The sequence below is a fragment of the Pseudopipra pipra genome, chromosome 15 (genome assembly GCF_036250125.1).
Source record: "Pseudopipra pipra isolate bDixPip1 chromosome 15, bDixPip1.hap1, whole genome shotgun sequence".
Lineage (NCBI taxonomy): Eukaryota > Metazoa > Chordata > Aves > Passeriformes > Pipridae > Pseudopipra > Pseudopipra pipra.
Window position 1 is genome coordinate 9568438 of NC_087563.1, and position 68781 is coordinate 9637218.

The window sequence follows — 68781 nt, forward strand, 5'->3', positions numbered from 1 at the left end:
CTGTGCTGCATCTCCTCTAATTGATTGGTTCATTTCTACCAGTTTTCTTTGAGAATAAATTAATCTGTGACCTGAAAATATGTACTAGGGCGACATCTGCCTGAAAGGCAAGTGGTATGTGCAGGTAAGGTGGTTTATGGAGGAAGGGATGAGGTGACAGGTGACACAGGCACAGGACCAGGGGCTGAGTGGGGGAATTTGAACTTGGCAGAAGCCCCAGGGAACTGGTGTCCCTTTGGGCTGAGGGACGAGGGGCTGGTGTCACTGAGGGAGCTGGGCTGGGCTGGAGAGGAGGCACCAGCAGTATGGTCCTGTTTTCATCCACGGCCAGGGAGGGGCTGGACATGGAGAGAAATAACTGCTGCTGAGTAGCTCTGGTGGACAGGAGGGGATGCACGGGTGGGTACCAGAGGTGATGCTTGGGTGGGCATGGGAGGTGATTCCTGCGTGAGCACTGGGAGACGATGCTCAGGTAGGTACCAGGGAATGATGCCCAGGTTAATACTGTAGGATAATGCCCGAGTGGGTACTGGAGGACGCTGCCCAGGTGGGTGCTGGGGACAGTGCCCAGATGGGTACTGGGGGCGATGTCTGGGGTGTTTCCAGGGGAAGATGCCCAGGTGGGTACTGGGGGATGATTCCCAGGTTGACGATCAGGTGGGTTCCAGGGGATGAAGTCAAGGTTGGTACCAGGTCGCTATGGGGGACGATGCCCAGGTCTGTCCCGGGGCCGCCCCCGGTCTGTCCCCGCCCGTGTGGCCTCCCGGCCGCCAGGGGGCGCTCGACCCTGCCCGGCTCGCGGGGTCTCGCGGTGCCGCTCCCGGAAGCGGAAGCGCCGGTGGCTCCTTTTCCGGGCGGGCAGCGCGGCGGCGGCAGCCGGTGAGGGATCGAGGAGAGCATCCGGGATAATCCGGGATAATCAGGGGCCATTCCGCGCCATCGCCGGCCAGGACCGTGCGCAGCGCCCTGCGGGGCCCCCGCAGGGGAGCGGGAGGGAGCGGGAAGGGGCCCGGGTCGCCGGGGGCCCGCCCGGAGCTGTGGGGCTGGTTTGCCGGGGAGAGCTTGGGCTGCGGGGAGAGGTCGGGCTCCAGGAAGGGCTCGGACTCCTTCGGTCTGTGCCTTGGTTATGGATTATTAAGTTGATACAGTCCAGCTCGCATAGGAGGTGCCAGTTTGTGCACTGGGAAGTTGTGGAGCTGAGCAAAAGCACCCTTTGATTTGATTTATCTTTTAATTTAATATATCCTTAGCCAGCAGGATGAGTGGTGCTGTGACAGGCAATCTTGCAGTGCAGTTGTTAAATTTTAGGAAAGGCCAGAAGTGTCCTGAATTTGCAGGTGTGTTACCTGTGCGCTCTGCCGAGGAGCTCTTTTGAGGATGCCGGAGCAGGGCGAGTTCCCTCCGCGAGCTCAAAATATACGTCGAGTGTATATAAGTGAGAGTGGTGTGACTGCAGGGCAGGATCCGGGTGTCCTGAGTGCTGGGAATGGGGAGGTTTGGATTAGAAGGGTCCGATGTGCACGTGTGTAGGAACAGGGTTGTTATCAGTCATAGAAGAGGCTTAAACATTTGGAGTCAAGGCTATGAGGGTCCATTAACCAGTGAGTGGATTAAAAATAGCTAAAAGTGGTTTTTTGTGCCCTGGCCCTGGGGGTGGACGGTGAAACACAGTGTGTGTGAGTTATGAGCATCTCCCAAGCTGCTGTTCCTTTCTCTGCAGGCAAAATGAAGTTCAACCCGTTCGTGACCTCGGACCGCAGCAAGAACCGCAAGCGGCACTTCAATGCCCCTTCCCACATCCGCAGGAAAATCATGTCCTCGCCCCTGTCCAAGGAGCTGCGGCAGAAGTACAACGTGCGCTCCATGCCCATCCGCAAGGACGACGAGGTCCAGGTACCTCACTGCCCTGAGCCGCTCTGTCCCACGGGAAACTGTCTGGGTTTTAGTTTTCAGAAGAAAGTCGTCACAGAAAGGGCTGTCAGGCACTGGAAGGGGCTGCCCAGGGAGGTGGTGGAGTCCCCATCCCTGGAGGTGTTCAAGGAACGACTGGACGTGGCACTCAGTGCTCTGCTCTGGTTGACAAAGTGGTGATGGGTCACAGGTTGGAGTCTGTGGTCTCAGAGATCTTTTCCAACCTAAATTATTCTGGGGTTCTGTTTCCATATGTAGCCTATGCAAAAGGGAAGGACGAGACAAATTCACATTGGTGCTGCAGCTTTGCCCTGGATATTGCAGAAATAATCCAAGATAATCTAATCATGACTTGAGCTTTAGTCAAGCACATTTTGTTTCTCAAATTCACATCAGTGACAAAGACAATACGAGGAACGAACACAAGTGTGGTGGCAGTTTTACTACACTTCACTTATATGCAGTGATTAAAAGCTTTCAACAATAAAGCACACACAATTGTTTCTTTTTTTATAGACTGTTTGCTGCCTGTGATATTTAAAAGATTGATTTGGAAATGAATCTAAGTGGCTTTTTTTATATAAAATGCAATGAGAGGTGAAAAAATAAGATAACTGTTCAAGTTGAAGCCTTGTGGCTGAAAAGTTACAGAGCTTCATTAGAGTTTACTGCAGTTCAGATCCATTATATTTTAGTGATACAGGAATTGTAAAGTCAGTGATGTCTTTGTGGCATGTGTGTGAAAAGAACTGAGATGGGATTTCAATCTGTGCAGCTCTGGTGTCCTGCTGGATAACTCAGTAGTGGTTTATAAGGTGTGGTGGTTGTTCAAGGGGTGTTTTTGGAGTGTGGGTCAATGTGTTCCCTGTGCTGTTGTTCAGGTTGTCCGGGGACACTACAAAGGGCAGCAGATCGGGAAGGTGGTCCAGGTGTACAGGAAGAAGTATGTGATCTACATCGAGCGTGTGCAGCGGGAGAAAGCCAACGGCACCACTGTCCACGTGGGGATCCACCCCAGCAAGGTATGGTGGGACCTGGGATCTGTGGGCTGAGCTGGGGGGCACATAAGGGCACTGGTATGAGTAGAACTTGTTACCAAGTGCTGGTGCTGCACTTGGATCAGGGCAACCCCCAGGATCAGTCCAGGCTGGGGATGCACAGACGGAGAGCAACCCTGGGAGAAGGACTTGGGGTCCTGGTGGGGGAGAGGCTGGACGTGACCTATCCCAGAACACTCCCGTGTCTTGGGCTGATCCCACAGCGTGGGCAGCAGGTGAGGGGGGGATTCTGCCCCTCTGTCCCACTCAGGTGAGACCTCCTGCAGAGCTGCCTCCAGCTCTGGGGGCCCAGCACAGGAAGGACATGGAGCTGTTGGACCAATTCCAAAGGAGGTACAAATATGATTAGAGGGATGGAGCACCTCTGCTGTGAGGAAAGGCTGAGAGAATTGGGATTGTTCAGCCTGGAGAAGAGAAGCTTCGGGGAGACCTAATTGTGGCCTTCCAGTACCTGAAGGGAGCCAACAAGAGAGATGGAGAGAGACTATTTACAATAGTCCTGGAGTGACAGGACAGGGAGATATGGCTTCGAACTGACAGAGAGTAGGGTTAGATTGGATATTGGGAAGAAGTTCTTCCCTCTGAGGGTGGTGAGGCCCTGGCACAGGTTGCCCAGAGAAGCTGTGACTGCCCCATCCCTGGAAGTGTTCAAGGCCAGGTTGGATGGGGCTTGGAGCAACCTGGTCTAGTGGAAGGTGTCCTTGGCCATGGCAGGAGGATGGAACAAGATGATCCTTAAGGTCCCTTCCAACCCAGACCATCCTATGATTCTGTGTATAATGGAGATGCTGCAGCACTGGGTGGGTAATAAACCCAAATAAAAATAAATGTTACAGTGTTGTGAGTAGAGAAGTGAGTTGAAACCAGTAACTCCTCTTTGTTTCCAGGGTTAGAAAGCCATTAGAGACTTTGGAGTCCTGCTAAAACACTTTAAAGGGCTTGATGTTTTTAAACCACAGAACAGATCGTTCAGAACGATCCTTCATCTTTGCTACGTGGCATTTGCACTGGCTGAGGAGGTGTTAGAAATGTTTAAATAGATGCTCAGAATCAGAATTTGTTCTTGTGGGCTATTGTGAACTAAATTCTGAACCTGGTTTTATCCTGAAGTGTTGAGTCAGTGAAAACAAGGCAAAGTGTGTTTTGGTTATAACAGGAAACATTTCAAACTAAACAGAACCACTCACCAAAACCTGGTTTGAAGCAGATAAATTTAGTCTGCTTCAGCCTTGCCATGTGGGCACACATACGGAAGTGTTGGTGGAAAAAATCGAGTTGTAACAGGTTTTGTGCAGTAAATGGTTGGTGTGTTCAGCAGAGGGAGAGCAGAATTATTCCAAAACAACATCACGACTTGTGTGCAGCAACAACATCTGATGGACAAGGTGACATTGTGGTGGAGCCTGTGCACATATTTGTTGTGTGGTGAACAGCAGTGAAAGAAATTGAATTTTCTGCTGGTTCTTTATTTCTGGGAAGGTTTTCATTAATTGGGAACCAGACCTTGACAAAGCTTTGCACAAGTTATTAATGCAAATGGAGCAGAGGAATGTTTTGTTACAGACTTGAAGTGGGCTGTATGAACAGTTTGTACCTCTGCTGGGTAGAGAGGTGGGAATTACAAATAAGAGAGACCTAAATACACAAGGAACTGAGGAGGAGTGTGAAGTCCTGCTGCAGCTTTTATGAGATTTCTAGGATTTGATTGTCAGGTGTATTTTTTAAGTACTGCTTTCAGTTATACCAACACACTTATTTCTTGATTCTGTGATCCAAGAAAAACATGAAGGCTGCTTTTGGGATGGAAATCAGAGCCTCAGTTTGTTGGTGCTTTGTTTGCAATCCCATCAATTGGCAGTGGCAGTGAAGGGTCTGCACAATTACCCTTTATATGTCAGTTATATTTGATAATCACAGCTGTGCCATACCAGGCGTTCTTCAAAGTGTCTTTATAGTCACTGTGGTGCTTTGACTGTTGCCTTTTTGGTGAGATCAGCTCTTCTGTGTTTCAGGTGGATGTGGTATCCATCATGTTTGAGCTGAATAATGGAAAGTATATGTACTTCAAAGTCATTATTTTATTATGTAGTTCAGTAGAAATTTGGCTGCTTTTCACTTTGTGCAATGTTTTGGCTGTGCATTGAAAGAACTGTCCGTGTAGTCTGATTCCTGGGTGTGCCTGGCAAAATCGTGGAATGGAGTCAATTCTGTACCTCGGGTTTACTCAAACCAAATGAGAGAATCCCTGGGAATAACACTTTTGTGCCAGGGCCCAGCTGCAGTACCACGGGTCCATGGGGTTGCTGTCCTTAACTCTGCAGGGACACTGAATTCCTTGTCCTCTCTCCAGGTGGTGATCACCAGGCTAAAGCTGGACAAGGATCGCAAGAAGATCTTGGAGCGTAAAGCGAAGTCCCGCCAGGTTGGGAAGGAGAAGGGCAAGTACAAAGAAGAAACAATTGAAAAGATGCAAGAATAGGTGGCTCCTGTTTGACACCATTAAAAAAACTGCTAAAACTCAACCTATTGTGTGTCTTCTCATTTAGAAAGTCTTGGCCTAATTTCTTCAGGCCTTACATAATTGGTAGAGCTTAACAAGGGGTTTTATCACCGGTGCTTGTGGGGTAGAGCTGACTGGTTTGAGAAGGGTGGGGATGAAGCAGTCTCAGTGCTGTTGCTGGTGCTATTTTGGATGAACTCTTCAGTAAGAGGAAGTTCTTTTTAGCACTCTATACCTACAAATTGAGAGTGGCTGCAGTGTGTTGAAAACAGCCCTGAACTTAAAGAGAACTTACTGCCTCAGTGAGTGGCCCTCTCACTGCTGAGACAGAGGAAAAGAAGTTCATCTTCCTGCAAAACACCAGGATCTGAAAAATGGGATGCTGTGAATTGAGAAAAATTGCATTTGCACCTGGGAAGTCATTCATAAGCCTGAATGCAAAGCTTTGTTTGGTGGACTGTGAATGAGGGTCTCATGCAGGCTCATGTTTGTCCCTCCAGTTCGTGCTGCTGAATACGAGGTATCTTTGCCTTGAGTCAGTGCTTGAGGAAGCCCATGGGGTTCCTTTGCCACCAGGACCTTTCCTGGCGCAGATCTGCCCTGTGGGACCCTGTCCCATGTCCCCAGTTCCCTGAGGAGCTCAGAACCAGCCCTTGGAGCTCTGTCCCCCTTACCCGCCATCCTGTTTTTCCTGGGGTCCCATTATGAACATCAAAAGGAGATGTCACAGCATCGGGTGGGCAATAAACAGGGGGATGATATGGTGCGGTGAGTAGAGCAGTGGGCCGAAGCCGGTAACTCCTCGCTGTTTCTGGGGCTGGAAAGGCGCCAGAGCCTTCGGGGTCCTGCTGAAACTCTTCTTTAAAGAGACTGACGTCTTTGTTAAGAAGCGCGGAACAGACGGACCGCTCCCTTCCTCCCTCTCTCCCTCCCTCCCTGCCGCCGCGGCCCCGGCGCGCTCCCGCCCCGCGCGCTCCCGCGGTGACGCGGCGGGCGCGGGTTGGTGCGGGCGGCGCGGGCGGGGCCGCTCCCGGTCCCTCACAGCCCGGCCATGGCGTACGGCGGCCTCGCCGTGCCCATCATCGTCATGAGCGTGTTCTGGGGGGTGGTCGGCGGCGTCCTGCCCTGGCTCGTCCCCAAGGGCCCGAACCGCGGGTGAGTGACCGGGGCGCGGCGGGCGCGGGCCCGTCCGGCCCCTCGGGTGTGGGGGGAGGCCCCGGCGGAGGTTTCCCCGCAGCCCCGCGGGCTCCCCCGCAGTGTTGGCGCAGCGCGGGCGGGCCCGGGGCCGTGACCGGAGGGGCCGGGGCCGTGACCGGAGGGGCCGGGGCCGTGACCGGAGGGGCCGGGGCCGAGCGGTGCCCCCGCAACCCCGCACGGGTTTGGGTTTTCTCCTGAGGCCTGGCACGGGTCGCCCAGAGAAGCTGTGGGTGCCCCATCCCTGGAAGTGTCCGAGGCCAGGTCGGAGCAGCCTGGTCTGGTGGAAGGTATCCCTGCCCATGGCAGGGGGTTGGACTGAGATCATCTTAAGGATCCCTTCCAACCCAAACCCTTCTGTGAAACCTCTGCAGACACAGCACCCTGTGTCAAGGAGGTTCGCTGTTAGTCAGGTGGTATTTGAGCAATAACTTCCTCTTTCCTTCCTTACTTGACCTTTCCTAACTTACTCCACCATCCTCTGTTTTCCCGCTGGAAAAGTTGCTATAGGAGATCTCGGTTCTGTGTTAAATGTGTGCTGGTGCCCTTGTAGCGGAGGACAACAGTGGGGCACCTAAGCAGAGGGTTTTCCTGTAGTGGTTGTGGCTGCTCAGATTAAAAAGCAGACAAGTTTTTGTCTTTCTCTTTTCTCTAGGAGATAATGACTTCTTAACCTCTCTTCCTCTCTCTGACACCCCCTCTACTCCACAGGTACCAACTGTCTTTTCTCTCAGTTGTTTATCTAAACCCAGAGGAATATTCCTCAGGCTCTGATATTTACTGCCTCACTTTTAAGCCTTTTATGCCTGGAAACTTGTCTGTCCTCAGAAATACCTTGTAAATATGTCTTCCAGGCATGAAAGTATGTGAAATATGTGGGTGACGAACAGGTGGTGTATCCTTATTCCAAAGTGTGATTGTTTAACAAGTGTGAATAGAGCACTGCTGTGTTCTAATTCTACAGCAATACCTTGTAGTCTATCCACTTCCCATCTTCTTAAAAAATTATACAAAGTTTGTTTCTAAATAGGATTGCTGTTTTCCTAACAAAAGAAGTTAGTGCAAACTTTACCTGACCTAAGAATTCCCATTGCCTAGGTTAAAACTCCCAAACAAAGGCTCTGGGACTCCTTGGAAAGGTTCCAGGCTGTGTTGGCTTTGTAGCATTCATTTGAAAGTTGACAAAGTGGATGTGTATTGATAGATGAAAAATATTGAAGTTCTTGTGTCACAAAAGGGTTGGAAGATACTGTCCTACCATAAGATTTTGTTACTCATTTGGGGGAGGAAAGACATAGAGGGAAATTCTATTTTATGACTTAAAAATAAAAAAAACCTCCACTTTGCCACTGAGTTCCATGAGCTGCAGAGATCACTGTTAGAAAACCTCATTTCCTTTCTTCCCATTTCAAAACCATCTCTGTGTGTAGCTGCAGTTTTACTGTTTTCTATTTCAAGAGCTTGGTTCTTCCTTCTTTTCAGCTTCACTGTGCTTTCTGACACAGTTCTCTTCCAGCAAGAAAGGGAAATCTTACACTACAGATCATTTCACGTGGCTTTGACATTTTATTTTGTATTCAATTTGTAAAACTCTCATTTATTCTATAAAATTAAAAGTTATAATTTGACACTGAAATTTTCTGTAAATAGAATTCTGCAAATGAAGAAAGTGTTTACTGTGTACAATAACATCCAGTTTCAGTGATTTACTGTGCTGGCAGCCTTGGCTGTGAAATGGAGCAGGGACACTGCATCAGATTTGCTCCTCCTCACAGTGATTTTTGTTAAATATAGCTGTAAACTTCTGTTTCCAGAGCTGTGTCAGTCCTTTTGCAGAGTCTGTGCTGTGCCTTTGTAGTTTACTCAGCTGGAAGAAGTCAGAACACTCATGTTGAGTCATCTTTCATATGATCAAAGTTAAACTTGTTCTTGTTTGCTGGGATTATTTTTGCCAATGTATCTTGTGGTCAGTCACAACATGACACCTGATCAGCTGTTTCTCTCCTTCTTTGCAGTGTTATCAACACAATGCTGGTGACATGTGCTGTTTGCTGCTACCTGTTGTAAGTATAAATAATGTCCTGCCTTCTGACCGAGGCCCAGTTCTGATGGAATCAAAGGTTCCTTTTTTAAAGCCTCGGAACATTCAGGAAGAAGCTTTTTGAATGTGTCACATGGTGTTCTCTGACAGCTCTTAGAATTCCTAGTTCTGAAGACCTCCAACGTGCCAAAGAAAACATTTTCCCATTGGAAAACACTGAATTAAAATGAACTTGAATTCCTTTTGTGGTCCTCTGACACATAACTGTGAGCTGTGCTCTGTGAGGACTCGATATTCCTCCACTTCACTGCCTCATTTACTCGCAAGTGTAACAGCAGTTGCTCAATTCTAGGATTTTTCTAATTCACAGACTGGGTTTTTTTGCCTTTTTCCTTCTTTATACCTTACACTGATTTCTGAGGTGTTACTAATTCAAACCTACTGAAGAGTTTTTTGCCCTTAGTTTGGTTGAATTTATTCTGGAAATCTGGTAGAGCGGTGGGTGGAAAAACTTCTGCGTGGGGATTTTTTTAGTGATACTTTGATATATTAAGACCATTTCTGTTTAAATGCACAGTATATTTTAAGGGTGCCTATTTTCCGTAGGAGAGTTAGTAGCAATAACAAAGTGACTTGCTGAGAGCTCCTTGTATCATGTTATTTATCAGGAGGTAAGCCAGCTGTAGCTGGAGTCTGCAAGAGAAAGTGTGCTTGTTGTTTTCTCTCTCTCTCTTTTTTTTTTAAGACTTTAGAGATGTAGTTTGTAAAAGAAAGTGCTATGCAGAAATAACTTTGGAAGAATTTGTTATGGAGAGTAAATTGGTAAAAGTCTGGTTCAATCTTAAGGATTAACTTGTAACAAAAATCATTATTTAGAGTCCCATTTGAACCCAAGTAGTATTTGCACTTTCCTGAACTATTTAGGCATTTTTTATGCTACTCAAAGCAGCTTAATATGAATATTTAGAGAAATGCATCTCTAATCTCAAGACTTATTCTGAACTGGCAGCCAAATGTGATATATTCAGTGGCATGTTCCAGGAGAGACCTGTTTGGTTCTGGGTTGGGTTCAAGCTTATACAGGTTTGGTTTAGTCTAATAATGTGATATTCAGGTTTTATACAGGTGAGGTACTTTTAAACTTCATTTCTTTATTCAGAGTATTTGACAGGTGAAGTCTTGAGAAATCATTCTATCCGTTAACTGTAAAAGTCCAGCAGACTTTGTTCTGTGTTTTATATCCATGACAGTTTTTCAACTAAAGTTTTGCTGAGTGGACAGAGAAGAGCTTTGCAGTGCAAGCAGCTTGAATTTGGGATTGAAATCTGGGAGTCTCAGTGCTATGAAGGTCTCCTTGCATGCACATAAAGTTTGTAGCAGCCCAGCCTCACAGTAGGTCCCAAATACTTGGCTAAGAAAGAGCAGCTTTTTGGTCATTTTTGCTGGGTTACTGCATTTACGTTACAGTAAGTTGGGTGGTGTTTTTTTCTTAGGGGGAGGGTTGAGCTTTGTTATGGTTTTGTTTGAATTTGAAGTTCTCACTTGTTTTTGTCCTACAGAAATAATGTCCCACTCTTCTAAAATCCTTGAAGCTTAGGGTTTATTGTCTGTATTGTTTGAAGAAGAACAGTTTCCTTGAAGTAGAGGCCACGTGGCATCTGCAGCATCCTCTGGCTTATGATGTGGAATGTGTTTGTTGTAGAATTTCTTAACTTTTGGCTGAATGCTGTGAACTTCTCAAATGTACAGTGATATTTCCCTTGTAACTTTAGTGGATTTTGTACCTAAACAGACCCATTACAAATCATTGTCATGTTTTATAATCTGTTCTTGCATGTCCAGTGAGGGGGTTCATTGGTAATTTTGTAGGCTCCTACTTGTTTTCTAAATCCCTTTGGCTTTCTCCAATTATATCTTGGAAAAAGAGAAGCAGCCAAAAATTAGGATGTTTTAAGACTTCAGTAGTTGTACCCAGCCACATAAATGACATTTGTAGTGTCTACTTGCCAGAATGCAACAAAAAGCAAATTTTTCTTCTCACGTTCAAGGATAGAACTTGCCTCATCACACAGTCTTTATTTTTTTTTTATTTATTCCATATAAAACTGTAGAACAGCCCTTATTGGAAAGGACCTTGAAAGATCACCTGGTCCAACCTTTCTTTCCTCAAACATATGGAAGTTTGTTGTTCTTGTGTCCTCTTCCTTTTGGGGGAGAGGAGGCATTGAAAACATTTCAGACCTTAATTTTTGGTGACTAAAGAAAGACACTGATTTTTCATACCAGTCTTGAAGGAAGCCCAAAGAATGGTTTCTGAGGATTCTTTGTTAGATAATTCTTGTTGTCCCAGGTATGGTCTTCTGTATTTGTGTGTCCTTAGCAGGTGGCTGGTGCTATTATCTACTTCTTTGTAGAGTTTAGAACTCTGCTGGATCTACTTTCATGCTCTTTGATTTATCTTTGCGGTTGAAAATAGGAAAAAAACAATTTCCTGTCTTCGTTAAACACCACTTGATTGTCAAATTGATTTTCAACAAACAGAATTTGTCCTAACAAAATTTCAAGTCAATCAGATTTCAACTCAAAGCTGTTTATTCTGTGCTTAGATTTAACAATAGTAATTTTGAATAACCATATTGATTACATGGTGTTCATTTGGTTGTTCTGTGGAAGATATTTGCATGGGTAAGTGCCTATTTTGTGTACAGATCCTGTACCCAGCAGCCTTTTGAAGGAGAATATACAACCCTCAGGAACTTCGTAAAATACAAGGCAAAGTCTTACTGCTGCAGAAATTATAGGTTACACCATATTGGGAGGTACTGTCAAAGTCTAAATCTATTTTGCTGTTTACAAAGCAGTTCCTGAACAGTACCATGATGTCCTAGCAGAGGGCAGGGTGCTTGGAAAATGGTATTATTTGCTACTGATGCTAAGAGGATTAAAATACGGATGCCCAAATTGACATTTAAATAGAGATAGCAGGACCTTAATTTGCAACACGAGCACAGACAGATGGCAGTTATGGTGGAAAGACCTTTTAAAAAATCTTTCTGGTACAGCAGAAGGGACTTTAATTTCCTTGTCTGAGCTGGGTAATTAACAGTAACTGTTCTAAGTGGGATCTGGTAGAATTTAAGGGCCTGTGGGTGGCTCAAATGCCATACCTGCTTTTAGCAACTCCAGAACATTGCCCGTTGGATACAGAGGTTTGTTTTACTCTGAATGCTGCGTTTTGTTTTGTGTTGTCAGGATTGACTATTGTGTAAAGCAGCATAGCTTAAGCAAAACATGGGAAAAGCTTTTCCATGACTTACCTTGAATGCAAGGGAGTCATAGATTAACTACTGTTTTAAATTACCAGGCCCTCACAGAGCAGGAGAAGGAATGTACTATTGCCCTAATGCCTCCATGGCTCAGAGCTCGGGTATCCAGCATGGCCCCAACAAATGCCTTTTGAAAACTGCACAGTGCTTTTCCTAAAGCCTGGTTACATAGGGTGATATTCTGAATGTGTTCCCAGCTCATTTAATTCACAGCCATGCTGGGCCTGAACTTGGGAAGCAGCGAGAGGTGAGAGATTTGTGCGTGGAGTTCCTTCCTGCTGTACAGTGAAAAAGAATAATGTGCTTTAACAGGCTTTTAGTGTTCCTACCCTCCTCCCACTTGTGTTACTTCAGGATGCTGAAGGCAGATGGCACAGTGCTCTGGCACCTTTCGATCTCTCTGTTGTATCTGAAAATTAACCCTCACAAAATAAATTCCGTGATAATTTTAAGAGCTAATTTGCTTTTCCCTTAAGTAGATTTAACACAATGATTAACATGGTCTCAAGACACATTGTCACTGCTTTGGACAGCAAGGTAAAAACGTGTCAACCTAAAGGTTGTTGGCTGCTCTCGGAGGTGTCTCACTGACGTTTTAATTCCTCAGTAGAGCCTGCTGCGTATTCCAAGGCTCGTGTGACTGATGGGCTGCTGCAGGATCAGCCTCTTGTTTTAACTGGAGTTCTCTCTGCAAAACTGAAAGGGGCATTGCAAATAAATATTTGTAAATTGGAAGAGGATTGATGTGTTTTCTTTAAGCCTGACCCACATCTTTTGCCTGTGGCTGTTCCAGGCGTTTTGCAGCCGACCTGCACTTGGTTTGTTGGTCGGAGCATCAAGGTTTGTGTGGAATTTTCCATGACTGCCTAAGCACTCTGATACATTTGTGGCAGCTCCCATTACAAAGCTGCTCTGCTTTTTCTCCTCCTTACAAAGCATTCTAGAAATAGCAGACAGATGAGCCAGTGTGTTCACTAAATGTGTTTATATACTTAGTATTTAACATAGATTTAAATCCATGGAAGCATCCATTGCTTTCTCTGACTCTTATAACATTTACAAAGCAAATATATCTTTTAACAGTGGAATATTTATTTCTGTTTAGCTTTCCTGGATATTTTCCACAAACTGCATTCCTCTTGTTCTCAGTTCTGGCTGTGGCTTCTGCAGTGTTAGTTTGTGCTCTGCTCTGTGACAAGGCCGCTCTGCTCAGGGTCTGGGGTTTGTTGTCGTTTTGGGTTTGTTCTTGTGGTATATTTTTTTGTCTTTTTTTTGTGTGTGTTCCTATAGCATTGTACCCTTTTGCTTCAGGTACCTGTTCCTTGACCTCTGGGATGGGTTTAAATTCAGTTTTGTTCAATCTTTGAAAATATACCGTTTTCTGCGAGAGCAGGTTGTCATGCAGTGAAAAGCAAATGAGAAGATGTTTCTCAGAGGTATTTGTTTAAAGGATTCTTCAAAGGCACTGAAGAAAGGTCTGTTCTTTTATGTTTCTGTCTTCTGAGCCCACAAATACCTGAGTTTTGTGTATCTAAAAACACTTTCCTGTCAAAGGCAAAGTACAAGGGAAATTCTGTCAGGTGGTTTTGTGTTGCTTTAAATTGAACAGAACAATTTATTTCAGTTGCAGAAGGATTTGGTGCCATAACTTCATTGCCTGTTTCTGGCCCTTGTGTATGAACTTGAGTAGAATTTTTATCTGTTCCTAGACCGTCTTGAAGATGGTCTTTTCTTCTCTGCCAATCCTTGTGCTTTGGTCAAGCCTTTCCATTAACATAAGGTTTGTAATTTGGCTGATGTTCTCTTTGTTGGGTTGGGGGGTTGTCTTGCAGTTGGCTGATTGCAATTCTGGCTCAACTCAACCCCCTCTTTGGGCCGCAGTTAAGCAATGAAACAATCTGGTATCTTAAATATCACTGGCCTTAAGGATGTCTGTCCTCTGCTGCAATTTATTGACTAGGTGAGTATGATCGGATTTATTAATATATTTGGTATGTTAAAGCTTCGGGAGAAATTGAATGGTGGTCTAAGCAGTGTGATCAGAACTGCTGTAGCTCTTTTGCAGGAGAAATCTGTCTCTCTGTAGGCTGCAACAAAACGTGTTTTGGGTGGTAATCTTGACTGGATACGTGAAAAGCTTGGACTGAATTCTTGACAGTTATTTTTCGTTCTATCCTGTCATGTAGTGCTGTGTTCAGGGGTTTGTAAGGAGAACAAAACATTTCATCTAAAAACATTAAAAAAAAAATTGGGCTGGGGTGTTTTTTAATAGCTAGCATAAGTGGATTTCCTAATCTTGAACAATTGTTAAACCTCTCCTCAAGCCTACTACCATTTCATCTAAGACCTGTCCTGATTTCCAAGGCAACCTACAGTTGCCCTCATTCATCTGGGAAGTCAGAGCAAGAACAGTGATTAGAGTGTTCTTTATCTCCTGTCAATATATAGCTCTAACCCTGAGCTCACAGCTGGATGGCTTATTATGTTTTTAATGACAGCCTGTGTGCAACTTTAATCCCAGGTGAGCCTGGTGGTTGATATCTGGGCTGTGCTGCTGGAATGTGGTTGTTGCAGTTCCTGGGCTTTCTGACAGGGCCAGCAAAAATAAAGTGTTATTCTGAAAGTACCTTGATGCTGTTGGGTTTCTCCAGAATGGCAGCATTTGGAGTTGAAGTTTCAAATGAAGGAAATGTGGAAACAAGCACACATGGTTTCAGTCTGTACGCTGGTAACTGAATAATCAGACACACTAAGTTTTTTACCTGGGTTGTTGGGGGTTTTTGTCTTTTCAAGTTCAACTGCCTACCCCTACTCCCTTGCTGGTGTTGCTTCTGTTCCCAGAACTCAGTACAGCAGACAGTGAGAGCTGATGTTATAGCTCAGGTAAATGCTGTCTGTCAAGTGTCCTGGACATTTACGCTGAAGGAAAGCTCCTCTGTTTCAAAGAAAGCTTCGTGGGAACCGTGTTGTTGTCAGACTGGGGGCACGTGAATGTGTCTGTAGCTTCTTTTAAGCACCAAGCAGAATCTAAAGGTAGAGTTGGCCCTGCTTCAAGTCGAGGCCTGTAATTAGCTAAGTCAGTCAAGCAGAATTTCCTAGGAGCAATTTCACTGTTCGGGTGTTAACATATAATTAGTGAGCTAAAACAGAGAACAGAGTATTTTGGTAATGGGCATACAGATCCCTGAATCCCATAGGATGATTCAGTTTGCCTGGGATCTTGAAATGTGGTTATCTGGACAAGCAGATGCCTCGGAAATAAAAATTTGGCTTCATGGTGTGTTGAAACCAGCAAGGACAGCCTGGAGGTGAGATACAACTCTTTAAGTGCCTGCTAAAAGAATCAGGCCATTCCCCCTCCAGGATTTCCCAGAGAACTGAAGTTAAATTAGTACCAAGGAAGAGAGGGAAGTAATATGTTCAAACATGGCCAAAGAGTTTGTGAGGAACTGCCATTTTTAAACTTTTTAATGAAATATGAGACATGCATAGCACATGCTGTCGTGTTACATGACATAGTTTGTTTTAACCTTTGGTGCATCTGATTTCCTTGGCTTAATTTTGGTATAATGTTCTTGTTTCTGTGAAAAAGAATGGTTTAAAAAAGTAAAAGCATATAATAATCTCGAATATCTGTTCTTTTTTGCTTGAAATGTGCTGTCACAGGACACACCACTCTCCATGGTCTTGTTTGAATTCCTCCCATAGTGTTGAGGGAGGTGCTCCGTCTCTTTTCCTCGCTCGTGTGCGCTCGGAGCCTCCTGTGGACTTTGACTAGACAGGAGCTGTGAGTTAGATTCCATCTGATAAGAGTTGGAATATATCCCTCTAACACTGCACAGATTCCCATAAATACAGCAACCAGTTAATTCTGGCTTCTAAGATGTGCTTTTCCAGCGTTAAAGTACTATACTTTTTTCTGCCTTCTGTTTCTTTCACTTGAGGTTTGGATGGATTAGTATGGATAATGCAAAGAGAATGAAGTACTAAGTCCCAAAGTGGAGAGATCTTATTTAAAACCAGAGGTGATCTAAGCAAACCCATTTTATTTTACCAGCTGAGCAAATTAAAAATGCTCTGGTGAGCTCCTCACATTCTAGAGGGGAGCTCTACATATGCTGACCTGATTGATCCATGCCAAATTACACAGGTTTGGTCTGTATTTTCAGTCAATCTCCCTCCAGTTCAAGGGATGATTACACAGCGTCATTTCATGTATCCCCAAGTTAAGGGCTTGGGTGGCAGCACATCAGAGCACACAAAGCTCTGTATCCATGGTAAATATGGGCTGTGCTCTCTTCCAAAGAATGTGGTCCAATGCTGCCTGTTCTCCTTGACTCGGTCAATTCATAATCTGTGTTCTCAGACCAGGAACTGTCTTCGTGCAAGTGCAAGAAGGGCTGTCATCCAGATCACTGGATGCTGTTACAGCAAAGAAAACATTCTGGGGAAATAGTTGTTCTACCAGCTTATAATGTAACTAAAACTACTTGCAGTAGCTCCAGAAATGAAACTGCCAAGAAAACATCCACATAGATGAATTATCTGCAGTTCTTGACCATTTCTCAGTGCGTTTGTGGAATGGAAATAGGTGTGGCTAACAACCAGGTCTTCAGTTAGTAAATTGTCTCCATGGAAAGGAATAATGAAGTTGCCTCTTGCTTTGCAGGTAAAGAAGAGATTTCCTCCAGATGAAAAACTCCACTGACCCAAAGATGCCCTTTACGTAGCTGGTTGGATACCAAGCCTGCAGTAATGCCTTAACCTTTCTATTGTGCTTCAAGGGGCTTGTTCAAAGCCCTGTATTTTTCCTACCTTACCATTTAACAGTGTGCCTAATGCAATTTATACTCCTCTTTGGTACTGGTGATTTTTGACTGTTAACTCCAGACGTGGTGAAAATTTCTAAAGTTTTTACGGGTCATAAAGTCATTTCCTATTCATTTTCCTCACTCTTTAGGAACACTTCATGTATCTTGCAGGTCTTAGATTGTCTGTCATTGTGCTGTTCACCCCTGTTCTGTTTGCACTTGACAAAAATGTGTGCAATAAACTGTACGAGGAGAGGAAAAACAGTGGTGCCACAAGCTGATGGCTTTTTTTTTTTTTTCAAATGAGTTGTATTCCTGAGAAATTTGCTCTTAAATTTCTCACGCCTGGAAATAAAAGTAATCCTCTGCTTTATACAAAATGTTCTTGTGCCATGTTTAACTGTTACAATGTGCCTTTCTGTGGGTTTAATCAGTAGCTGGAGTTGAGCTGAGGAAACTTAGATGATAGGATGGGAATGAATCTAGTAAGTCATTTGCCAAGGAGTAACTTCAAAGGATATAAAAGCTGTTGCATGCACAAGAGCCTTTATGAATTCTTCCTTACCTGCTTCCATCATGTCCAGATAAATTGCAATTATTCTCTGCTGTGTTTCATTGTTATGCTCAAGGACATAATGGAGTGGTTCTTTTTCTTTTCCTTTTTCCTCTTGGATAGCACCATTAACTTGTTCTGTGGGATAGTGCTCATTACTATGCAGGAAATTCCAAGATCCTGACAAGTAACTTGCAGTGATCAAAAACTGGACAGTGTGAATTGCAAAAGAAGGAAGAATGTGCCCATTATTACAAATAAACATAGCAACTGTTGGGACTGGAATAGTGGATTTTTTTTGCTACGTTACCTTCTACAGAGAAGCTGTGTTTTACCATGCAAGACATTGTACACCATCATGTTCTACAGTCTGTAGCAAATAGCTCCTAAGAAAATTGAAACCAAATGATCTTAGAAAACATTAAGTGGTTGTTTGGATTTTTAAGTGTGTGAAGAATAAGACATGTTGACATTGTGTGAGGGGGGGAGGGAAAATACTTCAGGACATCATTGACAAATCTGAATGTGCAACAGATTTAAAAATACATTGATCTGCCTGTCATATTTACCCTAAAGTGAGATATCCAAAAAGAAAACACTCCGTGACAAACAGTGCTGTTAGTGTATTGTATTACCACTTTCTTGAACAGTCTTTCTATTTTAGGTTCTAAGCTATCACTTGCTGTAGAAGAGAGAACTAAAACAGAATTCCCATGGTGTGTCTCACTGTTGGTGAATTTAATGGAAAGAGCTATTCCAAGCCTGGACAAAGAAGCAATAGAGCAGTTTTCACTTAGATGCTTCCCAGAAAGAAATCCCCCTTTTTCGGAGTGATTAATATTTCCTCTGAAGCAGATGTCAGGTAGTGGCATGACTGAAGAAGCTGAAAAAACACTGTTTTGTCTCTGTTCTACTGAATGTTGTGTGACCTACTGTCTGCATCGTGGTTGTGAGTGGTGTCCATGTGTGCCAGGAACTAACAGTGCTTTGGATAATTCCTTTTCTTTTTGCATGACTGCAGGAAATTAGAGCAAATTCAGGGTGTTTTAACGAACAATGCAGGTACCAGAGCCTTTAACAGTTCCCTCTTGGTTTTGTGACAACATGAGAACACAAAATGTTCAAGGAAGCTTGTGTTGCTTGTAATAGGAAACCTGTGTTTGCAGTGAAACGGGTATTTTAGGGGGAAGGTAAAAAATAAGTAAGATTAGGGAAACTGGCTTCAAAGTCTTGAAGACTTTTAAGTCATAAACACTGGCAGCGTGTAGAGTGATGGTTCAGGTCAGCTTACAAATGCTTGTAACTGCTTTTGTTCATATTGTTTAAGAAATGCAAATATCTGCATCTGTGTCCTGCACAAGATATTGTTCTGGAGAGTTTCTTGAAGTTTACTTTTCCTGTACTGTAAATCATGGAAGCGTTTTACTCCTGTGCAGGGCTGAGTCAGTTGTCAGAGGTGGGTGGCTGGTCCCTTGTTTGCAGAATTAAATGCTATGGAGTCTCTGGGGAAAAAAAAAAAGCAATGTGGTGAAATGCAAAAGTTGTCTAAACAATAGAAGAAATATTCTTTACAAATGGCAAGGTAAGAACGGCTGGGTCTTTTTTTTTATCATTTTTATTAGCAGTGATTTCTCCAGTTGTGTCTTAAAGCAGTCCAGGCCAGCCACCTGTCACTGTGAAAGGTGGTTGTGTGGGTAGCTGGAGACAGCAGGAAAAGTACTGAACTGCAGATACAAAATGGGTGGATGGATGAAGGGGGTAAGTACGTGACCAGGGCTCCAGGGGGGCAGGATCGGGAGGATTGGGCAGGAGCCCAGCACAGCCCCATGAGCAGCGGCCACACCGCCCTCTGCCCGCGGGCACCCGCCACCCCGCCTTAAATACCCTCCGCGCCCCCCTCTGCCGTCACGTGACGGGGCGGCCGGCGACGATTGGCTGGCGCGGCCGCCTTCCCCCCGCCCCCCGCGCGTGCCCGCCCCCTCGGGCCACGTGAGGGGCGAGTCACGCGATTTCCGGGAACCCGTCAGGAAGGGACATAAACAAACAAACCCGGGGCCGCATGGAGGGGCCGGGCCGGGGCGTGCGGGGCGGCGGCCCCCGCTGAGCGCGGTGAGTGGGGGCTCGGGGGGCACCGGAGGGGCCCGAGGGACGGGGAGACCGGGGGTTCGGGGGATCCAGGGCGTCCGGCGGGAGGAGGCGGTGTGGCCGGGCAGGGGGCTCCGGGAAGCGAGAGTGGGAATAGAATGGAGGGAGGGCTGTGCCTGCCCGGGGCACTGGGACGGGGATGGTGCGGGCGGCCCCTCCGCCCCGCTCGCCCCGCGGGGGTGTGGCCGCCGGGGGAGCAGCTGTACGCGGGGGGTGTCTGGTCCCGGAGCGGAGAGATTTGCGGCCGGGGGGACGCGGTGGGAAGGGGCTGCGGGGTCGGAGCGCGGGCCGAGCGAGGGGTTGTCGGCGCTGTCCCCTCCAGCCTCCGCCCGGCAGGAACAGCCCGTGCCTTTACAAGGAAAGCGAGTCTCGCCCGCAGAGCAAAGCGCCGTCCTGCCAGGGGAGCACTGGGTGTGTTTGGCTGCCCGGGGAGGCAGAAGGGCTCGGCAGTCCCTGCGCTCTGCTGCCTTTCGGGCTTGTATTCGCCTCCTCTGTATTGCGACCTGTTTGAGTGTCCGAGCGGGTCGGGGGTGACCCGCGGAGTGCGGGCTCTCTGTGCCCGGGCGCGCCGGTGCCCGGCGGGCGGCTCCGCTCCGGAGCGAAGGCTGCGGGGCAGAGCGGGCGGAGAGGGGTCCCCGCTCTGCGAGTGCGGGGCAGGGCGGCGGGAGGGACCGTCCCCGCTCCGGCGCGGCGTTTATGTAACGACAGAGGAGGGGGGGACGGAGGTTTCGCTGGCGGGCGGGAGCCCCGCGAAGGGGCTTCCCCCGGGGTCGCCCCGGCCGCCCGCAGCCCTGGCGGGGTCGCTGGGTGGGAGACGCTCCACATTGGACACGGGGGCCCCTCGTTGCCGTCCCTGCTCCGCGGGGTCCGGGGGCGGCCAGAGGGGCCCGTGGGGCCGGGGGGGGGCGCGGGGGTCGCGGGGCCGCGGCGGGAGGGGGTTTGTTTACATGTCGCCTCACCCAAGCTTGAAAGGGCCGCTGGGCGGATGAGCGGCGGGCGTGCCGGCCAATGGGGGCGCGCGCGGCGGGGGCGCGGGCCAATTAGCGGGCGCGGGGGGCGGGGCGGCGGCGGGCAGGGGTAGGGTGCGCCGGGCGCTGGGCGGCGGGGCGGCCATGTTGGCCGGAGGTGTGTTAGTGGGTCAGGGCCGGGCCGGGGGCGCGGGGGGGACGCGGGCACCGCCGGGGCTGTGGCTGCCGGGGGGCACCCGCGGCCCCGGCCCCTCGCGGCGCTTTGCCTCCAGGGGGTGTGTCCCGCCCGGGGGTCTGCACCGGCGCGGGGCGGTGCCCGCGCGCGGGGGTCCCGGTCCCCGCGCTGACGGGAGGACGGGGCGCGCTCCCGGCTCCTGCCCCGAGCGCGCTCCCGCTGATTTGGGTTGTAAAACATCGGTGGGTTCCACGGGCTGGCTCAGGAGCCGCCTGCGGGGCTCAGCGTGTCCCCTACACGGGTGTCCGACACCTCTGCGGGTTTGGATTAAGCTCACTGAGGCTCCGAATGGGGGCAGCTCCGAGAAAGCCCCTTCTGTCACCGAGGAGTAAAAAATCTAAACTTTATGTCCCCTCTGTCCCGAGGGTCCCCAGCCTGGACGTTGTTCCCTGCCCGCAGCGTCGCTGCCGTGCCCTACCCTCATCCCTGTGAGCCCACGGCACTTCTCAGGGCATTGGCTGCTGTGACTGAGACCATGTCACAGATAATTTCACTGTGTCACACTCAGTACAAGACACACGGTGCTTTTTCAGGCTTCTCTGTGCAACAGGCTGAACAGCTTCGAGCACTCAGCTCTGCCTGCTGAAATGTGCAATTCTCACTTAAAGTAGTCGTAATTTGGCTGTTGCTGCCACTCCAGAGGAAACTTGTTGAAATCATGCAGTACATAACCTGCAAAACAGAACCAGATTCCTGTATTATCTTTCAAACACTTCTAAATGTTTTAAAGATTGTGATTAAAATGCCTCTGGCCTAAGGTAGCTTAACCAAGGGCTTCTAAGCATCCATGTCGGGAGGATTAGTTATGATTTTTTTTAAATATGTGTTTTCATAGTAAAAATTACAGAGGGGCACACACAGGTGCTTTAGAAACCTGGTCGGTTTTTATTGTTGACAACTTACTTGAGAAGTGAGAATTTCTACGGAAAATAAGTCACAGAATCATGAATTGGTTTGGGTTGGAAGGGACCTTAAAGATCATCCAGTTCTACCCCCTAGTGTGGGCAGGGACACCTTCCACTAGACCAGGTTGCTCCAAGCCCCATCCAACCTGGACTTGAACACTTCCAGGGATGGGGCAGCCGCAACTTCCCTGGGTGTGACTGTTTTAGCAGGAAAGATTTCCTGCTAAATTTTCCTTTGGTGAAGGTACTTTTTTAGAGGCATGAAAATAATAACTGAGAGGCCTCATAGGGTGTCGGTAGCCAGAAGTTCACCTGAGCCAAGAAGGAATTGTCCTGTGTTTAATGGGAGTATTCTCTGATAAGAGCAATCTGCAGCAGAGGCATCAGGCCATTGAGCACCCTCCCCGTGTGTTTTTTAAATAATGAGAGAAGCAAACAGGTCTGTGAAGGACAAAGGTTTGAAGTCCCTTCAGCATTAGCAGGAATTAATTGGAACAAAGAGAAGCTTTTGTCCAACTAATAGACTGATAGTATGGGATAAATAAGGGAACCCACTCGTTTAGATTCCCATGGTCTGTATGTCCATACTGTGTGGTTTGGGAAGCTTAACTAAATGATGTTTTAACAAAAAACGTTCATAAGGAAATTTGGTGTTGGCATTGGCTTGAAACTCAAGGCAAAAGCTTTCTGAAAATCGTAAATTTAAGGTTTAGACTTTGCTATAATTCCCCTGACTGTATATTTTTTTCCTTCATCATAAGAGTTGTGTTGCTTTTTGTTTTTTTCCTGGGAACTACAGAATTAATTTTTTAAGCCCCAAAAGGCTTTGCCCTGTTAGAAAAAAATACAGAAACAGCATCCTCTTGGGAAATAGAATATTGCTGGAGATTTGAAGCTGAATTGTTGGTTAGTTTTGCTTTTGTTTCTCTTTGCTTTCAGCCCACTCTGCTTCAGGGGAAATCTGTGGCTCAAAAAAAAATTGAATGTTATTTTACTACTGATTCTCTTGTGCAAACAACTCTCCTAAGTCTGCAGTGTTATTTTAATAATGGTTTATGCTATTAATATTTTAACTATAACAAGTTTTTTTTAAATTAATTGAAGTGTGGTAATAGAGTTCTCATAAGTTTAAGATGCTGCACATAATACTCTTGCCAGTAAAATAATAATAAAATCTCAGTCTTTGTTCCAGAATGTACAGAAAGCTACTTCTAGTAGGAATATATTAATCTGGGCATAGTTGTTATAAAATATGTAGATGCTTTATGTTGTTTGGTTTAAAAAATAACCCCTTTTCTTTATTCTGCCTCCTGCATAATGGTTGATATCAGTCTAGGCTGGGGTATAAACGCAACATGGGAATGCACAGATGGAGAGCAGCCCTGGGAGAAGGACTTGGGGGTGCTGGTGGGGGAGAGGCTGGAATGACCCATCCCAGAAACCCCCCGTGTCCTGGGCTGATCCCACAGCGTGGGCAGCAGGTGAGGGGGGGATTCTGCCCCTCTGCCCCGCTCAGATGAGACCTCCTGCAGAGCTGCCTCCAGCACTGGGGACCCAGTGCAGGAAGGACATGGAGCTGTTGGACCAATTCCAAAGGAGGTACAAATATGATTAGAGGGATGGAGCAGCTCTGCTGTGAGGAAAGGCTGAGAGAATTGGGATTGTTCAGCCTGGAGAAGAGAAGCTTCAGAGTGACCTAATTGTGGCCTTCCAGTACCTGAAGGGAGCCAACAAGAGAGATGGAGAGAGACTATTTACAAGGGCCTGGAGTGACAGGACAAGGGGGAATGGCTTCAAACTGACAGAGGGAGTGTTAGGTGGGATATTGGGAAGAAATTCTTCCCTCTGAGGGTGGTGAGGCCCTGGCACAGGTTGCCCAGAGCAGCTGTGGCTGCTCCATCCCTGGAAGTGTCCAAAGCCGGGTTGGACGGGACCTGGAGCAACCTGGTCTAGTGGAAAGTATCTTTTCCCATGGCAGGGGGTTGGAACTGGATGATCTTTAAGGTCCCTTCCAACCCAAACCATTCTATGTTTCCATCAGTTATTGGGATCTGCCTGTTTGCTGGCACAGCTGTGGAACATCCCTAAGCTGAGTAACAGCATTAGCAGGGGGGGTACACGAGTGCTGTGTTCTTCTGGTGTCTCAGCAGCTCTGCTATGGGAGGTGTTGCATGTGTGGAGACCAGGGCTTCTGTTTATTAGTATCACTTCCAGGTCCTGAAGTCTGTCTGCTGTGGGCAAGTAGTATTAGAAAAATAATACCGGAGGGGGAAGGCATGGTCAGCAGAGGAGAGGGAACAAAGACATTGAAGTAGCAGTTTCCCTCTCCTGAGGGGAAGAGCCTTAGCAGAAGTGAAAAAGCCTGCACATCTTTAGTTCTTTTAAATGGCAGTGCTTCATCAAACTCAGGGTCTGGGTGTCTTAAGCAGATGTTGTTTTCTGTCCAGGACAGAAAAAACAAAGGGCACAATGTTTTAGATGCTTGTGCTGGCATTTGAATACAAATCCATCACTGAGAAGGTAGAGGGATTTGGCCGCTTTGGTGAACAGGTGAATGAGGCTTTGGTGGGTGGAAATACAAGAAGACCTTTTACAAAAGTGTCTTTGCTCACTGCTATGAAATAATAATAATAATAAAATTAAAATGTAGTGTCTTTGTAGTAGGGGAGAAAATTAAAAGAATTTTTTTAAGTCTGGGTAATAATTGAAAAATCATGTAGAAAGGAAAAAAAGAACATTACTCAGAAACAAAATTAGGAGAAATACAGAATTACAGAATCATTTGGGTTGGAAAAGACCTTCAAGATCAAGTCCAACCTTTTGACCAATCACCACGTTCTCAACTAGACCAGAGCACTGAGTGCCACATCCAGTCGTTCCTTGAACACCTCCAGGGATGGGGACTCCACCACCTCCCTGAGCAGCCTGAACATTCTGAACTTGAAGACTTCACTGAGCAGAGGATGTTCTGTAATAGAAAACAAATTGACATAAACTCTGAAAGGAAAAACAGTTTTAAGAGAAGCATAGGAGAACTTCTTGCATCTCTAATTCTAGTACTTCATAAAATGCCCAGATACAGCAAACCCTGCATTGTACATAATGGTTCTTTTCAAACACATGGCATGGTTTTCATGCACTTGCTGAAATTCAGAGTTGGGCATTTGGAATGTTTCAGCCTGAGTTTTTAAGTTTGATATTGAAAGGCTCTTGTGAGCTATTTTTTTTAGGTCTGCATCAAAACTGTGACTTTGACAAGCTGTGCTGTGTGATGCAGTCACCATCATGAAAGTGTAATTGTTCATGTAATGCACTTACAGCAGGCATTTAGCTGCTGGGATAATGAGCACTGTGCAGCCAACAAACCAGCACAGCCACGCTCCATGTGCCTTTCCAATGGCACAAAATACACATCTGACGGAAATAGCAACTTTAGCTACAGCACAAATGATTCATGCAGGTGGCTGAGGAAGACTTTCAGAGGTGACAAGATGAAGCTGCATTTTGGGATTTTCTTTTATAGGGCCTCCTTTGCAGGTGCTGTATTGTGGCAGGAGGGTGTTTTGCAGGCCCAGAGAAGTGTCACATGCACAGGAACTGCTGTGTGTCTCCTTAATGCTGCGTGTTTGGAGTTTAGGTCCCGCTGTCTTCTGGGTTAAATGTGCTGCTGCATCAGTTATCCCAAGTAATGCACCTCCCATCCCATTGTGTGAAGCTCAGTCTTCCGAGGCGTCTTGGGACCACTGCTCTTCTTCAGAAAGTAAATATTAAATACGGAGGATTATTTTTAATTAGGATTTGTCCTTAGGTAATTAGTTACTAACTCTCTAGAACAGACTTTGGTTCCTTACTGATGACTGCTGGGATTTAAACCAATGTACACATGCATGCCTGCATCAGTACCCCAGATTCTTAAGTGTTAGACAAACACAGCTGCTCCCAAGATCATGGAATCCCAGAATGGTTTGGATAGAGAGGGACCTTAAAGATCATCTCATTCCAACCCCCTGACGTGGACAGGGACACCTTCCAGTAGACCAGGTTTCTCCAAACCCTGTCCAACCTGGCCTTGAACACTTCCCGGGATGGGGAAGCCCTAACTTCTCTGGGCAACCTGTGCCAGGGCCTCACCACCCTCAGAGAGAAGAATTTCTTCCTCATATCCAATCTAACCCTACTCTCTGTCATTGTGAAGCCATTCCCCCTTGTCCTGCCACTCCTAGCCCTTGTGAATAGTCCCTCTCCATGTGCCTTGTAGGCTCCCCTCAGGTGTGTCTTGCCCTTCCTCACACTGCAGTGAAGGCAGGAGCCTCCCCCAGGAGCAGGAGCACAGCTCTGCACTGATGTGTCTCAAGAGTCTGCAGACACAGAACCAACTCCGGACTGGCTCCTTAATCACCTTAATCTGATTTCCCTGCAGGCTGCTGCCAGAGGAGCGGCACCCTGCCGGTGCCTCGGGCTGTGTATTCCACCTGTGGTTCAGTCCTGCCTGCAGTCTCACCTCTGTGTCTCTGCTTTGGGGAGGGCTGATGTAAGGCATTAATGGAAATTGTCCTGAAGTAGACATTCCTGCTATATTTATCTTCAGTAATTCTTAACGCTGCTGTTCTGCCTCAGCTCTTTTAGTTCATTCAAGGCTGCATTCATTATAGATAACACAACAGCTGGACTATTCTTTTGTAACTCAGTCTTGGGCTGAAAGTGCCAGGAATGATGAATTCTGTAAAAACAGGACTTTAACTGCAGCCTACAAATTACTTTCCTTAACAGCAAGTTCCAGTTCTACATCTGTGCTTCCATATGTGTCATTGACTTCTACTATACATCTTTATTTACCAGTTCATGGAAAAAATCCTGGTGGTTACGTGTGAGCACCAGGAGACTTTTAATGAAGATCTTGATTGTTCTGGGAAATTTGGAAGCGAGTTGGAAGTAGGACTGCTTTGTTGGGAGCATGAAGCATGCCCGGATTGTGCAACTCCCTGAGGCAGAGTCTTTCTTTTTATGTCCTCACCATGTTTTCCCCCTCCATAGAGCTACCAACAAAAACCTTACGTTGTTAAATCCTGGAATAGATCCTGCTGGGATTCAAGTCACAATTAAATATTAATATTATAAAATATCAAGAATGAAAGATAAAGAGAATTACGGGAATAATCAGATTAGCTGATACACTGCTTTGACCTGGGAGGACATGCACTGTCATCCTTAAATGGTGCAATAAGTTTATCACTCCAGTCTGTGAGCTGGTTAAAGTATTTTGAAGGTTTAGTGTTTATTTGAGGATTTGTAAATGATCCCAAAGCTGACAACTGGAAGCGTGGGTCAGTTGTTATTGAAATCAGTGTCAGTACAGAGGAAGTTTCACCTCCCCTTTGCTAGCTCTGTGTGGAATGGCTTGAGGTTTGTGTTTGAACAAAAACATGATAAAGAATAACCAGTGAAGAAGCAGCAAATGGTTCCTTTCTTTGCCTTTTATATCATGCAGTGGCAGAACTCTGACAGTCTCCATGTGAACGCAGGTGGTGGTGGTGGTCTGGTGGTGATGTCAAAGTATTAATCTGATGTTCTGGTGGAAAAGGCATCAATCTCTGCATGGAAAGAAAGTGCTTGGGTATAGATTTATGTGGAAGATTATATCCTTCTCACCTCTCTCTTTGTGTCTGCGAACATCATTTATTTGTTTTAAAGAACAGGCCTTTTCTCCTAGATCAGGTGAGGCTGAGAAGTGACTCAGTCATCCCTGCCAGGTTACCAGTGACAGAAGGACCAGTTCTGCTGTGGTGTGGCCTTTACTGGGTGAAGGGAGGTGGGGGTTGTTAAAGCGAGTTTCCCTAGGAGACAAACTTCACTTTAAATGCCACTTAAGTAAAGAATTCCCTGGAGATTTTAGAAGAGAAAGAAACTTTTCTCAGGAGGAACTGGTCCCCACAGGACCCCGTGAGAAATGCCTCAGGCAATGGTAGGGTGGATACACTGAGAACTTGTGTGTTACTGGACATGTAACTGTTGTTTTTTATTTTCCAGCTGCTTTTTGCAAAACGCGTTTTGATAAGTAAAGACTTCTTTGAATAATGTCTGTTTTCACCACAATCTGATGGACTATATGCTGAATATAGCAAAATAGCTGAGATGCTATCTGAAAGTGGGAATAATCATGGGGATGGTGTCATGTGCTGCGGGGAGGAGGGTTCTCAGTGTAGCTCTGCTGTAGGAGAATACTTATAGTTTACTATTTGTTTTTCAAAACAAGAAAATAAACATAGCCTGAGCAGATTGCACCAAAGTCTGACTTAAGAGCAGTGCCGAGTGAGGTTTTTCCTTACATTGTTAAAAATGCAGGATTAAGCAGGATATGAGGCTCATCTGAAGTAGAGCAGGTCTATAGAAACTACTAAACTGGCAAAACTACTAGCAGATAAATTGGTCCAATTTCAATATGTGCCTTACTTGAAATAATAGAGAAGGTATTTTATTGGACAGCTGTGAATGTGGCACAATTTTTAATTAGTTCTGTTGGGGAAGTCTGTCTCTTCCTCTCTGCTGTTGGATGGTGTGAGATGCTTGCTGTGATCCTCTACCACTAGATGTTGCTATGTGAGTGATTGATATAATCTTATCTGATGCTGGACGGATTCATCCCTGAAAAAAAGGAGGAGGTATTGCTGAAACAGTATTTCCGCCTATTCTGAAATTCTTATTTTGAGCCATTTGCCTGAGACATTTTTAGAATTTATTGGCTCTGTTATATTAGTCATAAAGATTATTTCTCTCTTGGGTGCCCAGCAGTGTGCTAGTTGTTATTTCCAATTTGGCAGGGTTTTCTCTTCAGGTGTCTATAGAGCTCGTGGTCTCAGCAGTGAGGAGAAAAGGCAATAAAATGTAGCTCGGCCGGAAAGGTTTCTGCAGCAGCTGTGTTCTGCAGCATCAGTGGCTTTTCAGTCAGTGAAAGATGGCAGGGGAAATAAAATCCTTATGCATTCCAGCGTAAGGAAAAATCACTTTTCAGGGGAAATTCTTCCTTCACTTTGGCTGGTTTTTAACCTTTCACCTTTTTTGGTGGAGGATTACTCACTTTCTTGGGGGTTTGCTGTGTTTATTCTGCACAGAAGTCTACAAAGAGAAGAGCTCCATCAGAGTGAACTGAAGTTATCCTAAGGAAAAATTTCATTGCATGGATAGCGTAAACTCCCTGAGACTGAATTAAAGCTGGAAAGAAATCTACAAGTGAATAAAACAAGAAGTTTGGAATTGGATTTGGGGAATCTGGGCTTGGAAATGCCTCAGGTAAGTCTGTTAGGATTTTATTTGATTCTGTGAATAATTCTGCTTCCGTATTAAAAATAAGAGAAAGTTTAAGAGCAAATGTGGCTGGCAGTAGGAGGGAGAATTTGTAAGAGATCAAATGGTGTAAATCTTTCAGAGTCCCAGTAGTATCTGTGTTGGAAGCTGTGGTGCTGCTCTTGGTGCTGTGTTTGTTCGGGATTCAGCCTGGTTGTCTCTTGACGAGGGCGGATGCCTGGAGAGCAGAACAGCCTTTTCTTGCTGCAGTGATTCACACATCAGCACACTGAATGACTTTCAGCAGCACAATGTTTCTCCCTTCCCAACCCTCAGGGTGAGAGTGTCTAGAAGAGAAATAGAGGTCTGGAATTAAATGTAGCAAAAGGCCGTGCTGGCCATTCCCTGCATGCCCAGTCATCCTGAATAATGTTTTTTTTGCTACAAATTCCACTTGAGAGAGGGGTAACACTCTTGATTTTGTTGTCATAAATTTTGCTTTTGCTACAGTTTCGTATGGAAGCTTTATGAGTTCTAATGGTTCTAAATACAGTCAGCACTGCTTTAGTACAAAATTATTTGTATTAGTGGGAAGACCCTGCAAGCATGTGGTGCCTGCTGATTCTCACAGATCTTGCCAGTACTTGCCCTGGTCTTCTCCAAATGCCAATGTATCCCAAAACTTGTCAAATGCATGAGACTTTCAAACTCACAAGAAAGAATGAATGAGCAATGCTCTTGCAGCTCTGTAGTGAATAGAAACATGTCCTTGGATTGAGGAGTCAGCTGCTCTTAAAGCATTCTCTGGCTCTGGGAAATGACATGCTTATCTGTGTAGGTAAAAACCTTCCAGATGCAAGTAGAGCGAGAGTTCAGAGACTTGGAGGAAATGGTGATATACTCTTTCTGTTTTGTTGAGGATGATAACGTGCCTTTTTATAGCATGTTTCAAGTGTCTGTCCATTGTGTTGTAGCCCAGTGTGAGTGGAATGGACCCTCCTTTTGGGGACGCCTTTCGGAGCCATGTGTTTTCAGAGCAGACCCTGATGAGCACAGATCTCTTGGCAAGCAGTTCAGATCCAGACTTCATGTATGAACTGGTAGGTCACATTTCTGTGTGTATACAGAATTTCCTCTCCTTGACTAATACCCTGAGTTCCTGTAGTAATAGAGGGTTATTTGTTCAAGAATGCCGGGAGATTATTCATTATTGCTGGGTACTGGTTAGGGAAGAGCCCAACTGCTTCTCCAGCAAATGCTTCCTCAGTAGGCATTTGAAAAAGCTGGCCATCAGGACAGGCTCAAATAGAGTTTGTGATGGTGCTTGAGACTCTAACCTACAGTCTTTTTTTTGCAAGAGCAGCTATACAGAATCACAGAATGGTTTGGGTTGAAAAGGACCTTAAAGATCGTTTTGTTCCACCCCTTGCCGTGGGCAGGGACACCTTCCACTATCCCAGGTTGCTCCAAGCCCCATCCAATCTGGCCTGTGCCAGGGTCTCACCACCCTCAGAGGGAAGAATTTCTCCCTGTTGTGTGCTACTTCACCCAAGCTGTGAATGCAGGGGAAACGAAGTAAAAGTTGGCTTATGAGCTACTAATACGAGCATTCTCTTTTTATTAACCCCTGCATCAAAGGAGAAATGTCACTTGTAGTCATGAATTGGCCATGTTAGAATGAGATTTTTCCAGGAACTGGTAAACTTGAGCATGTTCTGTTAAGCACACAGCAAAGATTGACCTAGATTAATAGAGACTTAGCTTGCCTGTGTGATGCCTTTCATATTTCAAAAATATGGATATTGGTACTAGTTTAGTTACCGATGACCAGATGAATTTGCAATAGCAGAAAAAGAATCCAGTGTCATTGGAAGAGCAATCTTTTCAGAAGGATCCATTGCTGAAGCACAGAAGCTGTACTTCATTCTGAACCTCAGAAGAAGCTTTTAGTTGAAAGTTGAGGTATCTTCGTATGTTCCCACTCTCTCACACTTCACTGGAATGGAGCTCTCCATATTAGATGAAGTAGAGGACAGAGATGATTGATATTTGTTGTGTATTAATTTTTAACTTGTCTTCTTATGCACAGGATAGAGAAATGGACTATCAGCAAAGCTCCAGGGACAACTTGCTTTCCATGGAGGACTGCAAAGACCTTGAAAACTTGGAGTCTTTTACGGACATCCTGGACAAAGAAGCTGCTTTCACCTCCAAGTGGGAGCAGTGGGATACCTACTGTGAAGACTTAACTAAGTACACTAAGTTAACCAGCTGTGACATCTGGGGAACAAAAGAGGTGGATTACCTGGGCCTTGATGACTTTTCAAGCCCATACCAAGATGAAGAAGTGATAAGCAAAACACCAACGCTGGCTCAGCTTAACAGTGAGGACTCCCAACCTGTCTCGGATTCACTCTATTACCCTGATTTGCTCTTTAGTGTAAAACAAAACCCTTTAAATTCTTTGTTACCTGGCAAAAAAATTGCAACCAGAGCAGCAGCCCCGGTCTGTTCCTCCAAGAACGTTCAGGCTGAGGCGCCGCTGTCGGACTGTGCTCAGAGGGTCAGCAAACCTGCGACCCAGCCTGCTGCCAGTACACAGATCATGGTGAAGACCAACGTGTACAATAACGAAAAGGTGAACATTCATGTGGAATGTAAAGACTATGTTAAAAAGGCAAAAGTAAAGATCAATCCTTTGCCACAGAGCAGACCAGTGCTGAGCCAGGCACATGCTGACGCAGCGAAGGAAAACACCTGCTACTGTGGTGCTGTAGCAAAGAGACAGGAAAGAAAAGGACTTGAATCCCCGCATGGCCACAGCACACCTCCTGTTTTGCCTTTTAAAGAGACTCAAGAACTGCTCCTCAGCCCACCCCAGGAGACCCCAGGGCTTATCGTGGGGGAGAGCAGCCTTTCTGCCAGCACCTCCGTGTCGGATTCTTCACAGAAGAAGGAAGAGCACAACTACTCTCTTTTTGTAACAGACAGTTTGGGTGAACAGTCAGCCAAGGGAGACCCTGAGGAAGATGAGGAGGATGAGGACGATATAGAAGATGAGGACCATGATGAAGGATTTGGCAGTGAGCACGAGCTGTCTGAAAACGACGATGAGGAAGAAGATTATGAGGATGATAAAGACGATGACATCAGCGATACCTTCTCAGAACCAGGTACCAGCAATGTTGGGCTGTGTTAACGTGGAGGTGAATGGATTTGTCTGCCGAGTGGGAAGGAATGCTGTTGAACTCCTGATAGATCAGTGTTGCTCACCTGTAACTTAAGCTGTGAACTTCCATCCCAGATTTTCTAAGTGCTTTCCAAAATGCAGTTAATTCAAGATCTCTGTTGCCCTGTTTGGTGAAAAACTACATCAACCATGGTCATGAAACAAAAGTAATAATAGAGAATACAGGAAGCCCAGCTGTAGCTTGAGGTTAGAGCAACTGCAACAAGTGTTTTCTTTTTTTTGTGGCTTGATGCTTGCAGAGCTTTCTTGCACTTCTTGTTGCTTCGAATTTATCCAGAGTTCTATTTCTCAGTATGAAATCATATCCTGAGTGATTTCATAATTACTTAAGTCCTGCTGTAGGTACAGTTTTCAACAGAATCCAAAGAATAGCTGCCACTGAAACTAATAGAACCATTTCTTGGTGGTTTTCAGCAGTAACACTTAGTGGGTCTTCAGAGGACACTGAATTTCCCTGTTCTGCATGTAGAAATGGAGCCCTAACAGCAGAAGTAAGAACTAACCTTCACGTAGAAGGTAACAAAGGGGTAACGTTGTATAAAAATAAAATCAGAAGGGAAAGAGACAGGATTGTAACCAAGGATTAATTTCATTGCAGGAAGCGTTATAGCATTCACCTTTTATAAAACTTCATAGTAGAGTATAAGAATTAAGGTATTTAGACATTTGGAAATATGTAACTGTGGGGTGGGGGGGAAGCAGCTGAAATTTTTCCCTTTCAAGAACAGCTTCCGTAAAACTTGTCAGTGTTTGTCATCATGAACTCTCAGATGGAATTATTTTCCAATTAGATTTCCTAAGTTGGCATTAAACTTGGTAAGCATTATGCCCTTTATGTTACTTTAACATGCACAGAACGCATTTTTATTAGCATTTTAAAACCTCTTTCTCCTTTCTGAGGTGAACTTCATCTGCTTTCTGCATTTAAACGTGGGGGGCTTTGCCATTACTTAGTATATTTTGCCTAATAGAAATACTTGTAAATGATTGCTCCTCCCATCAAGTAGTCAAGAGATTCCAGAAATGGGAAATGCAGCAACTTATTCAGTTGTCAGTAGCACTGGAGAAGAAATAGCAGAAAGGGAAAAGTGCTTGTGAAGGAACAGAGATTGTTTTAAGGAGCTGCATTGCATCAGCTTTGAGCACCTGCACCATCAGCTGAGGGAAAAACACTCCTAAATGATTTGGCAGAAGTCACTGTGACCAAGTGGTTAAGGGGTTTTCTGGTTTTGTTTTGGTAGGGCTATTTTTGCTTTTAATCTGGTAAAATGAGGAAGTCGTGTCTATACTGTTCTCTGTTCACTTAACCTTGGTAGATTTAAACCTGAAGCCACAGTAAGGGATGTGAACAAAGATTTTTAGGAGGGGCTTTCAGAAGAAAGAACCTTTCAGATTTCATAGAAGCCTGCCCTCGTATATGATCTTTGCTAAGAGGAGGAATCAAGGAAGACGAATAAATACAGCACAGAAAATCTAAACAAGTTTGTGTGTTACAGCCCAGGTTAAGACACTGTGCGCTGGATTATTTTATGTAACTTTAAAATTATAGCAGGTCAGTGTGCGAGTTGCAAGGCAGGATGTATTAAGTCAATCTAATTTCAGTTGCTAACTTAATTATAGTTCAAATAAGCAAACAGGAAGTCTTGATTTTAACCTTGTTGTACATTTGTACACATCAGCTCTTACAGAGATTTGTTTTCATTGGTTGGATTAGTTCTGTGTGATTCTGAAGATGGACTAAATTCATGCATTTCTATCTAATGAGTTGCATAGCTAGGCATGTTTTTTCAAGGGGAAAGTCAATGGTCTTTTTGGGAGTATTCTGATACTCATGTCAAACAGCATTTGGGTACGATGGAAGTACAGGTACAAATATTTATGGTATTTGAAACTATATTTATTGTAAATTTGTCAATAATTTTGGCTATACAACAAAAATGTTTATAAAATTATAAAGTGCGTTCCATTGTTTGATTTGCCTTTAAAATCCTGCATTTTAATAAACTAGAGAATCAAAGTAAATGAGTTGATGAAATGATTAGAAACAGAACTTCAGAATGGATTTCATCCTTCTGCACACCTAACTTTTATTCATACTTGGGGTTATGAGGTGAGAGTCAGACCAAATCAAGAAAGTTTGTTTTTCCTCTTTCAACTGGTTTTTCAAGTGCAAACAGACTAATTGAATGGACTGTTTTAAAAAGAAGAAAGTGTTCTTTGTGCTGCTGTTAGAAGATGAAGCAGAGCTGAAGCATATGGGGTCAAGGCTTGCTGAGCCTGCAGTCCATGCAGTGGCTTTTCCTTAAGCTCCATCAGAGCATGTGATGCTTTGAAATGCTCCTGTTTTTAAGTAAATGTAAACTATTATGTAGCATTTTAGTACAAAAGGTAATGCAGTGGTTTGGGGTTTTTTTAACGTCAGTATAGGTTATCTTTATTTTCTAAAGCATATCTGGGGTTTTAAAACCTGTGGTTTGTGTTTATAGTTATGGTAAAATGTTTCTGTGATGTTGGACTGCATTACAGTTTCCACATCCTTCATGAAAAGTTCGTCATATCAAGTGCAGCATAATTTAACACTAAAATATGATACAGAGGATCATTTCATCCCATTAAAGAGGAGAGGAAGAGATTGAACAGCCTGTGTCCAGATCCCTTCAGTTTACATGGTCTTTTTGTCACTGTCTTGATAACAGAGCCTACTTCTTCCAGTCTGATAGGGCTCAGTGGTTTGATTTATTCCCCAGAGGTGTTCAGACTCAAGGAAGAGCAGGAGTTGGATTCGATGATCTTAGTGGGTCCCTTCCAACTCAGAGTATTCTGTGATGGAATCATTTTGTTTTATTGTCTTTTGCTAATCCATCTTTATTATCTGCTTCTCTTTCCATGTGTTTTGTAAAATGTGGAGGTGAGCTAGGATTGTATTCCTGCAAATTCATGGAGAAAATTGTAAGGACGGAAGAATACTGTCCAGTATCTGCTGTCTGTGGAATTGTGAGGGACAAGAGCTTAGGGGGTCAGAGAACATAAAGGGGCTTTCAGTGCATAAATATTTTGTCTCTTTTCAACTAATGAAGCACCATCAATGGCTCAGTGTCTATCCCTGGATTTTAGGCAAGTACTTGATGCTGAAAACCAAGTCTGTTATGTAATGTAAAACAGGCCTCATCTGTGGTTTTGCTCTTAACTTGAATACTCAGGCCATTGCTAGAGGGCTACAAACAAGTTCTGTCACCAGTATATAAACAACCCAATGCGTCCTTTTAGGGTATGAAAATGATTCAGTGGAGGAGTTAAAAGAAATGACTGCAATATCCTCTCGGAAAAGAGGCAAGCGAAGATACTTCTGGGAGTACAGCGAGCAGCTGACACCGTCCCAGCAGGAGAGGATGCTGAGGCCATCCGAGTGGAATCGGGACACCTTGCCCAGCAACATGTACCAGAAGAATGGTCTCCATCATGGTAAGGAGAGAGTCCCAGTCACAAGTGTCTGTCTTTCGTTCTGACACCTTCACTAGCCAAATTCCCATCCTTGCAAGTGTGGAGGAAGTGGTGTTTTGGCCCTGAAAATCAGTTGTTTAAACACTGTAAGTCTGTTGCTCAGTTAGCAGGGTTCTGCAGTGTCCAAGGAAGGCACAGTGAACGCACAGTAGGGACTTTCAGTGTGGTTTCTTCCAGAGGAGGGTGGATGAATTGAGAATTGTAACTTCCAAAGGCTCTCAGTGGAAACCCCAAGAGTTCAAAGTTTTCTCAGTGAGATACTGTAAACATTGGATGGGTGGTTTGACTGATATTTGCTCCTTGTAGCTGTTGGTTTCAGTCCTGCCTGTGTTGGCAGGAAGCTGGAAGGGATCTGGGATGGATGCTGAGTTCAGGGTAACTGTGGTATGAACTGAGGACAAGCAATAAGGCACAACTGTCTCTTTTTTCTCCTCCATACTTATTTCTCCCCCCATGTGAATGCAGCACACTGAAGCAGTTACTCTTCTGGGAATAAACTATTTCCTTAAAATGCCCTCTTAGAAACTTAAACCAATTGCTCTAATAACTCTGATTTATTCCCAATGAGCAATTACTGCACCACAAACATGACTAACATCACCCCAACAAACCACTGTTAGGGGTATTTTTGTTTTCTTGTCACAGGACCTCTTTTAGGCTGCTCTGTTTGATTTGGTATTTGAAGGAGAAAGTGAAACCAGCTTCCCTGTTGTAAGGTTAATATTCCCCTTACAGTTGAAAATTACTGTCTTTAACATGACAATTGACCTTCTCTTAAACCAAAAGATTTTTTTGTTACTGTTAACTGTAGATTTATTCAGAGAAGAAAACATTTTTTCCTCTAAATCTTTTTAGTTTTTAGAGGCTTATTTATCTTGTAGTGAAATATCAGTAGCTAAAGTCCCAACCTCTGCTCCTTCTCATGATGGAGCTCTGAACAGCCTCATCTAGTGGAAGGTGTTCCTGCCTATGGCAGGGGTTGGAACGAGATGAGCTTCAAGGTCCCTTCCAACCCAAACCATTCTGTGATTCTAAGATTCTGTACTTGTTATTAAACAACAAATAACCAAACATGCCTTGAGGACTCGATCCCACCAAACATGTGAAGGAAGTGACCTTTCAGTCAGGTGTTTGTGCAAGGGATTGGTGAGATCAAACCCTGTTTAACATCCAAAAGCTACAAATATAACATATGCAGGGTTGTTTTGGTTTTATATGCAGATATACCCCAAGGTCAATAAGCATCCACCTCAGATAAATCATGTTAAAATACCACCTCTGAAATAAATATTTCTGGAGCAGGTTTTGTAATTTTATTAATATTTTCATGCAAGTATCTCTAGCAACCAGCATTTTTAATAGAAATCTAGAAAAGACACATAGCAGTGGCAGAGAATCTTAAGGAATAAAGATTTTGTCTTGAATATGTGTATTTCCTCAGGAAAACCAGGCCTTAAATAGCTTCAAACACATATGAGAGGGGTTAACTGGCCTTCATGTGGATCATTTATGCTCAGCATCACTCAAGATCGTTTCAGGCCTCATCATTCTTTCTTAATACAGAACTTTAGCAATAAGATTATTTAGGAATTTAATCAAATTGAGTGTGCAAGAGGATATATTGACTGAACACATGAGTTAACAAGTTTACAGCTAGAGCAGAACAACAGGGTTTGAACTTGTGACATACATTTTTCAGTACAGTTGTGTGTATATTGTCTGTCACACCCAGTAGCCTGGCCAGCAGTATTTGCTCTTATCTGATCTGGATAGAATATGAATTGTACAAAGCAGTTTGTCTGGAAATGCTCTTTCTATTGTGAAAGGCCACAGGGATCACATGATTCCAGCCCATTCTCTTGTAATGAACAAAGGAACTTCAAATGCACCCAAAAAAATGACGTATTTAGGAATTTTCTCACAGGTTTGTGTGCCTATTGTGTCAATTCCCAACCTGTTTTTCTGCATATTTGAAACAGGAAAATATGCAGCAAAGAAGTCACGGAGGACTGATGTAGAAGACCTGACTCCTAACCCCAGGAAACTCCTACAGATTGGTAACGAACTGAGGAAGCTCAATAAGGTGATCAGTGACCTGACACCAGTCAGTGAACTTCCCTTAACTGCCAGACCCAGGTCAAGGAAAGAAAAGAACAAGTTGGCTTCCAGGTATGTGTTAGCTGAAGCTGCAGGGATGAGAAGATTTGGGATTGCTACAGTCTCATGATTAAAGTCTAAGTGATTTTTGCCTGAAGAAATGCTGCTTCATGTGGTAGCTCCTGCAATGGGCTAATTACCAGTTTATCAAAAACCAGGGCAGCTAGCACTTTGGAGCTGTAGTTTGCCTGTTCCCTAGATAAGGATGTATTTCCACTGGAAGTTGGCTTCCTTAGCTGCAGGGCAAATGACTGATACAGTGATAAAATCCACAAGTGTCAAATGTAATCAAATGCAGGTAGCAGAGTGTTTTCAGTGAAGGGGAGCGAGGATTTTGTACATAACAGCTCTGGGTGTTTTGGTTAATAAGTTAGTGTGGCAAACAAACAGATGCTCTTAGTATTCTGGAATTTTTGGAAGTGTTCTAATTCTTCCCCTCTTCTTACTATAGGGCTTGTAGACTAAAAAAGAAAGCCCAGTATGAAGCCAATAAAGTAAAACTCTGGGGTCTCAACACGGAATATGGTAAATACAACTCTTCACATCTTAATTTTTCTTTTGTTTGGACGAGTGTGTGTTTTGCACCGTGATGTAACCTGGGTCATAGAGAAAACAGAGTTGGTACAAACCCAACAATTCTGTTGGTACAAAACCAGTCCATTCCATAAAGTATATGTAAATTTGGTTACCTGCAGTGTTGAGCTACTTTACAAATATAAATTATGTAAATGCATGTAGCGTAAATATTTTTGAAAATATTTGTAATATTTGATATAAACTATTACATTTTAATTTTACAGTAAGTTTCATGTGACACTTTTGACACAGATAGTTGTGTGTGGATAACTCTGAATTTCTTTTGCTCCAGGAGGAATATGCTGTAAATCTAACCCAGGTTTTTTTCTTTGCAGATAATTTACTGTTTGTCATCAATTCCATTAAACAAGAAATAGTTAATCGGGTGCAGGTACCTAAAGATGACAGAGGAGTCAACATGGAACAGAAGTTGAACATACTTATTAAAGACACTCTTGGTAAGCAGTAAAACTTTATTGTTTGTATGTATGTGAAGAGACATCACATGATAGTTTGGGTTGGAAGAAACCTTAAAGCCCATCTTGTTCTACCCCCTGGAACAAGGACACCTTCCACTATCCCAGGTTGCTCCAGGCCCCATCCAACCTGGCCTTGGACACTTCCAGGGATGGGGCAGCCACAGCTTCTCTTGGTAACCTGTGCCAGGGCCTCACCACCCACACTTCAGTGGGAAGCCATCCCCCCTTGTCCTGTCACTCCAGGCCCTTGTAAATAGTTTCTCTCCATCTTTCTTGTTGACTCCCTTTGGGTACTGGAAGGCTGCAATTAGGCCATCCCAAAGTCTTCTCTTTTCCCAGCTGAACAATCCCAGTTCTCTCAGCCTTTCCTCACAGCAGAGGTTCTCCATCCCTTGGTGGCCTCCCCTGGATTCACTTTGAGCGCAAACAATTTCTGAAATAGAGAAAAGAAAGAAAGAACCCTTTCCTGGTTTCGGTTGTCCGTACCTTTAGCTGATCACTGACCAAAGCATTCATTGGCTTTGTGTCACTTGTAGGGACATCCCAGTCCGTGCCATGAGCAGTAACCTGACAGCACGTTCTCTTACCCTCCCCTTTAGGACTCCCTGTAGCTGGACAGACATCAGAATTTGTGAATCAAGTCTTGGAGAAGACGGCGGAAGGAGACCCCACCGGAGGCCTCGTAGGGCTGCGAATACCAATGTCAAAAGTTTAAGACGTGACTTGAGCTGTTCACGGGTCAGATTCCACCTGTGCTGTTGAGTTCTTCGTTGTAAATCCCGTTCTGGTCTGCATGTCAGCTTAGCATTCTGTAAACACTCACCATTAGGTTCCATTGTTTGGAAATAACAATGTAGTAAAACAAATCAAAGCGTGATATAAAATGCTTCATAGCATTTTTGGACCATAAACCAGATAGTTTCAAAGCTGCTTTAAGCTTCAATACAGAAATGAGAGTTCTTTTTCAAGTGATCTAGGACCAGAATATATCACTTTTGTTTTAGAAGCAAAAACATGGTTTTGCTATTGAAATTTTTTAGCATGTGCCAGACATTGTGACAGGCTTATGGTCCAAGTAAAATAAGAGGAAGCGTTTTTTTGGTAAAACTGTCAATTTAGAGAGTTTTTTGTTCCTTTTTTTTTTTTTTTTTAATAATTGGGTTTTCTTTTCTTGTTCTTAAAAACCAATAAGCTTTCTTTGCAACCATTAACTTGTACATAGCACACCTGGCATTAGAGCTAGTGTGCCATATAAGACTTTAATTTTCTGAGCTTAATATAGTATTTAAATGTCTGTGCAAGCAAGAGAAAAAAAAAGTATATTCTTTGTGCCTTGTATTTTGGGGGGAGAGCTATCAGTATAAGCTGGTAAAGTTTTGTATGAAGAAAACCCTGAGGGGCAAAACCAAGCTGTATAGATGGTAAGATTTTAGGTTTTAATGTATTTGTTCCAGCTCTTAAAATTTTTGAATGTATATAGGAATATGTTGAAAATGTAGATATATGCCACAGAGTCTATGTATTGTATAAAAGATGGCTCTAGAAAACTCAATTTCGGTACTTTGGCCGGAAGAAAACAAATACTTGCACATTAATGCGATTGTTTATTTTTGTACCAAAGACAAATGCAACTGATATGGCGAACTGCCAGTCTAAGTAAAGTTTTGCACAGCTTATATGATACTGTACTGAATGTAAAAACAAAAGAAAAAAAAAGAAAAAAAATTAAAGGTCAGGGTTAGGGATCTTACTGAACTGTGAATTTTTTTGTTTGGGTCCAATTATCTACAGAAGGAGCATTCATACATAACAATATTATTTTGCTGTTCTTGTAGTTCGCTTCCATGGTAGATAAGTTGGTGGCCGTCTTGGAGTCTTTAAATCTTTTTTCTCTGCACTTACTGTAGGAGATTTTAATATATTTGGATTTTAGTAAGCTATTGGTAAAATAGTTTTCAACTTTGAGAATTTAAAAAAAAAAAAAGTATTTAGCTTGTTGTAGTATACTTCCACCAAACAACCAAAATAAAATTATTTTTATTGTAACTTGTACATATGTAAAAAGAAAAAAAGAGCTACAAATATCTAATTCCTTAGTTGCCACTTTTCCAGTTGATGTATTATTATGCATGTGATGTTTCCAAGGATCAACACAGGCTTCAAACAAAACAAAAAAAAAAATTTATAGACTTTTATATTTTTGTACAGGTATTTCGAAACTAGCTTCTTCAGACTTATATGTGACTTATTCTTGTTAATTCAGTAGTTTCTATGATTGAGGAATATTAACACACAGTTCTTATTTGCTATTCTGCTAATAAGAGTTGGCTTTGTAGTCAGTGTTAACGTACAGATTAAAAGCTTTAGCCTTTGATGAGAAAGTCCTTTATCTCAAGGCAAGATCATTCTCTGGTTTCATGGACCCCCCCCTTTTCCTCCCTGTTCTTTCTCTCCCTATTTAAAAATGACAAAACACTGTTTACTGAAAATAGAAATACCAAATATTTTCAAATGTAGCTGCTGAAAAAAATGCAAAAGTCCATGAAGGCTTTCTCCCCACTCCCTTTGGGGAATTTCTCCACTTCATTTCTAGTTTGTCTAAGTTTGTTTGTACTGTGATTGCTTTTTGTTTATAAGTAGATTATTTTTATATCCAAGCTTGTACTATTAAAAAAAAGCCTGAATTGGTAACAGTGCAGTAAGAGTGGCCGATGGAGGTGGTGGCCCTGCCACACTCGTGTGCACACAGCTTACTTTGTACCTAAATATTTTGGAAGACTCAAAAGGGAGGAGGAGGCCAAAATACCACTACTGAGCTGTACAGAAAGTCTTTCCTACAAGAGACTGAACAAATACCCAGGGCAATTTAGGCAAAACTTTGTAAATCCACTTAAGACTTGCAAAATCTGAGTGGAATGTGGGTGTTTTCGTTTGAGGTGTTTGTGTTGTTGTTTGGGTGAGGTGAGAGTTGGCTGCTGCTTTACACAGTGGGTCTGGTGTATTCCTATTGTAGTTGTTGCAGTTATTCTGGAGCTGCAAATGGCCCATAAAAACCCCGACAGAGAATGTCTCCTGAAGTTCAGGCCGTGTCTGTACCAGGGCTGGCACACTGTTGTTCCTTTCCGATGGACTGCTCGGATCCCAGAGCTCCTTGTGCTCCATCCAAACCCTGCAGACAAGGCAGCATTTCTAAACATTAGCAGAGAGCAGTTTGCAATCAGGTAAAAACTTCCGTGACAAATTAAACTGACAAGGTATTAAAAAGCCCCTTTTTACTGCTCAGAAATGGTGGGCAAACACAACTTTATAGCTTTTTATTTTTGTCTGAAAACCAGACGATGATTTTGGTCTCGCATTTCAAAGTAGACTTTGAATCTTTCGTGAGTTCCATACCCTCGCATTTCAGTGTTTCCTATGTATTATTTTAAGTTAAAGCTTTGAAATAGTTGAGCTTTTTAATGTTGACACTTTATTTTGTAACTATTTATATGTATGTATATCTTAGAAAAGCACTTTGTTTAAAAAAAGAAAAGAGGAAAAAAAAAAAAAAGAAACTGCGTTTTATATGATTCCTGCCACTTGCTGCTAACTCTGGGCTGGTCAGAATGCTGCAGCGATACTTGAGATAAATAAAACCTGGCAGTAAAATGTAGAGTAAAGATAAGACCTTTTGCTGGTTTAACTTTATCATAAAGGTGACATAGGCAAGCTGTGCAGCTTTACATTTTAACCAGGGGACTCTGTGGCATTTAAACCGTCTAGAAATGGTTGTACTTTAATGCCAGTAACAATCTGCTTCCTCTAGTGTCATTAAAATATATACATTTAGTGTATACTTATCACAAACAAAAATCTTATAAGGGTATAAAAACCAACAAATGTACATGTTCTGTTTTTTGGCAATTGTGGCATGCGTTTTTTGGGTGATCTTTAGAGAAGACCATTTTCTAAAGATTTTCAGTGTTCATACATGGTATGTGGATCTTAACGAAGTCCTGGTTTTTTTTGTTTGTTTTTGAGTGTAGGCATTGTGAATATTCACTTTTAATCCTATATCCAAAAACAATGATATATTTTTTGATTTAATACAAACAAAAGCTCTTCCTTTTTCTGATACACTGGATTCTCTAGGATTTGTTTCCATATTAAAAGCATGCTGTCATAACTGCTCTTGTCGAGATCTCGTCAGTCTGAACGTAGGTGCCACACTTGGAATCGATGGGCTGCTTGTTCTGCTGTACCATGTATGACCCTCGTCCTTCCCCACTTCCTTCATGACAGATGATGATGTGGCTTTATATTGTGCCTTACTTGTACATCTAGAACTAAATGTTTTTCATTCCCTCTGAACTCGCCAAACCCTCTGAAATGGAATCAGAACTGAAGAGAGCGCGGATAGGTCTGATTTCAGTTTCTCTCACTAGTCCTTTTGTATTTATATGGAAGACCAGTTTTTGAATGGCCTTGCAAAATGTGGGGGTGCTCACGAAGGGTGTTTTTTAGCCCGAAACCCCTTTTGCTAACGCTTCCTTTTCTGGTTTATTGAACACATTTACCGATACTTGGTTAGTACTTTTCTTTTTTGGATGAGAGAGACTTACTACTAAAGCTATGTTTACGTGTGGATGGGCTGGATTTTCTTATCATACCAGTTGAAATCATTGTGATTTAATAAAGTTGCATTGCTGTAAAGCTGATGTGAGAGTCAGGCTCAGCTGTGTTCAGTTCCTAATTCTTTATAGATTGACTTTTTTCCATACTAAGAGGGCCAGAGAAAAGTTTGTTTTTTTAGAAAACAGACAAACAAAACACCAACCTAAAATGGATGAAAGGTCTTTTAACTAACTTAAAAGCAACCAGACACTTCTGAAATACAGTGGTGTCAGTTTTAATTTTATTTTTAAAAGACCCCCCATATTTATCTGATATTTGCCTTCATTAATAAAACAGTTAGCTTATTCATGAACTATAATGACTGGATGTGCTTTTCTTTTCCATAAACCATTTAAACATAGCTATTTTTTTAAAAGCTCTAAAAAGCTTTATCAGGAGAATTTCCAAGGGTTGTGTACAAGTTGCCTTCAGCAGAAATAGCAAATGCAATTCTGTTCCTCAAACGTGCTTGCTCGTCTTCCTGAAATTCTGTTGAGGCACAACCCGTTTGTGGACCGTGAATGTCAGGATCTGTATTTGGCTTTGAGACCTGAGTTTCAAGAGTACATCTAATCATGACTTTATTTTCTTTTTAAGTTGGAGGCTTCAGTTGGAATCACCTAGTGAAGTGTGCTGCTAGATGTGGTCTTGGCTTATTGACACAGCCTTGCACACAGCTGAGGTTTATTTTGTTTACCCCAGGGAACGTGTGAAGTACATTTCAAACAGTTACTCAGTGACTGATCCTTCTTGTAACTGTATTAAGGGCATTAGTATGTTGAGAAAACACCACTTTTGAATATCTCCCAGTGTAAATTGGGATTCTTAAATGTCATTAATGAAAGATGGCACTTTTTAGGTTGTATCTTCTTTGCAGCATACAAAAATGTCTCTATCTTTCTACTATTTACATTTCACAATATGCCATGTTTTCCCCCCAATGCTTTTAGAAGTTGTGTGTGTGCATTCTGAATTATAACCCTCAGCCTCTTAGACATTCATGGACTTCCACGGGAGCAAATACTGACTCTGCATTTACTGTCTTTCTAAGGAGCTGTGGAGCCAGAGGTATTTTAAGCCACACTTTTTCTTCCCCCTTCCACCCCCCCCCAAAAAAAAAGAAATACAACTCCAGCCTTTTAGATAACATCTTTATTCAGAGTTTTTCTGGAGTTAAAAATATTTCATGGTTGGTTGTCTTTGTAAGTCAAATTTGGGTGACTTAACTAGCTCCTATAGGGAAAACTTCAGTATTGGATTTGGTATTGGCAAAAGCACGTTCCACCCTATCAAAATCTGATTGGGAAAGAGAATCTAGTAGTAAAACTTAATTTTATTAATCTTTCTCATAATGATCAATATTCATACATTCTGATTGGAATAGTGTATTCTCCAAGAATATTATGTCCAGGGAAAACTTATTGCTCAGTATTTGTGGTTGGGTGAACTCTTAAGGCTGATGGCACATGCAGATGCAAAAAAAAAAAAAAAGGCATTTTAAATGAAACATGGCATCCTGTTCCACCTATGCTTGGGGTCATGATTGTAATGCTGTCCTTGATATTCTATAATCAACTTCCAACTGGAGCTCAGAAAAACTTACTAAAAGTCTTGTCTCTGTTAGAAAATAAATTTACCTTGTTCAAAGCATGATCTGTTAAGAGTTGCAATGTTTAATGTTGGTTAATAGTTGTGCAGTTTTATTTTTTTGAAAAGAGGCACAATTAAACTATTGACTTTGTTTACTCTGTCACCTTTGATCCCTAGCACTTCTATTCAGATACAAATTCATCAATGTATGCAACATCCTTTGTAATTTAAAATAAAAATTGTGGAGGAAATAATGTCTTGAATTATTGTGTGTGTGGAGTGATAGCGAATGGAATCAGCTCTCTTGAAGTAAGTGCCTTTGGTCTTCTGGTATTTTCAGGAACTTTCCTTTGGAAGTTGAGAGGGAAGAAAAGAACTTGGTTTTCCTTTCTCATGCCAAAAGCTGCCTCTTGAGGCTGGTGGATCAGCGTGGTGGTCCAGCAAGAGAATCTGGACAGGTCGTCCAACTAGCTTCCTGCAGTCTCTGTGAAAATGGTCTCCAACACCTTTATCCGAACGGTCTGAGAGCAGGAGAGGGAGGACACAGCACCAGGGGAGGAGTTTGTGGAAAAAGCAAAGGGCCATTGCCCTACATCTTATTTTGGAGGAACAGAAGGGACGTCATGTTTCCCCCCCCTTGCTCATGGCCAATGTCGCTCTGGGTCTGTCCACCCAGAAACCTCAGGAGGGTATTGGGTGTAAACCTGGAGCTTCTCAGGGGAGAACTTGCTCTTTTCAGCTCCCTGACAGGAGCGTGGGGCCAGGTGGGGTTCGGGAACCTAAGGGAACAAGGGACAGGACGAGAGGAAATGGCCACAAGCTGTGCCAGGGGATGTTCAGAATTTCTTCACTGAAAGGGCTGTCAGGCATTGGAAGGGGCTGCCCAGGGACGTGGTGGAGTCCCCATCCCTGGAGGTGCTCCAGGAAAGACTGGACGTGGCACTCAGTGCTCCTGCCTAGTTGGCAAGGTGGGGATCCATCACATGTTGGACTCGATGATCTTGGAGGTCTTTTCCAACCTAAAGGATTCTGTGGTTTTGTGATTCCAAGCCCACTGCAGTCCTGGAGTGACCATTGGTTCTCCCGGGTGTCAGGGGAGGTGCTGCTTTGCACCTTTTTTTACTATGAGTCCAAGGGCCCCCCATTTGCCCTCAGCCACTAATGAACCACCTTTGTGTGCTTCCCACAGTGCTCAGCGGGACATCTCACTGCCCAAAGAACTATAAAATATGCGGTCCCAGCAGCACTACGGGAACACAGTATGTGTTATCTGCAATGCTGTGCCCAGTTCTGGGCTCCTGAGGACAGGAGAGACATGGAGCTCCCGGAGCGGGTACAGCAGAGGCTGCAGAGATGATGAAGGGATGGAGCATCTCCCTGACGAGGAAAGGCTGAGGGAGCTGGGGCTGTTCAGCCCCCAGAGGAGACACTGAGAGGGGACCTGAACAATGTCTGTCAGTGTCTGCAGGGAGGGGTCAGAGCATGGACCAGGCTCTGCTCGGGGGTGCCCAGCAATGGAACAGGAGGCAACGGGCAGGAACTGGTGCCCAGGAAGTTCCACATGAACGCGAGAAAGAACTTTCCTTTGCGAGTGACAGATTGCCCAGAGATGTGGAGTCTCCCTCACCGGGAGGGAGGGAGGGACATTCCAGTACTGTTTGGACACAACCCTGCACCACGTGCTCTGGGATGACCCTGCTCGAGCAGGGAGGTGGGAACAGATGACCCACCCTTCCAACCTGACCCAGTGTGTGATTCTGTGCGACTCTGTTATTCACCACGGCCCGTTATTCATCACATCCCCCCTGGAGCGGCTCGTTCCCTACGGAACAGCGCTGCCCCCTCCCCGCGGCCCCTCAGCCCCGCCCGCCATGGCGCCCTCAGGGCGCGCCTCCTCCTCCGCCCGCAGGGGGCGCCCGCGGGCGGCTCCGCCCGCGCCCCGCCCTCCCCTGCCAAGATGGCGGCGGCCGCCGCGGCGGTGCCGGTGCGGGTCTGTCACCAGGAGATCGTCAAGTTCGACCTGGAGATCAAGGCGGCCGTGCAGGTACTGCCCGCCCGCCCGCCCTGCATCACCCCGGCGCGGCCGCGGGGGGAGCCGGGGAAAGCCGCGCTGACCGCGCCGTTGTGTTCCAGGACATCCGGGACTGCCCGGGGCCTCTCAGCGCCCTCACGGAGCTCAACGCCGCCGTGAAGGAGAAGTTCCGACATCTGCGGGGCTGCATCCAGGTGAGGGTCGCCCCGGCTGGGGGCTGCTAAGGGGACCAGTGGTCTAGGCCCGTGCCTGCGGCTGCCCGCGAACTGAGGGGGGCCCGGCCGTGGGTTGGGGGGTCCTGGGTTTGGGTTGAGGGGTCCCGGCTGCGGGTTGAGGGGTCCCGGCTCTGGGCTGGGGATCTACCGGATCAGTCTGCTCTGAATGCGCTCCCTGGCCGGGGTTGGGGTGTGCGAGCTGCAGGTGGTTGATGGGGTTTTGGTGTTTGTGGTGTCTGCCGAAGGAGCTGGAGCAGATGGCGAAGGAGCAGGACAAGGAGTCGGAGAAACAGGCCTTGCTGCGGGAGGTGGAGAACCACAAGAAACAAATGCTCAGGTGGGTCGGGCAGCTGGTGCTGTTCCCAAGTGCCCTGTACCCCGAGATAGTCTGACTTCGATAAAGCATCTCTCAGATTCTGCTTGGCAAACGCAGTTGCTGACAGGATATGTTTTGCCAAATACCAAGAGGTCAGGGATGGAAAGGATATGACTCTCTCTTCCTTTCCAGACTCCTGTCCTGGCTCCCTAACTCTGTTCTGTCTCTTTGAGAACTTGTGCTCAAAGTAGGTGCCTTGAGAGTCTGTCATTCAACAGCTGGCACAGTTTTCTTCTTCCCTTGCTCCGTAAATGATACACTGAGGAGAAGGAATGTTGGGGCAGTATATTGTTACTTGGTGTTGTAATACTGAGAAAGTGAGCAGCTGAGGGAGTGGGGGGGCTCAGCCTGGAGAAAAGGAGGCTCAGGGGGAAACTTGTCACTCTCTATAACTCCCTGACAGGAGGATGGAGCCAGATGAGGGTCGGGCTCTGCTCCCAGGGAACAAGGGACAGGACAAGAGGAAACGGCCACAAGCTGTGCTGGGGGAGGTTCAGGTTTGACATCAGGAAGAATTTCTTCATGGAAAGGGTTGTCAAGCATTGGAAGGGGGGTGCCCAGGGAGGTGGTGGAGTCCCCATCCCTGGAGATGTTCAAGGAATGACTGGACTCACTGCTCTGGTCTGGTTGACAAGGTGGGGATTGGTGATCTCATAGATCTTTTCCAGCCTGAATGATTCTGTGATTCTCTGAGGCTCTGTGCACGTATTGGGGGTGCCCAGTTACAGTAGTGTTTGCTTTGTGAAAATTGTGCTTGCAAAGTGTTCCCATCACGTTACAGCACTTTGTTCTTGTGATTTCAGCAACCAGGCAGCTTGGAGGAAGGCAAACCTGGCCTGCAAAATTGCTATTGACAACTCTGAGAAAGATCAGCTGCTACAGGGAAGAGACTCCTTAAGACAAAGGTATCAGACTGTCCCACTGTACTCTGAGAATCAAGCAATGTCTGCTGTATTCACTAGTTTTAAATGGAAGTGACATAAAGTTACTTAAGTGTATCTGGAATGTGGCTTTTCTTTTATGAGTGCATTTTGCTTTTGTGGAAATTTGAACTGTTAAGGATTGTGATAATTTCAGGTTTTCTTGGCACTGGCATCTCTAAGCAGAAAAGGGGGTAAGTTAGCCTTTATAGTTTTTCTTACTATCTTTTACATTAATTCCAGTCAAGATTCTAAACAAGTAATAGATCATTATCCAAGCTGTTTTCACGTGCAGACCTGGATCTAAGTGTATGTAAGTTGTGTATTGAAAGCAACAAATGGGATACCTAGGATAATAAAGTTGTAGTTTGTTTGAGTACTTCCATAGGAGCTCTAAGTTACACAGTCCCGGATGAGTAAGTAGTGAAATGCAGGCCCATGATTCTTTAATATTTTGTGATTATTTTTTTTATTGTTAATGAAGATAATCTGAGTTTCTTATGTAGTGAAAACAAACTCTGTCTTTTGTACACTGCAGAGATGTTTGGTGCCAAGCTTTGTTCTAGGCTCCCTGGCAGCAACATTTTACCAAAGTACCCAAAGAAATAATTTTATCCCTTCCTGCCTTACTTTTCCCCTTTCCTTTTCAGGAAGACTACGAAGGAAAGCCTGGCAGAGAGTGCAAGTAACATCACAGAGAGTCTGATGAGCATCAGTAGGATGATGTCACAGCAAGTGCAGCAGAGCGAGGAGACCGTGCAGACCTTAGGTACAGATGGAGTTTGGGCATGGATTGGGTGGTGGAAGCACCTTTTGCCAGTTCTGTCAGGAGAGGGAGAGGCAGACCAGCAAATGTGGAGCAGAGTGGAAAACTGCTTTGCTGTAGGAGAACGTGGTACGATGATAATTAAAGGACTGTTCAGCAGAACTTCTGTAGCAGTTGGACATAAACAGGAAATAATAATGTACTTTGTGTGGAGCTGTTTGTTGGAGTTTCTGTTTCATGATTAAGAAAAGGAAAAGGGGTCACGATGAGGAGCTTTTGTTTTAGTTTCACATAAATGCAGTTGTAAAAGCAATGTGAGCTCACACAGTGCCAAGAGTGTGTTTGGTGTTATTCTGTGCCACTGTCCTGGCATGGATTTGGTAATGGCAGAGAAAATAAAAGCGTGGGTACAAGTCCATGCACAAAGGAAAGAGTCTGGCTGGAAGGCTGTTTCCACCCAGGCTCCAGCTGGGATGACTGAGAGATGAGGAGATCAAGTGACTTGAACCCAAGGTCACTTGCTCTGTCAGCAGTGCATCAGGGACTGTGAAACCAAGATTTCACCCAGTTCTTTGGCTTAGACTCCAAACCAATAAATCAAGTGACCTGTCAGAACTGGTGATTCATGAAGCATTTAGAAGTTGAGTTTGTGCTGCCTGGGCCTCTTCCTAGCTGTGCTTTTGGGCAGAAGGGAGAACAGTTTAAAGATGAGGATAAATAACACAATTTTGCCCTCCTTGCTTTCTACCCTGTCTGAGGGTGGCAGCTGGGCACATTTTGTTCCTGCAGAAGCAGCGTGTTCCTTTTCCAATTAAAAAGACAGCTTGGCTGACACTTTTTCACCCTGTATCTGACTGAACAGCACTTGGAGTTCATCAAAGGAAAAACTATCAAAGGTCATTTTCAAAACCCAGCTGCAAATTCTGAGTTAGCAGTTAGAATTCCTTTTTTCTGAGCAAGTCCTTCCATAGGATGCAATGAATGTTTGAGGCTGTGGAGTAGGGAGGCTCTGCTTTGTCATTAACTCTGGGAAACAAGTTTTCTGTTTTCACTTGGATCAAAATGCATCTTGAAATGAGATGTGATGGGACAAAATGTTTTGTAAAATACTGCAGACTTATTTCTACTCTTCTTATTTCTGTGAACTAGCCAAATGTTGGATTTGACCTTTCTGTAAGCAATCAGGGCAGTATAGAGTGGTGCACCTTTCACTGTCCTGTAGGCTGTGCATTCTGTAGTGGAGGAAAAAGGGAATTCCAGGGCTTTTGCTTTAATTGAGTAATTTGAAAGGAAGGCTGAGGAGTTCGAGGCATTTGTTTGCTTGTTTGTTTTCTCACAGGGAAAGAGAAGTTGAGACTAATCCACACACTTTTTCTAGTTGACTCTTCTCATTTTTATTAGGCAAAAAAATATTAAGTTTGTCAAAAATGGCTATTAAGATCATTATCATTCTATTAAAAATCTCTTACTGCTGCATGCTGCTTTCTCACTTTCTGCAAACCCACCTAAATCACACTGTTCCACTGCTCTGGCTTGGGGGAACAATTTCAGCTGTGCAATTAATGTATTCAAATATTGCCCTGTCCTGCTGCTGCCAGAACTGCTGCTGATTGTGCCGGTGATTTCTCTCTCTTCAGCTGGTGGTTATTTTACACCATTTTTCTTTCGCTCTGCATCTATCAAAGTCTCAGCGCTGACTGAAAAACATGAACTAGATTTGACCTGGTAACCTGAAAACTAAAAATTCAGGAACTTTAGTAGGTCTTGAAGCTTTTCAGTGCTGTTGTTTTGCTTTGCCTTTTTCCTTAGCACCGCTGAGTTGTGACAACTTCCATGAGAACAGTCCACGTGTGTCTCACCCACGAGCGAGTCTGACCCAGCACAGGATCTCTCAGGCACTCTGTATTGCCAAACATCTCACCCTTACATACTTTGCCTCGTATTTTTGAACTGCCTGATTTTATTTTTTTTTTTAATTTCAGCCAATTCTTCAAGAACCATCCTGGAAGCGAATGAGGAATTCAAGTCCATGTCTGGGACGATTCAGCTGGGGCGGAAGCTCATCACCAAGTACAACCGCAGGGAGCTGACGGACAAGCTGCTCATCTTCCTGGCCCTCGCCCTGTTCCTGGCCACAGTGCTCTATATCTTGAAGAAAAGACTCTTTCCATTTTTGTAAAACAACACTAAGCTGAACTATTAAAAAAAAAAAAGAGAATCAGAAAAAGGTGGTTGATAATGGTGGGGCTTTAAAATGAACTAATAAAGGGATGCTGCAATAGCTGGAGGAGCGTTAGAGCAGGCAGGGCTTTGTGCTGTCCCCATGGAGCTTGTGACCTGCCTCGGAAGAGCTTAGAGGAGCAGGATTTGGGAAGAAACAGGTGGATCCTGGTGTGGAAAAGAAGAAATGCCGATTTGCCGGTAGATTTGGGGGAATCAAACACTTGAGGAACTGGTCACTCAAAGGTGCCAGTCTGAGCTTTAAACCTCTCATTGTTTTTTGCCTTGAAATTAACTTTTGTCCTTGGCTTGGACTGGAAACTGCTCTGGCATCTGTGTGTAAGGTGCTGAGAGTAAGAGCAAGGATGGAAGAGAGAAATTCACATACATTCCACTAATAAACTATTTATTATATTCATGTAAACAGAGTTTTGTTTAAAAACAAAGTCTAATGTGTTGAAAGAGCCTTCCAGTGTAAAAATTCATATTATTTAACAGCAGTGGTTGTTTATGGATTGTTTTTCCTGGGAGCATAGCACATGTGCAGCCTGGCTCTGCTCCTCTGGCAAAGCAAAAATGGGAACCCCATTTGTTACTATTAATTCACACAATATATTTGAAAATTACATTGCCAATCTGTTGAAATCAGAAGCTTCTTTGTTCCTTTTCATTATGAAATTTCACTAAATGCTTTATATTTGCAAAATGCTGCCAAGTTGTACATTTGAAAGTTGGGTTTTTTATTGAGACAGGTGATCTCTTCTCAGTAAAATCTTTACCTTCCCTATCTCTTTTGCTTTAGTAATGTGAGTTTATTTGAATTAACAACATAAATGCCAACCACCTCACTTCAGGTAGTACCTTGAGGTACCAAAACCTGCACTGCAATGTTCTTAAAGTTGATGATTCATTGCTTCTTCAGAGCTGGCTGGTAAAGCTGACATTCTGTTTAGGAAATTCTCACAAAATGGTTAAATACTGCCTTAATTTAGTAATAAGAAGTAACTTTTTAAAAGGGAGTGCTACATGTATCCTAATAAATAAGACATCAAGCCAATTGCAGTATGTAAGTTTGTGTGAAATTTGAGGCTTGGTCACCTCTGTAGTCAGTTCTCAATGGGACATTTAGAAAGGAGGTAACCATTTGATGATCTTGTCATTGTAACTCATTCACCAGATCTCAGTGCAGTGCTGGTTTATGCAACTTTGGAGCAGTCAGTAAAATTCTCTTTACAGGGACTTGCTGCTCCTAGGCCAGATGTAGCAGTGTGGCTTTATTTTGTTCAGTCAGCTTGAAAACGGTCTCATCTTTCTGAAGTATTGTGGTCAAACACTCTCTGCCTCTGGACATAGATCAGCCTTTAAAAAAAAAAAAGCAGCAGCTTTCTCACAGTGCTGAGAACTTCAGTAAAGGTTGTTTTTAAAGGGGTGATATTTTGGGGTGGGGGTTGTAATGTAGAGTTTGGGGGAAAAGAAAACATCTGTTGCTGAGTGTCTTGGTTTGTGCTCGGTTGTCATCTTGATACTGAAATTGAACCTTTCAGACCTTGACCTGCTGGAACAGTCTGAAGGCAAAAAAAACCTTATGGCATTTGCTTTCTGTTGCACCCGGATTTAATTTAAACAAATAATCCAGTCCTTTTGTAAACATACCTACCTGTATAAACTGACTCAATTTACAGTCCTGAGAGACAAGAGAATTAATGAAAAAATATTGACAACTAGACCTTTTAGAAGAGGGGAAGAGTGGAAATACCTCTCCACTGCCCTGGATGCAACAGCTTGTTCTGCAGTACCTGGTACTTGAATCATTTCCTTCCATAGGCAGCCAGAAATCATGCAGGCTCCTGATGGGCCACAGACCTGGAAAGAAAGAATCAGTGGAGACAGCAGGAGAAACGTTACTTCCTCTTCAGGGTAAGAAGGGTGATTTGGTGGAGCACCACCTCTACTGTGGGGGATGAACCAAATCAAGTGGTTGCTCAAGAGACACCTGGGACTGGAGCAGAGCCAGAGCTGGTGGGAGTGCCCTGGATCCCTCCTGGCACGGTCAGATCCCCAATCAGCCCTAATAGCCCACAGCTGGGGGGGGCTGTGCCCAAACGTCCTCCCTCCACGCTGCAGTGCGGTGTCTGCCTTGCTCCTCACCTACAGACCTTGCTCCTGGCCTGAAGGTAGGGCTTTATATCTTATTTTTTGAATAAGTGAGACTGGGGGAAGAAGAGGTGGTTGTGCCTTTTTTTTTTGCTGTCTGATCCAGGGAGTGTGGAAAGTTGTGCTTTTGCAGTTTTTCTGTGTCTGCAGAAGAGTTTATATTTGCACACAGGATGATGTGTGCCCGAGGTTGTGTTGGGAAGGGTAAAAAATGGCATCACACTGGTTTTTCTGAAAGAGGAGCATTTTCTTAGGTGCTTCACCTTTCAAGTCTGCCCTGAAAAGTGCAGCAGAGCCATCAGCGAGGGTGAGACAGGGATGGCCTCTGTTCCCTCTGCACTTTTGGGCTTGGGCATGACTTGGGGACCAAGGGTTGGAGTCCTTCTGAGACCACAAACTCCAGGACTGCAGAAGCAACAAGTGTTTGGGAAGAAAGAAAGAAAGAGCTCTGGAGAAATGTTTGGGACTGTGCTGGAGGGTTCATACACAGGTGAAAGCAAGCAAGAGTGCTCCTGTTACTCCCTGGGCCATCTCTCCCCAGAAGGCAGCAGGTATCAGATGTGGTTGCTGCAAGCAGATGGTGGAATTTACTGTCACAAAACAGTTGCAGTAAAAATCTTTTTCCTTTGAAGAATAACACTCCTTTAAAAGAAGGAGTAAGGAATCACTCTGAGCTTAAAAAGGGGCTGAAATCTTGCTGTGGAGTTCAGGGGCTGAGACAGGCAGCTGGCAGCAATCAAGCAGCTGTGGGTTAATGAACTCATCAGCTGAGTGGTGGTTCATTAGTTGTGTCCTCCAGGCAAAGGGGGCTGAAGCCATTTAGAGGATTGTGGGTGTTTGGCTGTGCAGCTGGAGCCACTTGGGGGTGAGGATGAGGCAGTTCTGATGCCTTAGTGGATTCAGAGGTTTAGAGCTTGCAGGTTTGTGGAGTTTATATCAGGTCCTGCCTGTGGAGTCTGACCCACTCCACTAAGAGCAGTTTGCTTTTTCTGAGCACCGGTGGAAAAAGGGAAAATGTGTGGAAGTTGACCGTGGATGTATCAGGAGCCAGATGGTGCTGTTGGATATTTATCTGTGTTGCCAGCACGTGGTTACTGGACTGTGGATGCAGACACAATCCTGGTCTCAGTTCCCAGTGGCCATGGTGAAAAGCCTGTGGGCTGGAGCAGGTGCCTGCCAGGTATCCAGTACATCCCTGAAATCTGCAGCATGAAGGTCACTTCCTAAGCATTTAGTTAGATGTATGTTTCCAAGGAAAGTCACTTTTTAGTGGCTTGCAATAGAACATAGACCTGAGGAAAAGAACTGGAAATAGTTTTAACATGGGTGTAACTGTACTGAAAAGACTGATTTGATTTGACTTATAATTATTTTATTTTTGACTACGGTGTCCGGAAATACAGAAATATTACAGGATAACTGTGGGAGAATAAATGAAGAGTCTAATATTATTTATTCCCCCTCCTGTGAGAATTGAGGAGAAATTAAGTTTGTATCTAAAGTTGTGCTTTTGAAATGCTTTCCACATAACTGGCTTTACCAAGATGGAAAGGTGAATTCATAGCTTGGAAGTTTCTAAAAATGTCTCTGCCAAATGTGCATGGCTGCTATCACAGGCCGAGTGGCCCAGAGCAAGCCAGGCTGGAATCTTTGGGGGCTGAGAATATCCAGAGGGCATGTGCATACTTGTCTGCAAATATGTGGGGCTCTTCTTTGGAAAGAGGGTGCAGAAATCGGCTTAGTATTACTTTGCCTCCCTGTTTGTAATGGAGTGATTCTCCCAGAAGAGAAATCTTAAGCTGAATCCAGGGGCTCTTTCATCATCCTGCTACTATTGAAAGCTGATTGTGGGCTGGCTCAGTGCAGCTGATCGTAGACTTGTTCAGGCTGAGGCTGTTACACTGAATAAATAAAACTTCATTGTTATCTGCTTGCTTATATACAATGGTACAAACATTGTCTGGGCTGCTCTGTGCCACAGGGTAAATGACAGTCCCGCCGAGCTGAGGTTTGGTTTTGTCACAGGAACATGTGATGGAGACTTTGTGCTGATTTCTTCAGGTGTCATATTGAGAGAGATGCTCTGGCTGTGGTGGAGCACTGTAACTAAACCTTCAAGACTTGATCCTCTTCCATGTAAAGAGAGAGCTGCAGTCTGAGGAAGGGACTGGGTTCTTCATTTAATTTGGTTTAGGGCCCGGCCCTTTGTGTGGTGTCCACTGAGATCTTAAGTTAGCAGAGATGGGGCACGTGTGATTAATTTTCAAGTCCTTTACTGTCTATAATTATTCAGGCTTCTGCAAAGGCACTGAAAAACATTGCCTAGTTGTGCCTCTGTGTGTCCATGTAAATGCACTTGGTTCAGTGCAGCGAAGCCAGCACGGATCTCCCAGGTAAGGCCCCTCCTCTGTGCTGTGGGCTGGGGCTGCTGCTCTCATCACTGTGAGCAATGTGTGGAATAAACTCCAAGCTTTTGGCACCATGTGATCATGAAAAGTATCAAATTCTGCACAAGCAGATATATGGTCTTCACAGTAGCAAACCTGAAAAAGCATATTTTAATTTTATTTGGCTCTGGTTTGGGGGCTGCTTTCGATGTCATGATTTTAAGCCTTTCATGTAAGTGTCAAGCGCTTAAATCATAACCCTGGACATTTGCAATTGCCCATTTCCCTCTGCCTGGCTACATCCTCGCCCACTGGCTATTCCCACTTACTCCAGGGGAGCAGGAGTGTTCCAGCCTTTCTTGGGCTCATCTGGTGTTGAAGAAAATGTTGTGGTTCCAGTGTGGACCTTGGTTACTACTGCAAAGCCAGAGCTAATTGTGGCCACGTGTCTGCCTCCAAGTGGTGCCTTGGGCACCAAAACACTGAGTTAATCGTGAGGCTCCTGGAAAGTCATTAAAAATACTTGAGTGGGAGTTGAGAAGCAAATCTGGTGAAGGTCTCCCTGGGGTGCTGTGACATCTTGCCATACCTTAGACCACCACAGCCTTTTGCTTCCACTTGGGCTTCCTTTTATTTTTATCCCCACAACGTGAGGCCGATCAGATGTTATCGCTCCTGACCTTTGTCTCCTGCTGCAACATCAGAGCTGACTCCTGTATCCCGCTTATCTCTGGCTCCTACAGCCTGCCAGGCGGGGCGGGGGCCGTGCCGTGGTGCTGTGGGATGCTTTGCCCCGTGCTTGGTGTCAGTGGCTGCATGAAAGGAAAATGCCACTCGGCTGCTCCGAGCCTGGCCCGGTGATAATGCTGCGTGTGTCCCTCCGGGCCTGCGATAAGCGCCCAAAGGGCAGGCAGGGAGAACGTCTCTGCTGGGATCAGCACACACCAGGCCCTATAGATAGAACCACATATATATAGAACAACATGAAAGCTTTTTGCTTTCTTCTTTTCAACAGCATGATGGCTGAGTGTCACATCCAGGGACGCTTTCGGACCTGACCCCGCCGGGGGTCTGGTCTCGTTGTACGCGCAAGTTCTTCGGTTTGTGTCGTCCCAAGGGGGCTGGAGATTTGAAATCAAAACCCACACGGGCTGCAAAGTGATGTTCTGTAGTCCTGATAAAGGCACTAAGACCAGGGGAGGGGTGGGTTGGTTTCCCTTTATCTTCAAAATAGACAGCAGGACAAAATTTTCCTGTTTGGGTTATTGGCTTTTCGTAGGTGTCACCGAGCAGTTATTGCTGCTGCTGATGGGAGATAACTCTGTCAGTGGCATCTGGGTGCTGACATTAAGGCCAGCCAGCCTGAAATGAAGATAAGATTTTTCTATATTGAGTAAGTCTATTGATCCGGTCAGCCTCCTGTCCTGTGTCTGATAAGAACTTCATGTTTCCAAGAGAAGCAAGCCTTCCCCTGTCCTCTGTATTGATATATATATCTATATAAATGATCTGTTGTATGTATATCAATGCTGTGTATTTTGGATTAAATAATGAACAATTCCTTTCTGAGCTATGTTCTTAGAAGCATGCTGCTTTTCCTTCTTTTTGTTTGGGCATAAAGTTGCAAATGCTACTAAGAATCATAACATTATTCCTGTTTGTTTGCGTGTCAGAGATGAGACTTGAAAATAACTGAAATTTGCAAATAGTTTAATGCCAGGGAGTCCTGGCTTTTACTGGCTGATTTGTGCCAGTAATCTGCTTATTCAAAACCAACCAGCCAAAAATAGGAGAGAAATAAAAAAATTTAAAAAACCACCAAACCCCACAAGCACACAAGCAATTTCCTTATCTTCAGATTTGTTTAAAATACTTTTGTCTTTGGTAATTGCAGGCTTTGACCCAAACTTGCTTCCTGATCTTTCACAGACTTAATGGTAAACAATTTTGTAGAAAACAAATTGAGTAATATTCATGGTGAAAGACAGCAAGCAGGAATTTGAATTCTCGTTACTGCATGTTAATTTTTATGAAGCTGTGTGTGGATATTTAGGTTTGCAGATTTCAACAAGAGTTTCTGGTCTTATCACCTTGTGAAAAAGACATGTCTATTAGAGGATTCCAGAAAAGATAGACAGGAATTGCCAGTTAGGAAAGAGTAACTCCTGGAACAACAAGCAGTAAATATAGAACAAGAAAAAACTTTTGTGTTTGGTACTGAACTGTAGATGAAAACTTTGTTTCTGCCTCTGCAAGAGGGGAATGGCAGCAGAGCTATTTTTGTGGATTAAAGCCAAAAGATAGTGGCAGTCCTTTCTGCACTCACCCAGGGCACTGGATTTAGTGTCTGTAGTAATAACCACACATGTATTGTTAATTCACATATCTCAGTCTTATTCCTGTGAGGTTCCTTGTCCGTGACCCCACGGGAGGAGAAGTTCCTGTGGGTGCACAGAGCCGAGGGGTCCCTCGTATGGTCCAGGCTCAGCAGCTCCTCTCTGAACATGTTCATCAGCCCCAGACACCGCTGGTGACAAATGACATTTTCTTTGCCTTTGTCCTCCAGGGCGTAAGATGTGACGTTTACATCCAAGATCAATTATTTTTAACTGAAGAGTGATAGCCCCGCGTCTGAATTATCTCAGGGCTTAATTCACATCAGTTAAAGCTTTTCAAAGGCTTATTAAAATTCCTTAAGTGTGTCCAACTTATCAGCAGTTGAGTGTCAATGGCATTATACAAATGTTGCTATTGGAAATAACTGTTAAGTATTGTTTGACTGTATTATTCTCATATATATATATATATAATGCCTGTGACTATTAATACTACTTAGTACTTACATGACTCCTTTCATCTGGTGATCATAAGGCATTGCCCAGGGAAGCAAGGACTGTTCTTCCCTTTCTAAATATGGGAAAACTGTCTTGTCTAGCAGCTGTGTCTCATACTTAGATTTAACATCTTCCACTGAATCCTGCCAGGCTTGGCTCTTGGTCTGAGCTGTCATTTTTTAACAGGACTTCATTTCATTGTGCTGCTGCAGCACCTAAACCTTGTCTTGTGTGGGCAAACACAGGGCAACAGTGCTGCTCCTTTGCCAGGAAATTTGTGATGCTGGAAAAAGTATGGATCAATGTATAGATCAATATAGACTGACAGATTTGTGACAGGGAGGAGGTGATATTGAGCTGCCCCAAGTCAGTTCAGCACCCCCTGCTATGGAGCAAAGGAAAGTTTGAGAGGAACATGGAAGGGTTTTTGGAGGGGAGGAGGCTCCCTTGCTCTTTCTGACGAGTGTCCCCATGCTGGCAGGAAATCTGGGAAAATCTGAGCACAGAGCTGGCATTAACATTTGGTGCTGTGAGAGAGGATGAAAAGGGCAGGGACAGTCTCTGAAGTGCTGTGAATGCCACTAGTTCCATGTTCCTGTGTTAATCCCTGGCAGTGGTGCGAGGTAGGAAAAATCCTGGTGGTTGCATAAAGGTGCTGCCTGTCCTGGCATCTGCTACAGCTGCAGGAGGCTGGGATGGGATTTTTGATGTGCTCATGTGCATGAATATCCAGTCAGAAATACTTGGGATTGATTTGCAAGCGTTCTTTGCATTTTTTTCCTTCTTTCTTTTTCTCTTGCTGCAATTTTAATGTACAGTTCCTACCCATTTCAGGCAGTGGTGGAGGTTTACATTTTATACACATTTGTACTTAACTCCACACCGAGGTTCTGTCTGGAGAAGCATTTTGAGGAACTGATCATTTGTTCCAGAAACCACTAGGTAGCACTGTGAAATAAAGTTCTGCACCACGTTCTGCTTCCCTGCTCTGCTGGCCCCTGCAGAACAAAGACCTGCTAATTCCAGCGTGGTTGGGCTCAGTATGGATAAAGGCAGCAAAGATAGGATTAAAACTCAGAACTTTCTCCAGTATTGGGTTCACAGTCAGGCATGGGAGAAATGAAGCTCTGTCAGGAGAGGTTTAGGCTGGATGTTAGGAAAAAGTTCTTCTCCCAGAGTGCTCAACCATTCAGTGGGTGAAGAATCTTTCCCTGATATCCAACCGAAACCTCCTCTGACACAGCTTCATATCATTCCCTTGGGTCCTGTCACTGCTTACCAGAGACAAGAGATCAGTGCCTTGCATTGTCTTGATTTAATATGTTAAAGGATTATTCCTCCAGAAAAGTGGAATCAGGTAAAAATTTGGGTTTGATTATTAACTTGTTTTTATGAAAATTAGTTTAGTTTTCGGTTTATTAATCCCCAAAATTACTCAAAATAGATAACTTACCAGTTGCATGTTTAAACTTTTGAGCTTCAACAAGTTAGTAAGTTATCTTGCTGCGTTTTAACTCAACCCTGTATAGTCACTGTACAATATCCCAGCTGTGGATCAGTTTATGCCCGTTTCTATTTCAATTCCAACTGCAACGTGTGTGCCTGCAGCAGCACCATATCACTGCTTTTTAAAATTAGCCCTCGCTCTGGCTGCCACAGGGAGAGGATACGTGATAAAGGGATTGAGCATCACGCTCTGCCAGAGCTGCTGGGCTTAAATCGTCGAGTTACAGGAACCCCGAGCTGCTGCTGGCAAGAGCCCCTGGCTCTGGGGGTCACGGTGTGCACGCTGGTCACTGTCAAATGCTTTGGAGAACTTCAGCATCAGCATTGGCTGAGGAGCTGGAAATTCAGATGAGGAGATTCTTTTTATAAGTCTACTGTGGCTGTACCTGATGCAATGGTTTTTCTACCTGTAAAATTCCATTATTGGACTAGATGGTCATTGTAGGTCCCTTCCAACTGAGTTATTCTAGTCTAAAATGATTCTAGAAGGACGTGGAACTGCTGGAGCAAGTGCAGAGGCCACAAGGTTGATAAGGGGACTAGAGTACCTTCCCTATGAAGACAGGCTGAGACCTGGGGCTGTTGAACTGGAGAAGAGAAGGTTGTGGGGAGACCTCACAACCCCTTCCAGTGTCTGGAGTGGCTACAAGGAAGCTGTAGAGGCACTGCTTGTTAGGGACTGTAGTGACAGAACAGGGGGAAATGGCTCCAAACTGAAAGAGGGGAAATTCAGGATGGATGTATAAAAGAAATTCTTCCCTGTGAGGGTGGTGAGGCCCTGGCACAGGTTGCCCAGAGAAGCTGTGGCTGCCCCATCCCTGGAAGTGTCCAAGGCCAGGTTGGATCGGGCTTGGAGCAACCTGGTCTAGTGAAAGGTGTCCTTGGCCATGGCAGGGGGCTGGAACTGGATGATCTTTAAGGTCCCTTCCAACCCAAACCATTCTGTGATTCTGTGATTATGTTCACAAAAGCACTTTTTGAGCTGGGTATAATTCACAACTGTCAGGGAAATGCATGGAAATGCTGACCAAAAAGGGCAACTAAAGGCTGTCTCTTGTCTTGTACAAGCCAAAGACATCCCAACTTGAGCTGAAACAAATGTGGTTATTTTACCCTGACAAAGGCCTGAATTGCTTGATGTTTTCACCTTTTTATAGGTTTGGCCACCCTGACTTAGAGCAAAATAACATTGTGGCATCACCTGTTGCCCTAACAGTGTCTGTTAACACTTGCTGGGTGGGTGCTTTTCTTTATCTGGTTACTTCTGCAACATCTGCAAGCAAGTTATGTGGTATTTTCATCCCCCTGAGGATTTATGGTGACCTCTCAGGGACCTCAATCATTGGATCAATACACTTCTAACACCTGTAGATCAACATAAACTTGACCCTTGGTCTTGACTAATCTATCACCACAGTGGCCTTTCTGTAAAGCCTCTCCATGGCAGGGAGGGGGTTTGGGCTGGACAGAAGCAGCAATGGTGGCACAGCAGAGCCCCCTCCATCCCAGGGTCAAAAGTCAAAATGATAAAGGAGCGGAGTGCCGGGATAATAAGGGGGGAGCTGCTCCAGGAAGGTCCCTCCAGGTGTTTGGGGTACAGGCAGGTCCCCAGGACCAACAGCTCTCCCTGTGGGTGATGCTGGTGCAGGGGAAGCTCCATGGTGGTGGAAGTGCTGTTCCCTCCTCCGGGGTTTGTGATAAGGTGAGATCTGCTGCTTTAAAAAGCTGCTGCCTGTGCCCATCCTATCTTTAGCTCAGGCCAGTGGAAAGCGTTTTCTCTTTTGAAAAGTCAGTTCCTCTCTGTGCAAAGGCTTTCCTGTGCTTACCCCCCACTTTTCCATCCAAAGCAGGGATTTCTGTCCATATCTTTGCAGCCTTCCTGTGTTTAGCAGGTAATGGAGGATCCTTCTTCCTCACCTGAACTCTCTGCCTCTTTAAAGCCACATGTGAGATTAAATGACCAATCTCGAGATTCAGCAAACGAATGTCAGAGTTACAATTAAAATAGTCTTCCCAATTTCAAGATCTCACCAATTCTGAGCTTACTGAAAAAAGCCAAGCAACAAGCAGTGGATGCTGCAGCAATGACAAGCACAGGTGAAGAGCACTCTGCAGGGTTGTATTTTCACAGACCGCTTTTTATCTAATTTTTCCCCAAAGTTTTTCCACAAAATGTCAGTGGCTTAAAAAAAATTCCCAAGTCATCTGTTCTCTATTTAAGGAAAAAACCAGAAATACAGAGCAAAGTCTTGAGGCCCACATTGTTTTTCTCAACTGATTTTGAACTTCTATTTATTTTTATTCTCCTCAGAAGGTGGGTGGGATGCTGGTTATCTTGGTTGATAAAACAGGAATTATCTCAAAGAAGACTTTTCGCTTGAAAGCAACTGGTTAATGAATTTTGAAGAGGATGATGCTCTCCAACTGGCACACATCAAAGTCTGAAAAAATTGTGTGATGTTATTGCATCTTAAAAATAACGATGGTCTAAGAAGGAACTAATTGCTTAAATGGCCTCTCCAGTCCCAGGCACCTGTACTTCAGTCCAGACTTGACTCTTGTCTTTTACGTTGGCTTCTGGGTGAAAGGACCAAATAGAGCTAAGGAATCCCAATGTCTTGATTTCACATGGTGTTGGGAACAAATGCACAAAGGAAAGGAATCTTTCTGGAAAATTAAAGGAATGGTCATCTGGGAGGCAGAGGGAAGAGGAGAAAATAGTCAGGAGACATTCCTTCTGCTCTGCAGTTAGTCAGGGTCTCTGTCATTGAAGACAGAGGGCCAAGGTGGCTTTCCTGGAAAACAGTCTTTAAACCAACTAATTATCCTTAGAGTAATGGGGCATTTTAATATTGAGAGCAAATAAGTGCCTGACTTTGACAAAATATCCTCTCTCTTCTGTTTTGGTTTTACACTGAGGTTTGAATGGATCTAACCCCAAAATACCTTTCTGCACAAGACAAGTTGAGCACAGTGGTACTGACTTCCACCAGAAGAGCATCCTATGTTCCCAGAACTGAGATCATGGCTTCTCTGTGCTATGAAGGGCCTTGAAATCAAGTTTGGGTCTGAATTACATGAAATTTAGAAGCTTGTTTGCATCCAGCCTTTGCTTTGGGAGCCTACTTGGTCCATCTAAAGGTTTTCAAGGCCAAAAGGGACAAGTAAGATGCTCTAGCCTATTGTCTTCTATTATATAGTTGAAAGTGTCTTCTGAGTAAAAGAATCTATTTCAGATGCCAGTCTTGTTTTAAACCCCATAAAAATCGCTGGGGAAATGGTATTCCTTTTACACACACAGAGTTTCCCTTATTTTTCCCTGGAAGATAACTATTTGATTCTTTGGACCACTGATGTACAGGGACTTCAGTTTTGCCTTGACTCCACCTACTTACACTTAACCAATACCCATCATAGCCATGACACAGAAGGTTTCTTCTCCAATGCATTTAGCTTGTTGACTTCTTGGTCATGGCAAGGTCTGTTGCAAGGACAGCTGTGTTGCACAGTGGGTACCATTTTACTGTTTTATCTACTCAAACAGAAAAGAGGTTGGAAATCATAAGGAGGAAATCCTCATTCCACCAGGGTTAAGGCATCAGCGGGAGCTTTGATGTGAAACTTTGGGGTTTCACCTCTGACACTCTCTGGTTTTCTGAGTAACTTGAGTTCAGTTCCTGTTTCTGGATGTATCATTTCATGAGCATGTGAAATGGTGGTCCCAGTAGCCTGCAGGGATGGTGGTGCTCAGATAAGTAACACTCGTGGGGGTTTAGTATTTGGGGGATTAGTATTTGAAATACTTATCTGAAAGAACTGAAGTGTAGTTCATTATAATTTTCTAACAGGACTTAAAATAGGTCTTTGGTGGCTGCAGACATGGGATGCTGAGCGTGCCCTGCTGATCCCCCAGCACAAGGACAGGATTCTGCCCCACAGGTTGATTTTGGTGTGTGTAATCTGGACACACACTGCCAAAAGCCATCCATCATCTCCTGCTGTGACCTTGTGCCACCTGTCTGTCCTGTGCAAGGCCAGCAATTAAAATGTAAGGTAATGAAGACAGTGAGACATGAAAGGGCTTTTCAGTAGCTGATCAAAGGGGCAGAGCACAGTATTTTCACAACCAGGACATTGAGACCGGTAGGACTGGACATGTGATCAGGAAAGATAGAAAAGCAAAGAGGATATTTTGAAATTAACCTACAATTTTCCCTGTCATTCCAATGTGCTGCACTGGGGGGTCATTCTCTCACGTGCTCTTACTATTTTTTTGGTGTGGAAAAATACCAAGTATTTACTTTCATCTTGTTACATGGGAAATAATCTTTGTGTGTATAAAAATGAAGTGCTCTAGAAAACGTTACCACTGAGGACTGAATAGGGAAATTTGATTTCCAGTTCTAAAACTTCATTGTGTAAGAAATGATTTAGGATTAAAGACTCAAGCTGAAATACTGGTGGGCTATAAATTGGTGGCTAACCAGGCAAATATAGTTACATCAGGCCTGGCTCTCAGAGATACCAATGACCAGGACCTCTTGCTGATTTTCTGATTTTTTTATTATTAATATTTTCTGTGTGTGTCTAAAAGGAGAACTTAGCCTCAGTCCCAGACAAGCACACTGGATGCCTTTGAGTGTTAGATGAGAGATATGGCAGAACATCTCTTTTTATAGCAGCAATTACACTTTCATGTCTTCAGAACTAGGGTTAAGTAAAGCTTTTTTTTTTTTTTTGGCATTGCTTGAAAAGGGCTGTTTATAGAGACAGCAGTGAGGAACCTGCATTCTGAGCAGGGCTGTGTGTTTAGTGGCTCTGGGATGGGGATCCTGCAATTCCCAGGGATGTAAAGGCTTTCTAGGCATGGAATTGGGCAGAAAAACCCAGATATAACCCAGAACAAGTAAGAAAACTCCTGTAACCCCCATAACCAGAAATAAATAGCAGAGGCATATGAAAGCCTCAGCATGGGAGGATGCCAGAAATGTAGCCAAGTGTCAGCATGTCCGTCTACTTCCACTCTGAGCCCCTGTACGCCGTCTGTGTTGGTATGGAATCTTCAGTGGGATTAGCCATGTCCGTAAAGTGAAGTGTGTGTAATTGCAGGATGGATCTGGACCTGTCTCTGGGTATGTGGCAGAGAGGGAAGCAGCAGCTGACAGTGCACAGTGCATAAGGGAGCACATGAAACCTCAAGTCAACCAAGACTTGTACCTTCCTCCTTCAGTTCTAATGATATCAAGGAGATGATTTATGCTGTTTTGATTTGCTGAAGCCAGGCAGTAGGTCTTAATTCTAATTTTTTTGGTGCTTAAAAATGTAAAAAAACTTACTTATTTGACTGAAATGAGTTTGATTTTTTTTTTTTTGTGACCTGTTTTTTAATGGCCTCTCTTGCTGACAGCCAGCACTGAGCACATGTCTGTGCCCTGCTCCTCCACCGACCACAGCCACTGCTCTGAGAGCAGCTTTTCTTTTTCACAGATAGTAGGGAGTGCAAAAACATCCTGGCCAGGAAGGTGGGGTTTGGGGGCAATTTCTAGGAGCCACCACTGTGACTTATTCAAAGCTTATGCTGAAGGACAATGCAATCTATTTAGGAAATGTCTGCTGTGCTAAAATAAATTCTGGTGTATTCTTGCAGCGTCAGAGAGCAACAAATCCTGCTCCAAGTATGCAGAACACCTAGAAGGTGCTTCTGAGAGTAGGTGTTTTTAACTGTGGAAGTTTAATAATTTGTTCAACAACCAGATTTGTCGGTTCTAGGACTAAAACTCTAAAATGGCTTTCTAAATTCCGTTTTTTATGTTTGTTACTAACTAATAGTTAGAACAATTCATAGAATTTGAATCACAAACTTGCTTTTCTTTTGCTGTTTGAGCCTGTTAACTCCTGACCTTGCCCACTGTACAGTAGTGTCATTCATGCCCTCAGCCTACCCATCTCCACAAACAGTAATTTAGCTCCAGGATGTCTCCCCAAGACCAGTTAATTTTAACCAACCTCAAGAAATAAAATTATTTTGGCCCCTAAGTTCTTCCCACTTACAAGTTTTTCTCTTGGACAACTTATTTTTCCAGCACATCAAACTGAGCAGGTATTGAGTGATGTCTGAAAGCTATGTTGGGGAACTCCTGCACTTGCACAGCTGGGCAGGACTTGAGGGTCTGTCCGTGCTGAGCCTGTTGCAAATATGATGCCTCTCTCCAGTGGAGTTGGGAAAAGCCCCCAGTCTCCTGATTTACAGACCTGTGGTTTGGCCATTTGACCGTGATTGTTTGTTGACACCAAAAATATGTTATTTTAAGCAGGGATGACTTAACAGACATGTCTCAGTGGAGTCAGTGCACCAACTGCTTGCACTCAGAGCTGGTTTAAAAATGTCCTGCTTCGCTGTTCTGAAGGTTCATCTCTCTCCTTGGGCTTCTGTTGGTTTTTCCTCTTGCTCAATCTCTGGGAAACAGTTTATTTTCTGTCTTAGCCTAGTCATCCAGACTCCACTGACATGCCTTGTATCTGATTTGAACTCGTTTATGCAAAGGCAGATAAAATCACCTATTTTTACTCATCTCAGCCCAGCAGTTCTAGCACCAGTCTGGGGCAAGTCCCTGCTGTACTACAGTAGGAAAGATCTGTGGCTAACGCGCTGCTCAGGATGATCTTTTTGCTTAGTGGGGCTTTCTTATTGAATGAAACTCTGGAGTGGCAGAGTTTAAAATGACTGTAGGAGGCAGGTAGAGATTTTCAAGTAACGTATTCCATGTCACTTTGCTAAACCTTGATTGATTAACTTTCATAAACCTTGACTGATGAACTTTCACAAATGTACTGCCAGTGCTTGATCTTCTGCTTGGGAGAAATCTCCACTTCCCTCCCTTTCTGCATCAAAATGTAGTATTAAGTTTGCTTTGGAGGCAATAAGGAACCACCTAGGAATGAAAAATTGGACTCCACTCTGAAAGCCTATCCCTTTCTGCTTTGGAGACAATGTGGAGTGGCATTTTAAAGGTGTTGATTCTTCTTAATAATCCCCATTAACAAGAAATCACTTACTGCTGATACTGATCTAAACTGATGTCAGTGAGATGAATTAGGAGCAGGGGACTAGAGAGAGAGCCTTGTTGATCTGTTGTTTTCCTGCTGGGCTTCTCAGGAACACTGAAACTTTTCACTAATTCCCACCTGGACCATATCTCCTCGTTTTCTGACTCCAGAGAATAACTTTGGATGTGAAAACTCCTTGAACTGAAGGAATAAAATTCTGGCCACAAAAGCACTTTAGGAACTGCGTATGTGTTATTTGGGAAAAACAATTACTTCAGTTCCTACAAAACTGGTAATGGCAAGGGATTTGATATCAGTCCCTTACAGCTGACAACTTGTTCCTGTACAAATTGTGTAAATTCCAAATAGTTTGTACAAACCTACCATATGCAGTTTGTCTCAAGAAGACAAGTGGTGCTGAGCTGCACTTGCCCTGTTACCTTCAGGTGGAGCTGGGGCACTGAATTCTCTGAAAAAAGCTGTGCTGAAACAGAGAAATGAATGCCAGTGCCAGGCTGTGTAATCCCAAAAAACCTGAGGAAAGAGTGAGATCAAATCCAAGTGCAAATCTTTATTAAAAGCTCTTTTCTACACCCCTTAACATGCCCCCAAACACTGAGAGGATCTCTGATTTCAGGTTCCCTGGGGAAACGCCAGTATCCTGCAGTTTCCTCTGGAATAACCTTTTCCAAGCACAGCCTTTTCATGTTGCTCTAGAGATGTGAATCACTTCAGGCTCAGACAGAGGAACGTGTCAGGTCTGATGCATTCAGTTTTTCTAAGCCCTTGAGAGGACTGGACTCAGGAGAGCACATCACCGTGCTGTGGTGTTTGCCAACAGCCCTGGTGCCTTTGGAAACCTGGGCAGACCCTGTACCCCCACCTGACCCTGTTGGCTGTTCTTGCTGCTGAGCTGCAGCTACAGGTGAGGCAGACCTGGAGAGCAGGAATAGTAGCAATGTGTTTCTGTGAGGACAGTGAGCCCCCCTTGGCCAAAATCAGTGTGCTGGGAGTTAATTCCTACTGTATCTCTCTTGCACTTCCCGTTAATCCAGCTATGGAAGGTCTTTAACCGTCGCTGCTGGTGCCCCTGCCAGAGCTGGGCTGCCTCGGCCTCAGCCAGCTGTGCTTGTGTCCTCTCCCTAAATCGCTTTCTGAACTGGCTCCAAGGCTCCAGCTGCTGTTCCAAG

General features: G+C 44.3%; 4 protein-coding genes across 6 annotated transcripts; all 4 read left to right on the plus strand.

Moving 5' to 3' along the window:
- Nucleotides 1–793: 793 nt before the first annotated feature.
- On the plus strand, nt 794–5491 carry RPL26L1 (ribosomal protein L26 like 1). Its single transcript, XM_064671768.1, has 4 exons — nt 794–879; nt 1721–1893; nt 2793–2933; nt 5320–5491. The coding sequence occupies exons 2-4, from the start codon at nt 1726–1728 to the stop codon at nt 5446–5448; spliced, it is 438 nt and encodes a 145-aa protein (XP_064527838.1). The 5' UTR covers nt 794–879; nt 1721–1725; the 3' UTR covers nt 5449–5491.
- Nucleotides 5492–6465: 974 nt separating this feature from the next.
- On the plus strand, nt 6466–17679 carry ATP6V0E1 (ATPase H+ transporting V0 subunit e1). Its single transcript, XM_064671769.1, has 4 exons — nt 6466–6624; nt 8679–8726; nt 13863–13990; nt 16700–17679. Exons 1-3 carry the CDS (start codon nt 6521–6523, stop codon nt 13954–13956), a joined length of 246 nt encoding a protein of 81 aa, XP_064527839.1. The 5' UTR covers nt 6466–6520; the 3' UTR covers nt 13957–13990; nt 16700–17679.
- A 1659-nt stretch (nt 17680–19338) lies between these two features.
- Nucleotides 19339–45388, plus strand: CREBRF (CREB3 regulatory factor). Of its 2 annotated transcripts, XM_064671763.1 has the most exons (10): nt 19339–19503; nt 28757–28934; nt 29903–30028; nt 31018–32101; nt 32593–32694; nt 35446–35640; nt 37659–37848; nt 38288–38361; nt 38748–38870; nt 39491–45388. In XM_064671763.1, exons 2-10 carry the CDS (start codon nt 28926–28928, stop codon nt 39604–39606), a joined length of 2019 nt encoding a protein of 672 aa, XP_064527833.1. In that variant the 5' UTR covers nt 19339–19503; nt 28757–28925; the 3' UTR covers nt 39607–45388. The 2 variants fall into 2 exon arrangements, with proteins under 2 accessions (XP_064527833.1, XP_064527834.1); XM_064671764.1 differs by lacking the exon at nt 32593–32694 and having other exon boundaries at nt 19347–19503.
- A 1658-nt stretch (nt 45389–47046) lies between these two features.
- BNIP1 (BCL2 interacting protein 1) lies at nt 47047–52450 on the plus strand. Of its 2 annotated transcripts, XR_010434518.1 has the most exons (7): nt 47047–47178; nt 47268–47360; nt 47627–47718; nt 48561–48662; nt 49328–49446; nt 51426–51998; nt 52038–52450. XR_010434518.1 is itself a non-coding variant. In XM_064671766.1 (6 exons), exons 1-6 carry the CDS (start codon nt 47092–47094, stop codon nt 51620–51622), a joined length of 690 nt encoding a protein of 229 aa, XP_064527836.1. In that variant the 5' UTR covers nt 47047–47091; the 3' UTR covers nt 51623–52450. The 2 variants fall into 2 exon arrangements, 1 of the variants encoding a protein (XP_064527836.1); XM_064671766.1 differs by having other exon boundaries at nt 51426–52450.
- Nucleotides 52451–68781: the final 16331 nt, after the last annotated feature.

What these genes read in the sequence shown, in the direction of transcription:
- BNIP1 (XM_064671766.1), top strand. Translation starts at nt 47,092, where the DNA reads ATGGCGGCGGCCGCCGCGGCGGTGCCGGTGCGGGTCTGTCACCAGGAG. An exon ending in ATCTGCGGGGCTGCATCCAG is followed by an intron (nt 47,361 to 47,626) that starts GTGAGGGTCGCC and finishes TGTCTGCCGAAG; the next exon opens with GAGCTGGAGCAGATGGCGAA. An exon ending in GGAGACCGTGCAGACCTTAG is followed by an intron (nt 49,447 to 51,425) that starts GTACAGATGGAG and finishes TTTTAATTTCAG; the next exon opens with CCAATTCTTCAAGAACCATC.
- RPL26L1 (XM_064671768.1), top strand. Translation starts at nt 1,726, where the DNA reads ATGAAGTTCAACCCGTTCGTGACCTCGGACCGCAGCAAGAACCGCAAG. An exon ending in GCAAGGACGACGAGGTCCAG is followed by an intron (nt 1,894 to 2,792) that starts GTACCTCACTGC and finishes GCTGTTGTTCAG; the next exon opens with GTTGTCCGGGGACACTACAA. An exon ending in TGGGGATCCACCCCAGCAAG is followed by an intron (nt 2,934 to 5,319) that starts GTATGGTGGGAC and finishes TCCTCTCTCCAG; the next exon opens with GTGGTGATCACCAGGCTAAA.
- ATP6V0E1 (XM_064671769.1), top strand. Translation starts at nt 6,521, where the DNA reads ATGGCGTACGGCGGCCTCGCCGTGCCCATCATCGTCATGAGCGTGTTC. An exon ending in CCCAAGGGCCCGAACCGCGG is followed by an intron (nt 6,625 to 8,678) that starts GTGAGTGACCGG and finishes CCTTCTTTGCAG; the next exon opens with TGTTATCAACACAATGCTGG. An exon ending in GCTGTTTGCTGCTACCTGTT is followed by an intron (nt 8,727 to 13,862) that starts GTAAGTATAAAT and finishes GTTGTCTTGCAG; the next exon opens with TTGGCTGATTGCAATTCTGG.
- CREBRF (XM_064671763.1), top strand. An exon ending in GAAGAATGGTCTCCATCATG is followed by an intron (nt 35,641 to 37,658) that starts GTAAGGAGAGAG and finishes TATTTGAAACAG; the next exon opens with GAAAATATGCAGCAAAGAAG. An exon ending in ACTTATTAAAGACACTCTTG is followed by an intron (nt 38,871 to 39,490) that starts GTAAGCAGTAAA and finishes CCTCCCCTTTAG; the next exon opens with GACTCCCTGTAGCTGGACAG.